Source organism: Balearica regulorum, chromosome 16 (assembly GCF_011004875.1).
Source record: "Balearica regulorum gibbericeps isolate bBalReg1 chromosome 16, bBalReg1.pri, whole genome shotgun sequence".
Classification (NCBI taxonomy): domain Eukaryota; kingdom Metazoa; phylum Chordata; class Aves; order Gruiformes; family Gruidae; genus Balearica; species Balearica regulorum.
Genome location: NC_046199.1, coordinates 823193 through 876263, shown reverse-complemented (window position 1 = coordinate 876263; position 53071 = coordinate 823193). Strand labels below are relative to the sequence as shown.

Genomic DNA, 53071 nt, shown 5'->3' with positions numbered 1-53071 from the left:
AGCTCCCCGTCCCTTTACCTCCCTACGCTTGCGGCCAAGCTACTTTGAGAGAACGGGGATTAATTTTACTCATGCGGAGTTTGTGCCAGGCCTGGCCTTTCCCAGCGGTGAGCGGAAGCATAAGGAAAAGCCAGCAGAAGCAGCGTGCTGCAGCGTGCCAAGTGGATGTACGAGGCACCGAGCTGCTAACGAAGGAAGGGCTTGTTTGCAGACTCCACGTGCGATGAGGCACAGGGAGGTTTACGCGCATGGGGGCTCCCAAAGCCAGTCAGAAAGGCACAGCGCTCGGATGGCTGGGGCAGATCGTAGTGAGGTACCTCAGCGTCGTGCTTCCAGAGAATCCGGGTTTTCAAAAATCGTGTTCTGCTTGTTCTTGTTTGCTGTGGTGTACGAGGTGTGCCAAGCGGAGATAATACGTACAAAACCAAGCGTACAAAAAACCTGAAGGACAATCTTGCAAGACAAGCACAGCCGCATTGGTGGGAAACACGGGGAGGTTTCGGAAGCGGCACTCCGATCGAACTGCTCCGGAGCGGGAAGCGCGTGAGCCGTTTGGGGAAGATGAGGCTGGAGGAGGAGGAAGTGAAATGCAGCTTAAGAAGCGTCTCCTGAAATAAAGGAAAGCACGAAGACAAGCGGGGAAGAAAGGTAATTCTGGGGTACGGGAGAAGTCTTCTCTCGGGGTCCTCGTGTCTCCAGCCCGTCTCAGCGGACAGGAGCAGAGGAAGGCAAAGCGTGGGCACCATCCCCGCCAAACAGAAACTCCCTGAGACACGGCCAGACGTAAGGAACGCTCCTCGCCGCCATCCTGCGACTGACGCCCCGTCTCCGCGGCTGACACCTCTGAGGGTCTCCCGGGGCTCGAGAAGGGCTTCTCCCTTGTCCGAGCACTCCGGAGGGGTGCTGGGCGTGGGGTCCCTGCCCCAGAAACGGGGGAGGACGGGAACAGAGATGGGCACCAGCAGAACAACCCCTTAGTCAAGAACCGCTCCGGGCTTGCCTGCCGGCAGGGAGCTTTGGAGCTGCAAACGCGAAGGAAACAAGCAACCTGCTTGCAGCTTTCCACACACCAACCATATTTAATTATTGAGATATTAATATACTAACCATGATGCTCATTATTTTGTTGAATTTTTTTTTATGGAATGCATTTGTATGTATGCATTTTAAGTGTATGCACTTAAAAAAAGATTTTTTTTCTGTGTTGCGAGCTCTAGTGACAAACGAGATGTGGGATTGTTGTAATTAAAAAGTTCTCCTAAATAATTGAAAAAAAGGTTTTCCTCTTTTCATGCCATTTATCCTGCAGTAATCTGCAGAAAGCCAGTGCCGGGGGAGCTCCACTGCACCTCCTGAAGCCAGCAGAACCCACTCCAGTTACTGACGTTAATTATACGTATTTTTGCAGGCCCGAAGTCTTGATTTTTCCCACAAAGGACTACAGATTATTTTACCGGCCTGTAACGGTTAATCACATTTCTTTTCTTTACCGCCGCCAGGTAAGAGCTTTCTGCTTAAAGCGATGGCTGGCGGGAAGATCAGACGTGTCTGCAGGGCCGCTGTCTTTTTATGTCAGTTTATCATTTCTCCTGTCAATACAGGTTTGTAGGCAGAGACAAAGCGGCGGGCTCCGTGCCCCGCAAGCCGCTCGGCGGGGACCCGCCGTGACCCCCCGTGTGCGGAGGGGGCTCTGTGGGGAGCGAGCGGCGCCCACGGGGGACGGCGGGGCTGCCAGCGGGGCCGGTCACTAACCCCATCCACACGGGTTTAGTCTAAATTCAGCGCTGCGGCCTTTGCTGAACCCGCGGCGGGTCACTCGCCGGCTTCTTTCCCGTCTCCCCCGCGGGAGAACTCAACAGAATTCCCGGGGCTCGGGACCCCCCCGCCAAGCTGCTCCCCACGCACCCCCGCAGCGCCACGGCCCGCGCCGCGCGCAGCTTCCTGTGACGCCTGAAGGCCTGCGCGGCCTGAACCCCCCCCAGGAAATCCTGGTTGCTGCTCCCGGCAGCGGATGCAGCCCCACGGCCGGCCCCGCCCGGCGCCCCTCCCACGCGTGGAGGCTCCCACGAGGCCGGCGCGTGCCTCTCCCGTGGGGTCGTGTGTGTCCGTCCGTCCGTCCCCCCCCCCCCCCCCCCCCCCCCCCCCCCCCCCCGGTGCAGGGACACCCGCCCGTCCGTCCCCGCAGCCGCCGGTGCCGCCGCTCCCCGCGGGAAGGGCTCCTCCTCCCGTGGGCCGGGCAGGGCGGAGGAGACAAGATGTCCCCACGGGAACGACTCCTCCTTTGAGGCGGGGGGCGCGGCCGTTCCCGCTCCACGCGGGGAAGGGGCCCCGCCCTCCCCACGGGGACCGGCACCCCTCCCCGCGTGGGAGGCCGCCGCGCGCGGGTGAGGGCTCAGAGCCCCTCGGAGCGGGGGCGGGACGACGACACGGACACACGACTCCCGGGTGCCAGCCCGGGCCCCGGCCGAGGACGCGACCCGCTCCGCTCCGCTCCGACCCACCCGCGTCCCGGCCCCCCGCGCGGGGGCGCCGCGTCCCCCCCCCCCCCCCCCCGCTCAAGCTCCGCGCGCTCGGACGCAGGCGCGCGCGGGGCGGGCCGGGTCACGTGCCGGGGAGGCGGAGCGGCGCCGGCCTTGCGCGGGGTGTCCCGGGCGTCCCCGGGCCGAGCGCGACCCCCCCCCCACCCCACCCCCCCGCCCCCCCCTCCCCGCCCCGGCGGGCCTCGCGCGCGCCCCCGCTCGCCGAGGCGGTCCCCACCCTCCTGCGCGCGCTCGCGGCGCGGGCGCGGCGGCGGTGGTGGCGGAGGCGGCGGCGGCGGCAGCGGCGGCGCCACCGCGGCCGCCACCAGCGGCGGCAGCGCCAGGTGAGGGCGGGGCGGGTCCTCGGCCGGGCCTCTCCGCCACCCGCGGGGACCCGGCGGCGGCGGCGGGCGTGACAGAGGCGGTGGGGGCGGAAGCGGCGTCCCGCCGGCGGCGGCGCGGGCAGGGAGCAGGCCGGGCCCGCGGTGCGGCGGGGCGCGGGGCGCGGGCCGCAGGCCGGGCGGGAAGGGGCAGCGGGGCCTGGCGGGGCGCGAAGCGCTGCGTGGACCCGGCCCGCCGCCGGCGAAGCGCCCCGCGGGGCCGGGCCGGGATCCGCGGGGCTCCTCGGCGGGAGCCTGTCAGCGAGCTGCGGCGGGGGTAGGGGCGGGGGGGGGGGGCCGCGGCCTGGCCGCCCCGGCGCCGGGTGAGCCCGCTCGGCCGCGGCCTGCAGCCTGCCCCCGCCCCGCCGGGGTGGCCGCTGAACCGGCCCCGTTTCCCCCGGCGCTCGAATCCAAACCCGTTAAACCCTGAAACGGGCCCCGCGCCCTCGGTCGCGGTGGTGGCTCGGCCCCGCGCCCTTCCTCGCTCCTTCCCGGGGCAGGAAAGCGTTCCCGAGCCAGCGGCGGGCGGTCGCGGTGCTGTCAGCCCCGGGAACTTCTTTTTGACTTGGGACGTTGTTTCTGATTTTAGTTCCTCAGCCCTGACCTCACGCGGGCATTGACGTCTTTGTAAGATGTCAGCGAGGATGCGTTGACGTTTCTTCGAACCCAAGCTTTTGTTTGAATTCCTCCGTAACTCCTAAAAGCCGTCAGGGAAAGGTTTCTTAACTTAGTCCCTCAGTTTCATTTCTGCGTTTCCCTACATTTCATCTACTTTTAGAACGTCTCGGAGAACTCGGGGTTCCGATTCCTTCAGCCTTCTTCGGGGAACGGGAAGCAGAGAGCTTTCGTGGCGCTCGCCTCGGCGTGGTTCTGAAAGCTGGCTGCAAATTGGAGCTTTACGAGCTTTGGCTCTTCGTAACCCCTCCGCTTCCGCACAACGCACGTTTGTGCCTCGTTCCCCTAACTGAAAACTCGAGGGAAACTTTTCTCATTTGAATTTTATTAGAGGAAAGACGGTGCCTCTCGTTGGTATTTATAATTATCGTGCGTTGTAGTCTTTCTGGCTGGTTCTTTAGCTAAAGCATGTTTCACTATTTCCCACCTGAGAAAACAACCACAGAGAACAAATTTGTCGTTTTCAGAACAGGTCACCAAGCGTAACGACCACAACTTTTGGATTTAGCAGCTCTTTTCCACTTAGAGCAAGCGTTCCCGGCTTTTCTATGCATCTTGCGGAGAGAGAAACAAAGGTCTGCGGGCACGTATCCAAAATGGCCAGGTCTAGGAGCCACCGGACTAAACGCACGACCTGCAGCGAGACAGCAAGGTGTTTGCTAGAAATTCCTGCGCTCTTCAAATACTCGCTGAGCCACGTGGCTTTCTTTGAAAGTTAACTGGCTTTACCGGGAAATTTTTCACAGGAGTGCGGTATCCTGACTCCCCTATGAGAAAAAATAAAATGAATGCGGGGGAGGCTGTACACAGACCTGATCTTCTGCTGAGAAATGATATTTATTAATATTTTCAACCTACCGAAGGGTTTTCCATCAGGCTTTGGATTTTGGCTGGAAAAACTCCTAGCCGTTCTCTCCCCAAGGGCTGTTCTTCTGTAGGAGTTGGAGGGAGGAGTTGTATACAACAGGCTTCCAACTGATGCAGTAATTTTACACTATTCTAGTAAAAAAAAAAAAAAGGTGCTTCCTTAAAATAAAAAGCAATTGTGTGCGGGGATACCGGAGAAATCCAGCTCCGCCGTGCATCTCTGAACTCCGTGTTAGTGTTGCAGTTTTTCAGTGGCTTAAACACTTGAAAATATGAGTAGAGGTAAATTCTGCTGAACAATTGTAATGCCGCTCTTTGTTTAAGTATGATACTCTCAAAGATAGCATGCCTTTGTAGTAGACGTTAAATATTTCAAACCGATAACTGTTAAACAGATTTACAGTATATTTTTATTTTCTAATACCGTATTGATTGCTTTTGGATGGAAGCTGGAGTTACACCTGAGCTACGCAGACGTGCTAGGTTTGATAGGTTTGCGATGGCAAAGGGTTTGGCGCTGAAGATAGCGAAGAGTTAACGTGGCTGTAATAGTTTGATTGGGAATAGGGAAATTTTACAGGTCACTAGTGTACCTCTGAAGGGCAGCAGGCGTGATGGTGGTGTCTGTTTCAAAATCATGTGGTCTCTATTGAGAAATACAAATGCCGCGGCGTAGAGGGACTACGAGCGAGCAGAACGCCTGCTGGTGCGGAGAGCGTTGAACAGCAAGCCTTAACCCCGTGTATTGCAGAAACTGTGCTCGAGCATAAACTTGTTCCTTAACTCTGGAGTAGAGCAGAAGTGATGGGAGGGAAGGCGTAGGGTTGGGAAAAGTTAAGGGGCAGAAGGAGAAGTAAGCCTAGATGGCGCAGACCTGAGGCAGGGAGGATGCATCGCCAAACTCCACGTGAGATCTTTTCCATCCGTTAGCCGGATGAGCAGCTCACCTTTGCTTAGGGAAGCCACGGATATTTTGTGTTTTGTCATGCCGCTATTAGGAGCTTTGCTGTCCCCTCCAGAGCAGATCACTGATGTTGGAGCGAGTCCAGAGGAGGCCACGAAGCTGATCGGAGGGCTGGAGCACCTCTGCCATGGAGACAGGCTGAGAGAGTTGGGGTTGTTCAGCCTGGAGAAAAGGCGGCTCCGGGGAGATCTAACTGTGGCCTTCCAGTACCTGAAGGGGCCTACAGGAAAGATGGTGAGGGGCTGTTTATCAGGGAGTGTAGTGACAGGACAAGGGGTAAGGGGTTTAAGCTGAAGGAAGGTCCATTTAGATGAGATGTGAGGCAGAAATTCTTCCCCGTGAGGGTGCTGAGGCCCTGGCAGAGGTTGCCCAGAGAAGCTGTGGCTGCCCCTGGCTCCCTGGCAGTGTTCAAGGCCAGGTTGGATGGGGCTTTGGGCAACCTGGGCTAGTGGAGGGTGTCCCTGCCCATGGCAGGGGGTGGGACTGGATGGGCTGGGAGGTCCCTGCCCACCCAAACCAGTCTGGGATTCTATGTTCATCAGCAGGAACCACCCGCTGCAGATGACGGATGTAGTCAGTGTGTTCCTTGTTTATACACATTGATGGCCGGAGGCTTGGCTCAAGTTGGCATGTGAAACTCAGATTGTCTAGTGTCCTGGCTAATCAGAAGGAAGGAAAAAAGTATTTTCAGTGATGCTGCTGGAGTTGAAAGTTCATCTGAGCTTTGGATGACACAGAAGGATAGTAGTGGGAGTTTTCCAGAGGTCCAGGAGCCTGCAGTTTTTCTCAGTCCATTGGCCATTGGGAGTCATTTTCCATCCAGTGTGTCCTCTGTCGTCAGTCGATGCTGTTAAGGGCATCCCACCTGAGCTCTGAGTAGCACCTCAAAAATTGCTATTGTCATTAAAAATAGAAACAAGAAATTAGTTCTGTCACATATGTATTGTGGCCTTGAGGTTGCATCACAGTAAATAACCCATCTTAACGTGTGTGGGGAAAAAGAAAGGCGAGCAGTGCGTGTCAGAGTGTGGCTGGTTTGGGAGCTGGGGTGAAGGAGGGTTCACAGCTCGTGAGAGCCATCGTCGTTTAGGAGCTGAGAGAACAGTTGCCTGCTTCTCCAGCTTGAGTCTTGAAGCATAGCCAGGGGTTTGGATCATCCTTGTGTGAAAATTGAAAAGTACAGGAGATGAATGATGCCTCGTCTGTGTTCATTTGTCGTCACGTAAACCAGCACTTTGGGACAGGAGGTTGCTGATACTGAGTTGCCTGAGCCATACGTTAGGTTTGATATAGGGAACGATCTAGTTATCCCCCCCAAAAGAATCATGCTATTAAATTCTCCAAGTCCTATGCATATATTTTGAATTTTAGAATTTTTATTCTTTCAAGAATCAAATGACCTACCAAGACTGCACAGCTGGTATGAGACTGCGTTTCTCCTCATGGTTTCTGGGTAGTGCTTACAGAGACTGAAGCAGGTGTAAGCCTCCATGTTCCGTATACATGTGCGCAGGCACGCTCTCACGAGCCTCCCTCCTTGCCGGGTGACACAAGGAAAACGTGAGGAGTTATTTCTGCCTGCCTTCCTGATAAATTGGAAGTTTTGGCGTCTGTAATAACATCGTTTTTCCCGGCAGTGAGTGGAGAGCACGTGAGAGATGAGATACGAGGCTCGTAGTGGCAATTCTGATGGGTCTCTCTCCCAGAGAAGTCGAGGAGTTAGCGGTGAGTGTTGGGACTGTGGCTGTAGGAGCTGAACCTGCCGAGGCAAAAACATTGCCAGGTCGTTGGTTTTTTTTTTAGTGAGGCTCAGTTAAGAATAATACTGGACAAGAAATAGTGCCTCATCTTTTGGTTGCAGCATGGGAAGGTGTTCCTTCTAAGGGTTTTTTGGAGTGCTCTTCCCGTCCCTGCAGGAATGCATTGCTCTCTGCTCCTGGTGCATCCTAGTTTTATCCGAAGGTGCAAAGTTGACCCGTGATTACGTGGCTCTTAATAGCAGCAGTGACAATAAATAACACTTTTGAAATTTGATTGTTCCAAAAAGCCAGAGCAGCACAAAGTAAGCTGCAAGTTTTTATACAATCAGGAAACTCCCAGAACAGTCCTGATTTTAACAAAAGCTATACCTACTTCTGTTATGTGCAGATTCTGGGGTTTTGGTCCAGGAAATATCTCCTCCTTAGTGAGTGCCTCGTATGAAAGGAATTAGTTTAAAGCTGTTTGGTTTAGCTTAAAGCTTTTCTTCACACTTTATAACATTTCAGAATTTTAAAAACTTTAGTGAAATTTCCTAGGCTTTTATTACATAAGGAAGAATATTGCAATAAGCAAGAGGTGCAGTTTTCAGTCCAATCTTAGTTCAGGGCTGGTAATCATTAGAATACCTGGGCTGGTTATATCGGCATTTATGAAGCTCTGAGAATTTGGCGAGGCACATCAGCCCAGAAAGGTTTGGCAGCAGTTAAATTCAACTTTAAAGAGCAAGCTTGTCACAACACAAACTATGAATAGATTGCTACTTGAAAAGGAGTTTTCTCATGGCCAAGGCAAGATAAAATGTAGGTTTTTCTCAAGATGCATCTGATTTTAACTAGCATCTCAGTTTACTTGTTGCTGATTGCATTGATGGGTCTGTGTGAAAAGTTCCGTACTGCAAAGCTGTGTCATAGTGTTCCTCTGTTACGAGCGATGGTGTATTTCTTCCAAATGGAAATATCCGTAGCATGTGAAAGTAATAATTCAGGTAATGGGAACGGATTGATCAGATATTACACTGCGTAGACTACAGCTTCCAAGGAAATTGCTGATTCCGAGTTAACTTGGGACTTGGGAAGACTGGCGGCCGCCTTGTGTTGGTGTCTTGGCTGCCAAAAGTGGGAATTTCTACGTGGCTAACTTAGCTGCAGTTGAAACTCGTTCTGGAGTTATCATCTTGCTTTTTAAAGCAACCCTGATGATCTCGGCAGTCAAATTCTGCTGAAATAAAAATTAGTGGCTCAGCTGAGACGTGTCCATTGCAGCTTGGCGTGAGTTGTGGGGTTTCAGCAAACTTTATGAAACTTTAACAAACCAGTGTTCCGCTAAACCCGCTGTCAAAATACATCAAGATATCACTGCAAAAGGTCGTCTGTGTTCTAACAAGCTGTAATTTTCTCCTGGTTGGAAACACTTGGGTTTAGGTTTTGTATGCTGTGGGAGTGCGGCAGAGCAGCTCTGTATCAGCCTGAGCAAATGAAGCCTGCCCTCCCGTACGCTTACTTGGTTTGTTTTCTTGACGTTCGGGAAAGCGTAAGCTCTGGACAAAACTTTCTATAGCTGGAACGCTTCACAGGGCTGTTTTAATGGATTCCTCGGTGTCCGCTGAGGTATGCGTTCGGTCTCTAGGTCTCTATCGGATAACTTACTGTAATGAAAGTTGGAGTTAATGAACCGACGTTGATTAGTTATTTTCTTGAGCCAAATTTGGTATCGTCTCATGCGTACAGCAGCAGTTAATTCTTGTTCTCCCTGTAGCCCGGGCTGACCATCCTCAGTGTCGTACTGGAGCTTGCTAGGGCAGCCCGTCTTTGCCAGTCCTCTCTTGTGTGCACAGACCCTCTCGTACCCTGCACCCGTGGCGAGGGGGGTCACCTTCCCCTCAGAAGGGAGAACTGGAGGAACAGAAAGCCCCTCGGTCCCTTGCACTAAGGAGTTCATGTGATTTTTTCCCTCCAGTTCGCCACCCTTTGGCCAAATATCGACTCTTACCCCTGCCTTGCCAGGTTTGAGTGACTTCTGTCGGCTTTGAGGCCTTTTGAAAACAGCTTTTACTGGGCAAGGAAGGACTGTCCTTTCACGTGAACTCTTAGCATGGCTTTGGGGATAACCAGCCAGTTTGTTACATGACTGAGTTTTAGGCCGTCTAAAATATCCGTGGAACATCCTTTTATAAAAAGGGTAAAAAAAATAGATTTAAAGCAGTATCAGCTATAGAACATGGAAAACTTTTTTAGTTTTGGCTTACACTTAGTAAACAATATTAAAATTGCATATTTCAGATTTTGGTTTTGTTTGTCAGCTTGGTGTCCGGTCATGGTATTTAGGCGGGTTTGCATGTAGCTGGAAACAGCAAAGTTACTGCTTATGATTTAGCTGCTCAGGTCTTCTACTCGGTACTATACTGCTTCTTGAACTACAATGCTTATTTAGAAATACAAGAAGATACCAGAGGTTGAAAAGTGGTAGATGGCTGTGAAAAGTGCTACAAAGCACGTATGATCGGATTTAACGTGAATGCTCTTTGCTTCCCGTCGGGTTGCTGGGCTGGCAGAAGCACAAAGGCCGTGGCACAGTGCTGAGGCTTTTAAAGTGATTTACTTTGTCATCTAGACAGAAGATAGCAAATGTCTGCTTTGTCTTTCTGAGTCCTTTTCCGCTTTCCCGGTTTGGTTTTGGGTAGTCCCCTTCCCCGCTGATGGGCAGGCTGGCATGTAAGCAGAAAATTTGCTTGAAAACCAGCACTGGGATGTTAATATAAATCATCTTGATTTGAGGAGCAGTGGTTTGTTTTCGCTGAAGCCGTTAGCTTTGCTGCTGCGTTTTCACTACCCTGAGAGGTTTAAGCGCAGCTTGATGAGACTCTGAACAGGAGCAGGTTCTGGGGGTGGATTCACCCCACTTTGTTGGCTACTTGCAATGAAAATGTCCATCTGAGGTGGTCGTGTGGGCTTGCGACGTGGTTCTGGAACGAGCTTAGCCTGAGCCAGTTTAGGCACCTGCTTAGGATGAGCTGAAGTACATGCGAGTTGTGCCAGTTTCTCTTTTCTGAAGATGAATTTAATCTAGAAGAGTTAATCTGAAGACTTAAATACGTTATTCTAGATAAAACTTGCCCCGTTTAGAAAAATAAAACGTTATTTCCAGCCAAAGGGAGTATTCAGTGTTTTGTCTATAATGAAAGGTTGATTTTTCCAGATCCTCGGGTTTTGCTGTTAGCATTTGAATATAGCGACATGTGCCTTTTACATTACTAAGGAGAGAGTTGGATTTGGTGCAAGACTGTGTATTAAAAATCAAGGTATACGCTATTGTATTCAGTATTTTTGTTATTTTGCATCACTGTCTGACGAAATGTGATGGTTTCCTTTCAGGATTACGTTTGTGGCAGTTGCTGTTTAACCATGTTTGCCAGTCTGGAATTACCTGAAGACCTGATGCACGCCACAAAATACTGAAGTTGTGGAATTTGTTTTGGTAGGTGAAATAAGCGTATGATGCATTGAATATCTCTTGGTTCTATGTATTCCCCTCCTTGCTGTCCAACTAATAGGCCCTTGCCTCTCACGTGTGTGTGTTTGAAGGGCTGGGCTGTCTCCGGAGCCGACCGTCCTGTCTGCTGTGGGGGGTTACGGGCGTTCGCTGGCAGGTTTGTAGCTGTTCTCACACCTCCCTCCCAAAGAGGACGGCTGAGACACTTTTGTGGTGTTACCCCTCTTTAATGCCAAAGTTTGAAGTTCCAAATTACTGGAACTGCCCTAGCTAAGTTGTTTCATAGGAAATTTTACTGCATGTTTAAGTTTATTTTTAGGTATTCTTCCATATTACAACAGTGATTCTTAACCCTATTTAATCTCCTTGTGTAACAGTATGACGCTTGTCTAGAATTTGTTTAAAAAGTGTTCTTTTTGTGTATTTTTGCCAAAAACAATTACGTCATTTTAATCTTTGTGTCATAGAATGGTTGTGTGTATGTAGGTTTATTCATCGGTCAGATGTAACAAGCTCCAAGATCGCTATGCTAGGCAACAAACTGGTCAAAACAGTTGTAGGAGAATAACACACTGTTAACAAATTTGCAATAAAAACAGTGTTATGATCGGAGTGTTTCTGGGGTTTATAGGTGGTACACTTTAAAAGTATGCCTGCGTGGGTGCGTGTGTGTATATGTTATGTATTAAAAGAAAGACATCTTCTCAGCAGTATTCTGGCAATGCTGAACCTTCTCCATCCCTGTCCTGAAAAACTCAATAAATACCTTTATGTATTTTCTCACTGGCACCTAAAACAAAGGAAATAAGAAAACTTTCAAGTGTATTATTCAATACATGCTTTTTTTTTTTCCTTTTTTTTTTTTTCCCCCCCTATTAAGTTGCTTGAGAACCCTTTTTCAATAAAGGCAGAAGCAAGGAGGGTTCTGTATCCTTTGGAAATTATGTTGCTACTGCTATCAAGGATGACTTATCCTCATTCTCAGTTCTCGATTCCCCAAGGAATTTGATTGTAGTCTTACTTCTGGACTGATTTTTCTTCCTGTTCCCTGTTGCAGCTTTAAATAACTGTTAGTGTGAGGATGAGGACCTTGCCCAGTGCTAACTTCTGCCACCTGCTAGTGAAGGGCATCAGTCCATCCCTCCTTCGGCTCTCACCCTTTCCAATCTTTTGTGTAATTTGGAAGAGTACTTTTTCAGGCGTAGAGCAGGATTTTTAGTGCTTTTTATTTAATTAGGCTTGCTGCATATTTGTTTTGAGAGAGTGCATGTTCTGGTGTGACATCAGTTGTGAAAGTGTTTATTCTGAGTTGCCCGAAATGTATAAACAGCTTGTAAATCAATAGACTGTGTGGCGGAAAACCTGGGACGAGTTATCAGACAAAGCCTTGTGTTAGTTTACTGGCTTTGTGTAGCGCAGTGGCTAGAAGAAAGCAATGCAAGATGTTTCAGGTTCTGTTTAAGAAACAAATTGACAGAACCTTAAGTTTGGATCAGTTGAGCAGATCTTGGGATAAGGATACAAAGCCACTTTTTTTTCCCTTCCTTTGTTTTAACCCCACAGAGCAGCACTTCCATCTGGTGGAGCCTGCTGGCTGGCTTTCCAGTGTTCAGCTGCTCCCCACTTAGTGACAACTGGCTGTTTCAGATTTTGCTCTAATCCCATCTCTCCCAGGGACTGGACAGGGTTTCTGCCCCGTCCCACGGCGCTGGGTTTGTCTTGCAGGCCTCCTTTGACCATCAGATCCCTTGGTGGGGACGGCACGTGGCATGACAAACTGCCGCCTGGGTTCCCCATGGCGTGTGTGGGACGCAGCTGTCCATCTGCCCAGCTCTAGGCTGTGGCAGAGCTGTATCCTGCACAAATTCTTCCTCTGGAGAGGCTCCGACTTGCACGCTTCCGCTGGTGAATTGTTGTATCCGTATGCCAAGTGTACTGGGAGCTCCAGCCCCAGCAGCATGGGGTGTGCCGTGTCCTTCTGTTTGGACTCTCCGGTCTTCGTGGGCTGTCCCCTGCCACCCCCTGCCCCTGTACCATACTGCAGATGCATTTTGGTTATCAGTCCGTTATCTGGCTATTTATCCCCGCCTCTCTTACTTCAGTTACAAATTTTTAATCATCAGACTATACTGAATAAGACTAACTTTATAGTAAACAGACATAACATTTTTAATGCTGCTATAGCCTGTCCCAGGCCAGGTTCGTGGGCATGTGTTTGCCACGTGGTAGCTCTGGACTTGCTCTGAGTTTCCAGAAACAATTGTGTAAGGGGAAATAGTAAATTGGAAATTCTAAAATGACAGGGTGCAAGGGCAGGAGGGAGGCCGTGCATGTTCTTTGAATGGAGGATGATATTCAGAGACCCTTTTGTGCTGCTGTGTGAGCACGGATGCTCGAGTTCAGGAGATGTGCTGTGATTGTGCAGATCAGTTCAGGTGTGGCTCTTCCTCATCAGAGATACTCTGTGCCCCGCTGGGACTTCAGCCACTTTACAGGAATTGTTGAATTGACCTGAGTTTTACCTGTGCGTGCTTACGCTAAAGGCTTTTCGTGTTCACGTGGAAGAGCGTTGAGCGAGGGTACACGCTAATTACGGTCACATGCTGGCTCATGATTTATGGACGTCAACCCTATAACCAGGAGATTACAGAATTTGTTAGGACGAGGGATGCAGCTGGAATTCATTTGTTTCGAGACGCACAGCATGCTGTGCTCTGCCTGGAGAGGAAGATTTCGCAAATCATTACTTCCTCCTGTCATACTTGAGATAAATTATACCTGAGTCTAGAAATGAATTGAACTCCATCTGTTTGAGAGGGAGAGGGGGAAGATGGATGTAGCAGAGATCCTTGAGGAGTGTAATGTGGAAAAAAAAATATGCAAAGGGAGCTGTAGCTACATGTTCTTATCCAGAAAGTAAAATTTAAAGCTCAAGCTTGTTTGGTTTTGTTGTTTTGTTTTTTTTTTCTTTTTTCCTTAACTCGAGCTTTCCCTGCAGTCCTGTGATTTTTCTGAGTCAAATGAAACAGGGCCTGTGGTCCTCTAGGATTTAGCAAACTGCATTTTAATAGTGTTCGTGAAGGGCCATAATTTCAACAAACCCTGTCAGATTTTGGCACAGTGAGGTTGTTGAAATCTGATCTAAGCTGCAGCATTTTCATGAAGTCTTTAAACCACTGTTTGAGCAGTCTGGGAGTCATCTTCTCTTTCACAAAGAAGATGGATGCTTCAGACACTTCCATTCAAAAAAAGATTTGAAATGTTGGTGTTCTTGTAGAGCAATTTTTATTTCTTTGGTGTCAGGGATTGTCAGAAGTACTCGTGTTTCTTGCTGCAGGTGGAACACCCCATCCCCTCCAAGTAATTGTGCTTTTTCAACACTTAAGAACCAGTATATTGAGCTGAGATTTCCTCTCCTTCAAAAACTTAAGATTTTCAGATAAATAATTTTCTATGTATTTTTCTTCAAAATATAGTGCTTATATTTCACTGGATGCTTGCCTCATTCAGTGCACAGGGTGACTGTGCTTGGTTGTTAAAAAGATCATTTGTGTAGGACTCCTGGCTCCCTTCTCCCTGAAGTCTGCAGTGTGTGTGTAATGAATGATGTAGGAATGCAGGGGGAGAAGGAATTCTCTCCTGGCTGGTGTAAAGCCAGCTCAGGTAAGAAAGAGGAAGAAATTCCAAGAATGTCCAAGAAATTATGTGTAAAAATAAATTCAAACAGCTTTTCACAGATGCTTGTTAATTGTCATTCTCATTTTCTGGGCACCTGACATGAAGGTGTAGTTTAACTTAGTGGAGGTGCCAAACACTCAGACCTGTAATTTAGATACAGAGCTGAGCAGTGAGGAGTTTGGGGGGCGGGGGGGGGAAAGATTTAATTGTCTCCGTGTTCACCTGGTAATGAATTTTTTAAATTTTTGTCTCTATTCCCCATCTTCCTAATTTCCATGGTAATAATGAGTAACTTCTGAAAGCACTGTGGGAATAGATCAGTGACTGTGAGACATTTTTACTTACTTTCTGTTGCAGGACTGCGGAAGAGCTTGTGAGACAAAATTAACTTTTTAATTGGAGATTTGAGGCGTATTTGAGAATGAAGGCTTGGTGCTGGCGTATGAACAGAGTAACTGTGTAAAATAGGTGATTATTCATTAATGCTATGTAGCCTGCCTAGTGTGGTGTAGGGTTGTAAGAGAGAAAACCCCCATATTTTGTAAAATCCCAGTAAGTGTGTGTGTAGACCTGACCAAAAGCTGAGGGTGTTTTGTGAGTTCCGACTCCTTGTTTTTTCATTTGTAATATTGTCCCTTCAGCAACATTAGGCGAGCGTGCAAACAACGTAGAGCTCAATCTAAGCTTGTCTAACATAGTTATGGGTTTTTTATTTAAAAAGGCTGTTTTCTGGCAGCTCACCTTTAATCTCAGAGCTGTGCTTTTAATTTGCGTTGGGAACTTGAACCTCAGCCAAAACCCCAATCTGTATCCCGTTCCAGGGTACGTCATCCTGAACTAAACGTTTTGGGTGGGTTGTGCCGAATACCGACGGCTTTGGAGTTACGAGGTCTTGACAATCCTGGCTGTTGAATTGATTTGTTTTTGACAGTGGTGGTCAGGAACAGGTCCCTTTTTTTTTTGGTTTTGATGTCAGCTTTGGCTGTTGGTGTAGATGGTTTTAATCTTTTAGCAATGCTTGCAAAGCATTGAGTGTGAGAATAGAGGTCTCGCCTGGAGGAGTTAGTGCCGTAGCCCTTGTAACGGCTTGCGTTGGAGTGGAAAAAAATGCGTATTTTAACTAAATATTGATATTGTTCACCTAAGATGTAGGGGTAACTTTTATCTTAGGTTGTACTTCTGCACACGTAACAGCTTAGATTACTGTCATAATGTCAAGTAAAATTAATTGCAAAGTCTAGACATTTTATAAAGTAAAAACCATCAGGTGTGTGACTTGCTTTACTGAATTCATTCTTACCCGAGCTCAACAGGGGCACGGGGGGAGTTGTGGGCTAGCACAGGGGGAGCAAATTTCAGGTTGTAATGTGTGTAAGCAGCTGGAAACACCTAAATCTTTACAAACTTTTAGAAAGAAGGCATAGTACGCCTGAGATTTCCCTGGATGTGAGTAAAATATTTGAAAAATGCTAGATTTCTTCTGGTAAATATGTGCTATGGCTTTCCTACTGCTTTGCTGGACAAAGGAGTGCCTATTGCATCTGCAGTCCCTAAAACTAAACTTGGTGGGTGTTCCTCTCTTTCTCTAATTAAACTATTGCTGTGAGTCTTACAATTTCCTGGCAGTCAGGCCCTGCAGAATTGGTACCGGGTGCTTGCTTGGCCTCTGTATGACACGGAGATGAAGGTAATTGATTTTCTTCTTATTTTTTTCCCCTCCCCTACCTTCCTTTCTACCTGACTATCATTTAGGTCAACTGGAATACTCCTTAAGTCACGTGCAGCAGGACTCTGTCAGGAAACCACTTCTCTCTGTTCTAGCGGATGAGCAGCTTGGATACTGCAATGGCCACCGTTTTCAAAGTCGCACAGTTTGTCTCGCAGAACCTAGCATTGGGTCACCAGGTAGGTTTTTCTGTCAGTGATCTTATGTGCCGTTGAAAGCAGTGGTTAATGTCTTTACACACTTACTATTATACTTATTATAACCCTTCTTTTCCCTTCCAAGCATCATCTTAACGTCTGACAGGCTCCCATCATTGGAAACAATGGTTTTGGATGATCTACCTAACTTAAAAGATACGTATGCCTCCTTGTACTCCTCAGCTATGGAAGACTTAGAGGTGGATTTTGATTCAGGACTGGAGGAAGATGAACTGCAACAGGAGGCCGCTCCTGAGGATTCCACGATCTTTCTAGCTTTTAAAGGAAATATAGGTGACAGAGACTTTGAGCAGAAACTAGATATCATATTGAAGAATGTGCCTGGCCTTTTACACATGGGTAATGTACTTTCTTGTCGTTTTTTCAGCTGTCCTTAAAATATTTATTTATGGAGTCAGAGTGCTTGTACAAAGAAATAGATTATATTGGTTTTGAGTGAGTTAGTTTGTAGTGAGATTGATTGGGGTTATTCTTAGTGAATTTGGGAGCTGTTCTTCTCAGAGACACAGAGTACAAGTTTCTGCAGTGGTTTTATTGTTCAAAACTGATGTCATTAGTGAGTTTATTTATTCCTATTCAGTTCTCATGTTTTACTTGGGTTTTTTTCTCTTTCATTTCTCTCCATTACACACCGTTGTGTTATATGAAAGTGAAACCAGGCTTGTCCACTCAGGAGATGTTTTTTACTGGCAAAACCATCCAATTAAAACGACTGCAGTTCATCTGAGAATAGGTTCACTCTCACGTAACTGTGTCAGTTCAAGACGTTACTGCCCCTTTGCTGCTACATTGACCTACACTACCCGATTTATTTTGTTCTGATGAGGGATGTGGAGCGCTCTCACATACCCAGGTCTGGGGACAGCTGTGTAGCTAGCAAGTGAGTGGGAAGAGGCTTTTGGGACAATAACATCTTTTACCAGCACATCTACATCTGGAAAAGACATCTGTCCACTGTCTGAGCATCTTTGCAAAGAGTCTTACAATACGAGATTACTTACAGCTGCTCAGTTACGTAGTCTTGCTCATACAAGTACAACCTTTCTTAATAGACAGCCCTCCCTCAGTGAAGGTGCCGTGTTGTGATGGTTGGGTCAGCGTGCTTGGATCAGTGATGTGTTCCCTCCCCTCTCCCCAGCGATGCCCCTCATCTGGTATTACTTACCAGTCCGGTTAACGGCTTCATTTCTTGCCATTAACATCATTTGCTATAGAAATAGATAAAGCCAGGCAGGTGGCCCTCAGCGCAGCGGCAGGAGCACGTAACCAGGAGAGCTTTGGAGACTGGGACCGCAGCAGTGCTGACCTGACTCAGCATGATGTCATATAGTCTAAAAGCCACGTAATTGCCTGTACACTCCTCTCCTCCCTCTTTCTGCTGGTTGTGACCCAAACTTTTCCTGATAACTATAGGTTGCCACCACAGCACACTGCTCTTCTGTTGCCTGGTCTTTTGAAATCACACTGTACAATGAAGAATCTGCCTTACTTCTTCAGGCAGGCAGTCTTTGTGTTTAAACAAAACTAATTTTCTAGTTTAGGTTTTAAAATGTTCATTGCATTGCTTTTTTTTTTTTTGCCTTTTTTTTTCTTCAATAACGTAAAATGTTTTTTCAGAAAAATAACCTGTGACTTCTGAATAACCCAACTGAATTTCTGTGTCACTTTGTTCTTTTCTGTCCATTTTGTAGTCAGCTGGGTCAGGCATCTGTTGTTGGGGTCCTTGCTGTTATCTCTCGGGGAGATAAAAAAGCTGGGATAAGACAAAAATACTGTGAAGAAATACCACTGTTTTGAGCTGATTTTTATAAACAGTTGGAACTAGATCTAAAACTAACAGAGAATTACTGGTGTAAAAGGATGTGTGTTAATTCCGTAGATGAACTGAGTAGTTTTTGAATGGAAGCAAATTCAATCTGTAGCTGTACGGAGTCGCCTTTGTTATACGGAGGCATCTGCATGCTGGGTTTGTGATAAATATTAATGGCAGGATTAATAAACATGATTCAGACATCAGCTGAGAAAGCAGAAAGCAAATTTTTAAAGTCAGTGTCAAATTAATTTGAAAATTATCCACACGACAACTTATTTAAATTGATTCAGAGCAGAACAGGCTATTCAGAACATTGAGTTGGTAGATAACATTGGGTTAGACTTAGCAGATCTAATGGCTGAAAAATGATAAAACTCAAATAGTGATATCTAGAAATACTGAAACTGACAATGCAATTTTTATATGTGAAATAGTGGAACATTAATAACAGTAAATATAGGACTGTTCAAACCTCCACAAAAGGAGGTTTTAAAACTGTCATGTCATGTCTCCAGCCAAAAACGTGTTTATAGGTAGAAAGAGGATGAAATTAATAATACCGTTACTGTAGCAGCAGAAGGGACTTGGTGAATCAGTTAAGGACAAGAAATTCCTAAATAGGAATGTGTTATTGGCATTCTTAAATGACATGTTTTTCAGAATCACAAAGTCAGCAAACTTGTAGTAAATCTGATGTTACGGTGGAAGAACTGACTGATCAGAATTTGGGCCAATGTTTACTGTTTTCAAAGGGACTTCCATTTCAGAAAGCTAGAAACTGGAAGCTTATACACCTGTATTAGGAATATATTTTTAATGACCCTTAAATACATTGTGGAGCAGTAATTTAGTTAGGTACCACTTAAGATAAAGACATCCAACATGACTGCCCTACCTTTTTTTGCTAATTCCCACCTATTACTTTTAAAACGACCGATCTGCGTAGAAACACTCGTACGTAGAGTAGGTTGTCAGAAAACCTGCAGCTAAATATTTTGCATGACTTTAATATGCTGCTTTTGCAGTGGATGGAACATACCTCTTCAGAAAAACTAAATAATATGGTAGAAATTAATGAAATACCACTAGGGCTCTGTTGGCTCTGGCCTTCAAAAACAACAAAAAAAAGGACGGTTTCACAAGCATTTGTGGGGCAAATATTTCAGGAATGAGGGTTTCGTTCTTGTATTCAGTTTTTTCACACATCCATCTGGTTCCTTAACAGATTTACTAAATCTGGTTTATTAGCTATTTTCTTATCTTTCCAAAGTAGTCTATCCACAGAATAGGCAATTTTTGAGAATATTCTCAAGCGATTGTGTTGGCTGTTGCGTTGGTTATCAATTGGGTAGTTTTTATAAAATACCTGAAGTGGTCTGGCAGTATCAGTCACTGTACATCTGTGCTGGGGAAATCTCCCCTACCTGAGACTAAGCACTGATAATTTCCAAAGCCATTTTTTTGTCAGCTCTGCTTTTTTACCATTCTATCATACGTGTTTGAAAACTGCCTTTGCACTGACTCTGACTGTTTTTTTTCTTCTAAGAATCCAACAAGTTAAAACTGCAGAAGATAGAGCCTTGGAACAGTGTCCGCGTTACCTTCAATATACCCCGTGAAGCTGCTGAGCGGCTGCGAATTCTGGCTCAGAATAATAACCAACAGCTTCGTGACCTGGGAATTCTCTCAGTTCAAATTGAAGGTATTTCACACCTAGTTTGCTTCCAAAGGCATTAAGCTTGAATTTAAGTACTCTCAACAAGCGCCTTTGTGTGCTTGGTCAATGTTGCAAAACTTCTAATTTAGTAATTTGGAGAATGACTTGAGTGGAAAGGTAGCTCAGGACTTTTATTCTTTCAAGAATAAGTTTAATAATAAAAATGATAGCTGAAAGTCCTCTGAGCATCAGGAAACCTCCTGAAAAATGTTTTTTTGAGTGTTAGCTAGCAAAACAAGCCCTAATTTTTTTTTTCCCAAATTGTTTCATATGAGGCTTCCTTAAAAACAAGTTTTCAGTGGATTTCACAATTAAGATATCCATTCTGGACAATTGTCAGGATGGAACCAAGGACATTTAATGCTTGTCATGGTGTTTGTTTTTCTTAAAATTGAAATCCAGAAGATAAGGGTAGTATGATGCGTTACAGTCTTCCTAAAGTGCGCATTATAGGTAAAGTTGGTTCTTCCTTCCTTGACAACTTTTAAATGTCCTTTTGAAAGTGTCTGTATTCTGTTTTTCTGTACGTCATTCAGTTCACCCAAACTGTGCGTTACTTCCAGGGGAAGGTGCTATCAATTTAGCTTTAGCTCAAAACAGAAGCCAAGATGTCCGAATCAACGGGCCCCTGGGAGCAAGCAACTCCGTGCGCATGGAAACAGGGTTTCCCATGCAGGGGGGACAAGGTAAATTCCTTTAGTTTTGTTTGTTCAGCTTTATACACTTTGAAATTTGCTACTAAACTCATGGTAACACCTCACTGATTGTAGCAACTGTTGTTTGCAGAATTATAATTGCCGTTTTAATTAATGTGTGTTCTTGTTTCCGTACTGTCAAACCGCATCCGACATGATGTAAACGGAATAGTTGGCTGCGTTTTGTCCCACAAACACTGGAGTGATTTGGGTGGGGCAGATTGGTTTGTTTTGGGGTTTTTTGAGGTTTTGGTGGTTTGGGTTTTTGTTTTGGTATTTTGGGTTTGGGTTTAGGTTTGGTTTTTTTTTTTTTTTTACATAAAGACAAGTCTGGTATAGTGAATTCACCTTGGCGTGCACAGATAATCACGGTTTTTTGTTTTGCTACCTTTATGAAAATGAGCATAAGCCTTTATTCAGTGTACAATAAGAAGCTATTTTAGATTAAATCCATTATAATTATGGGAAGGACAGGACACTGATATTGTTAGTCTCTCTTTATTTTCTGATAAACTTTTGAGATCCGATCCTAGAGAATTAATTTTCATAGAGAGGTGTAGTTCTATTAAACTACATTTTAGAGCATTGTATATACATAAGTAATTTTTAACTACAAAAGTCAGATTTTATAAAGAATTAAAAGAAAGCTACTATGTAATTTATTTTAATAGTTGAATCATAAGGCAAAATAAATTATTATCTTAGTAAATAGGATTTAAAGCAGTTAAAAATCTGGGAGCATTTAGAGTAAAATGCTTGTGTGTCTGAGGAGAAGGAATAGAAATAACATTTCACCTCTGTGGAAGCCTGATGAAACAGTAGTTAAAACATTGTGCTTAGAAGGAACATAAAATGTCTAAAGATGGGTTTACTTTGAAAGTGGCTACTCTGATCTTCACTGTGAGGCTCATGAGCTTCCCTTCCTGTCTGCAGGTCAAGAATATAAATGTAAACAGTATAAATATAACAATATAACCAACAGGTCTACAACATAAACCATGGTACAAAATAGCAGCCTGTGGAAGTGAAACACTGTTTTTCGCTCTTACTATAAAGTAACTGAGGTGGTGTATCAGATTTTGCAAAACCCTTGGTACATGTGTAACTGATAAAATCTTATTACTTGGTGACTTTAGTGGCAAGTCGGGCTCAAATAATTCAGGAGTCGGGAGTGTTTCCTTCTGTAGCCTCCTTAAAGGTTTGGTGCTAAAGGAAAAGCTTCCGCGTGACCTTGTTTGCTTTATCCCAGAGAATCCAAGTGTTCAGACAGATGTGTGTGTCCTCAGGTTATTTCGGACAAACAATTCTTAAAGTCTAAAGAGATGTTTTATTAACAAATACAATTTTTTTCTTGTAAAAAAAAAAATAATCTAAAATTCTTCTCTATGTAAAAACTGCAGGACTTGATAATTCTTATTTTTATTTTTAAGGTTTAATAAGAATGAGCAATGCTGCGGCTGTCATGATGTCCCAGAGTGGCAATGTGCCCTCCTCTATGGTGGCAAGTGGTGCTAGTGCTGAGCTGCAGCCAAGAACGCCTCGGCCTTCCTCACAGCCAGGTGGTAAAATTTAATTGCAGTACTGACCTGAAAATGTTCTTGAATTTTTATTCTTCAGCACGCAGGCTTGAACGTGTGCTCATAAGAGTACTCCAGAATGGTATTTCCCCTGCCCTTTCCGGGAGTTACTCTTTCTGTGGAACCCTCTCTGCCCCCATTAATCTGGTAAAACTTTTCAAACAATTTGGGCACCTAATAAGTCCCCAGCTCGCTTGGTATTTTGTTCAAGCGCAGCGGTAGTGCTGTTTTTGCAGTAGAACTGTTGTGACTGAGCTTTATGCTTAGATAAAGGTAAGAGAAGGATTGGTGGAATGAGACGGATGTCGCTGGGAGGAAGCCAATGCACCAGTGCTTTTCGGGAGGAGTAGGTAGACTGGAAGTTTAAGGATTGGGTGTGAATAAACATTTATTATTGTTCTTCACAATTCTGCCAGTACAAGATACTTGCATTTTGGGACTACAGAAAAAGAGAAGGGGTTATTACTTGTCCCTCCATAAAATGATGGCAGTACTCGCCAACTTCTGTAGATCTCTGCAGCATTTAGTCTTACAGACAGCATTTTTCATAAATGTTTTAAATATTCTGGGAATATTAATTTAGGATACTACCTTCATTCCTCATTATGCCACTTTTTAACTGGTAGGGATAATAGCTTCAACAAGTGGGTATACGTACAAACTGGAGGTCGAGAGGCTGGAGGGCTGGAGAGGAGCCCCGCGGAAAGAGCTCTGGGGCTCGGGGTGATGGCAAGTGGAACAGGAGCCAGCAGTGGCCCTGGCAGCCCAAGGGCCAGCCGTGCCCTGGGGTGCAGCCAGCACAGCACGGCGAGCCCGTCAAGGGAGGTGCTCGTCCCACTCTCCACCGCCCTGGTGCGGCCCCACCTCGAGTCCTGGGTGCAGGTTCGGGCGCCTCAGTACCCGAAGGACGTCAGACTATTGGAGTGCGTCCAGAGGAGAGCGGCCAAGGTGGGGAAGGGTCTCGAGGGCAAGACTTGCGGGGAGCGGCTGAGGTCACTTGGCTCGTTCAGCTGGGAGAAGAGAAGGCTGAGGGGTGCCCTCATCTTCCTCAAGGGGGGCAGCAGAGGGGAGGTGCTGATCTCCTCTCTGGTGACCAGCGATAGCACACGAGGAGATGGAATGAAGCTGTGTCAGGGGAAGTTCAGGTTGGACATTAGGAAAAGGTTCTTCACTGAGAAGGGTGGTCGGTCCCTGGAACAGGCTCCCCAGGGAAGTGGTCGCAGCGAGGAGCAGGGGGTTAGACTTGATGATCTTTGGGTCCCTTCCAACTTGGGATAGTCTGTGATTCCACAGTTCTGAGTGTGTAGAAGGCTTACGTTAGTCTGTAGCAACAAGCACTGTCGAGCTAGCATGCTTTATTGTAGAGGTTATAAATTGATAAGACCTGGCTCCTCAGGATTCCCAAACATTTTGAAAACTTTTAGACCATTACCTGGTCTCTCTGTTGGAGAAATTGGAACACTGGAGCGTGAATTTTTATGCAGAGTTAAGCAAATGCAAGCAAGCAATTTGCCGTTTCTTGTTTTGGGGTGGGTTTTGTCTACAGTAGGTTATTTTTTTTTTTTTTTTTTTTTACTTTTCTTTGCTATTTTAATAGATACAATGGACCCACTCTTATCTGGGCTAAATATCCAGCAGCAAAATCATCCATCTGGATCTTTAGCTCCCCAGCTCCATTCAATGCAGTCAGTTCCTGTAAACAGGCAGATGAACTCAGCCAACTTTCAGCAGCTACAGCAGCAGACGCAGTTGCAGACGCGTCCTCCCCAGCCACATCAGCAGCCCCAGCAGGGTATTCGACCTTCATTTACTTCACCAGCACAGGTTCCAGTTCCCCCTGGCTGGAACCAGCTTCCTTCTGGAGCACTTCAGCCTCCTCCAACCCAGGGAGCACTGGGTACATTGACAGTAAACCAGGGTTGGAAAAAGGCCCCGTTGCCTGGACAAATGCAGCAGCAACTTCAAGCAAGACCATCTCTAGCAACAGTACAAACTCCTACTCATCCTCCACCTCCATATCCTTTTGGAAGCCAGCAAGCTTCCCAGACTCACTCAAACTTTCCCCAAATGAGCAATCCTGGCCAGTTTACCGCTCCTCAAATGAAAAGCCTTCAGGGAGGGCCCTCTCGGGTTCCTACGCCACTACAACAACCCCACCTGACCAACAAGTCTCCTGCTTCCTCTCCCTCCTCCTTCCAGCAGGGATCTCCTGCATCATCTCCAACAGTTAACCAGCCGCAGCAGCAGATGGGACCAAGGCCTCCCCAGAGTAGCACGCTTCCCCAGGGATTTCAGCAGCCTGTCAGTTCTCCTAGTCGTAACCCTCTGGTGCAGCAGGGGAACGTACCCCCCAACTTCATGGTGATGCAGCAGCAAAACCAAGGTCCACAAGGTTTACACCCTGGTTTAGGAGGTAAGAAGTACTGAGACCTTTTATTTTAAAAAGAAAAGAAACATAAAATGGCTGGAACTAATGTTGCTGTTAGTTTTGAAAAGATCCTTTAACAAACAGAATAAAGGCTTAGATTGAGTGTAAAGTGGGTATGGGCAAATTAGCATCAGCATCGCTTCATTTCTACTACCTACGTCTGTCCTGCAGTGTCACCCTGATGACCTAAGGGTAGACTCTGGGCCACTGCAGGAAGAAGTTGCTGTGTGCAGTTGCTGGTTATGACTGCCAGTCGTCCACTTGACAGTTCTTCCATTGCCTTTTAGCAAGTTCAGGATATTCAGAGATGATGTGGGTGGTTTGGGTTTGTTCTTTTTTTTTTTTTCTTTTGGGGGGGGAATTTTTTTTTTTTTGAGAAAGAGTGAAAGTGTAATAGAACAAATGAACATTTCCTTCCTCTCTTCAGCTTCCTCTGTCACTATTTACATTTTCTACTACAGAAGTGAGGCATTATTTTGCATCTTCCTTTCTAAATTGTGGATGTCTCTTCTTGACCGTGTCTTTACTTGTCATCAGTTTCTTCCCATATTAAAGAGGAAAGAGCTATTACTGCCATTGCCTCTAAAATTAAGAGGTCAAGGGATGTTTTAACTTCACCTTTGGCTGTCTTGTCTTTAGTTTTCTGCCTGGACCTCCGCACTCACATCTTAGTGCTCATAGAATCCTTCTCTAACAGTGGAGGAATTTCATTTGTGAATCCCAAGATCTCTTTTGTGTCCTTGGTGGTTTTTTTTCCCCTTGAACCATTTGTAGTTCTGTGCCAGACTTGTAGCACTTCTCTCTGCTCACTCATTTGTTCATCTTTCTCTTGAATGGCTGCTCTCAGATACCCTTACACAAGCTCTTGCTATTTTCTTTCTGTATTTACAAAATATGAGCCATATTCTTTGTCCACCCGCACACACATATATATTCTAGTTTCTTGCATTCTCATGTTGTATGTCTGAAATCTGTCCAAAAATCTGTAAGGAATACCTGTTTCTTGGTCTGCTGATCTGGACAAGCTTCTTGGTTTCACTGTTGGTACCACAGGTCTTACTGGATTCAGATGAATTTGATTCAGATGAATTGTCTCCGTTTCAAGGTTCTCCTCTTGCAGGCTGTTCTTAGGATCTGCCAGTGCCCTGTACTTGGTATTTCTTGTCTTGTCTCCATCTGGAAGCAGTTGTATATTATTTGTTATAGTCACGTTTCCCTACAGTTTTGCCTCACCAGCTCTATGTCCCATCAGGAGTCATTTCCTCTCTGTATTCTCCTCCCTTTCGAAGTAAACCTACTACAAACAAAACCCTACTTTTTTTGAGTTAAAAGTGACACCCCAAATGAACTATCAAAATACGTTATTTGGACTTGCTGTAGACCGTATTGCTAAAATCAGTAATCCTGCTGTGAGCTATATCCTCAGCTGATTTAAGACAGGATTCTGTTGGTTTCAGCAAAGCTGTGCTGCTTCCACTTGCTGACATTTTTGCCTGGCTTCTGTGCATGTTCATTCCTTGCTGCAATTTATATGTTAATTAAGTTGTAATTATGGATCTTTCAGTTTTTAAGCCATCTTGCTTTTAAAGGTTTGGTGGAAATGAGTACATTCAAACGCTTTCCATTTCACCTAGTTAATTTAGCAAATCAGAATATATAGTGGATTTGGAGTAGACCAAGTTAACGCTTACTTTTTTCCTCTGTTCAAGCATTCCTACGTGCAAAACCTTCCTAAAAGTTTAACAGAACTAAAACTAGAGTCCGGTGATGTGATGTTCAAGAAGTATATGTTCCATATTTGCAGATGTGTCTTATTGTTTGACCTGTAAACTTGATTATCTTGAAATATTAATTACAACCCTAAGACCAGATTAATTAACACAAGCAATACAATTAAGTGTGCAATAAAGCTGTAACTGCAGAAGGAACCAAAGTCAAATTCTGACTGTGCATCGTGGGTCAGAAAAATAAGAGAGGACAGGGTTGCTTCCAGGGCTGTGGTATCGTTATTTGACAGTGGGTTAAAAAGAAGTGGGTTCTGTTAAATCCATTGATGCTGCTGCTCACGTTGGTAGGTAGAGGGAAGGTTTTGCTCTCTGTCCCAGGGCAGTGGTGATGTTTTAATATGTCGAAGGGTGGACATTGCGCCAGATAGGGGCCCGAGAGAATTCCTTGCTCTTGCGGTAGGCGTAGCAGGGTTACCTGGACGAGCAGCCGTGGTGGGCTCTGGACATGCTGTCTCGTGAGGTTACTCAGCCCACTCTGGGTTGAGAAGCTATTTCGAGTGTGCGTACCCACAGCAGCAGTGCAAAGGAGTGCTAAGGAGCATGTACGTGGTGTGTTACGGTGCGGGTCGTTGAGAGGAGCACATCACTGTTAACGAAAGTGCAAGTTGCTTGTGTTTGCATACATGGAGTAAGTTAAGGGCCTGATTAGAGTTGCGATGCAGTAGAGAAGAAAACAGCAAACTGTGTTACTTTAATTTCTGGTTTGTAAAAAGTCAAACATGGACTTTTTGCCTTCTCTGTGGGTAAGTTTTGTACTTAAATTACAGTTTGAACCAAGCCATAGTAGCTTGTTAGGCAGAATTATTGCACAGATAAAAACTATAAATGTCTTCAGTGGGTTTCATATCTTGGCAAAAGACCGCTTTCTGCCTAAACCTGTAACGTGACAATACAAACTCAAAGGTAATCTTCCTGTCACACTCGAATTACAGATTTTCTCTCTCTTTTTTTTTTTTTTCCTTCTTGTTTTCCATACTTACTAATAAGAAAATCCTTGTGTTCAGGAATGCCCAAGCGCCTCCCGCCGGGGTTCCCTGCAGGCCAGGCTAACCAGAACTTCATGCAAGGTCAGGTGCCTTCCACAGCTCCAGGAACACCGGTGAACAGCGGAGCACCGCAGCTGCAAACTAGCCAAAACGTGCAGCACACAGGTCTGTTTGGAATGTGGTGTCCCCCGGTTTGGGTTTTTGGATTTTTTTCTGTAGAAAATTACACCTTTACTTGTGTAACACAGATAGTTAAGAACTTGAATAGAAGTAGCACTGAAATGTGGAGGTTAAGAGTAATAAAGATGTAACACAAAAGGAACTTCTTGTCTGGGAGGGCGGGGGAAAAAGTGTTATTATGTTAGAAGCAGAACAACAAAATAATCTTTTTCTGCTTTGAAAAGATTATTCATTAGTTCCTTTGAAAGCTTTGGAAGTTCACTTACAGACGATCTTGTAAAAATTAAATCTTTAGTTCACAAATGTCTCCATTTAACAATTCGATTATTAGTCTTTTGTTTGGATTACAGATACCCTGATAATGTCATTTCATCAGTACGCCGTGTGTATTTATTTTTTAACCCATTATAAAATAACCTCAAGGTTTGAAGCTTATTTTGGTTAGGAATTATTCTATTGAGTTAGGTGATATTATAGAAAATTTTCAAACTTACATACAGATAACAACTGAAATTAAATTTCTGTTATGTCTTCTGCAGTGGGGTACACAGGACATACCAGTCTCAGTGTTTATTTTGAGAAGTATGATGTTCTGTTTTGACAAATAACATGTATCTGTAGCATCAAACATTGCATCACAGGACTGCAAATGTGTCAGATATTCCAGTTCATTGGAAAAGGGAGGAAAACAGTCTGGAGTACTTACTCAACATCAAAAGTTGTGAAAACTCTTATGCCGCTCCAATCAGTTTCTTACTGGCTTTTTTTTTTTTTTTTAAGGTGGCCAAGGTTCTGGACCTCCTCAAAATCAGATGCAAGCACCGCATGGCCCACCAAATATGATGCAGACCAATCTAATGGGACTTCATGGAAATATGAACAACCAGCAGGCTGGTGCTAGTGGGGTGCCACAAGTTAACATGGGCAACATACAGGGACAGCCTCAGCAAGGACCACAGTCTCAGCTTATGGGAATGCATCAGCAAATTGTGTCCTCTCAAGGACAGATGGTAAACATTCAGGCTCAGGGATCGCTGAACCCTCAAAACCAGATGATACTTTCTCGAACTCAGCTCATGCCACAAGGCCAAATGATGGTGACACCACAAAACCAAAGTCTCGGTCCTTCTCCCCAAAGGATGACCCCACCCAAACAGATGATTCCCCAGCAGGGACAACAGATGATGTCTACACACAATCAGATGATGGGACCTCAGGGCCAGGTCTTGTTACAGCAAAACTCGATGATGGAACAGATGATGACCACTCAGATGCAAGGAAATAAACAGCCTTTTAGTACTCAAAACCAGTCCAATGTTATGACGGGGCCAGCTCAACTGATGAGAGGACCAACACCAAACATGCAAGGAAACATGGTGCAGTTCACTGGGCAGATGATGGCGCAGCAAGGCCCTGTGAATGGTAATCCTTCTCAGGTTATGGGAATTCAAGGGCAAGTTTTAAGACCCACTGGACCCGGTCCTCACATATCTCAGCAACTTGGGGATACCGCTACTACAACAAATAATGATGTGAATTTGACACAGATGTTACCTGAAGTTCCTGTGCAGCAGCCAAACATGGTGCCTTCTCATATGCAAGCAATGCAAGGAAACAACAATGCTTCAGGGAGTCATTTCTCCAGCCATGGGCTGCCTTTCAATACGGGGTTTAGTGGAACGCCAAATGGGAATCAGATTTCCTGTGGGCAGAATCCTGTTTTTCCTGTCAATAAAGATGTTACGCTCACAAGTCCGCTCTTGGTTAACCTTCTACAGAGCGATATATCAGCAGGACACTTTGGTGTGAACAACAAACAAAATAATCAGAATGCCAACAAGCCGAAGAAGAAGAAGCCTCCAAGGAAGAAGAAAAATAATCAACAACTAGAACAAACAACGTAGGTTTAATATTACATTGTTTTTATAAGGGGCATGGGGAAGCTCCGCAGGCAACTTGTCAATATTTTTTCAGCAAGTATGGGGTGAGAAGGGACCTGTATCATTTCATACCCTAGCAATTTCTCTCAAGAGTTAAATGGTAACCCACTGGCAAATCTGCCATTGGAAAGTTCATTCAAGATTAAAAAAAACAACACACAAACATCCCAGCTCAGTTATAAACCCACTTATAACAGCCCCATTCCTTACATGTGCTGGGTAAAGGCAGTGTAGAATGTGGCAGATGGGGCCACAGCCCTTGGAAGAGGAGGTTGCGTTTTTTTAAGCAGTCTGACAGCCACGATCAAAGGTTGGGAAGTACTTTCAGAAGAATTAGAAGCCTCCATATAACATGTGCCGTAGAGATTTTTGGGGGGGGAGGGGTTGTTTCCTGAATTACATGTACATGCTGACAGGTTTCTGCTTGGAATTGAGTTGGACTTCTCTCTTAGTTGAAGCTGCAGCTAGAATTTAGAGGGAGGAGTCTGAAACTTTCTGGGTGTGAGAATAACAAGCCCAAGCAGTGCTGGTCTTCCAGGCCTGGGAGAGATTAGGAAGGAAAAAAACCCTACAACCCTTGAGAGGGAAGAGGCAAATGGACAATATTGAGAGAGAATGCACGAGTGTACCTGTGCAGTGGAAATAAGAGATAGCCAAATCCCTTCGTTCCTCTTTGGCCAGCATATTCTTCATTGGCCAGCTCTCCTCTAAGCTTTTGCTTGTTGACAGCCTACTGATACCAGCACAGGGTGGTAGACTACTGCAGCCATGCCATAATTCGGCTAAAATGGTAAAGGCAGATATGCTGTATCTAATTATTCTAATGCTGCGGGTGAGCCCCAGGGGCACTGACAGGAATCCGCCTGATGGAAATTCTGGGGATTGTTTCTAGTTTGCTTTAGAAAAAATGGGAAAAACTTTGCACAGAAAATTCTAACACAGGACTATCCAGATTTCAAAGTTAAATTCTTAAATAAACAAAAAGGTAGCAGCGGCACATTAAGCTACTGGCCTGGCTCTGGTTCCAGCAGTCCCACTCCTTTGAATAATCATTATAAGTCTTTAACCTGAAGTTTATGCTACCTTTTCCAGAGACACATGTCCAGTTCAGTGCAAAGAGTGAATGGCATTCATGTGCTAAGCGACTGTTCAATACTTTGTTTTTTCCCTTGGTTATTCAGTGTGTAGCCCCAACCTGCATTTTCTGCACAATGTCAAGATTCTTTTGTGAAGATGGAATTAATTTTCTCATGGACATTTTAGTTCTGGACTGAAACGACTCGCATCATCTATAGCAAGTGACCTTTTGTGACAACCGTTAATTGGCTTAACTAGTGCTAAAATAAAATGTAGGAGCTGTTATGTGCATTTTACAGGTGCAGAAATGCTGCATAGCGAAGGTAAAGCACAGCATGCTAATTTAATAGGCCTTGGAAAAAGTCTTTCAAATACCTGCTATATAATTATATATGGTCACCATATGGCCTATCAGTTCAACACTGCTGCAAAACAGGCCGTGTGATTCCAGATTAAATCCAACGGAGTACGCAGCCTATGGCCAGCTGCGAAAACCTGGTTAAAGTAACTCGGCTAGAACCAAGTGGGCAACGCAGGGGTAGACTGCAACTTCGGGGTGACTTGGAGACCCTAACTGAGGTGCCAGCTCGCCTCTTGCAGTGCCTGACTCGTTACGCCTCGTCAGCTGCCGCGGTGCGTAGAACAGGGCTCCTTCGTGCCCGGGAGGGCGGTCGCCACGACCCGTCCTGCTGCCGTGAGGAGCAGGGCAGCCCGGTAGGGATGGCCACGGTGACAGCGTGCCGAGCTTTCTAGCTCTGCTGGTCTCTGGCTGCGTGGAAGGGAGGTATGAGGGCGTGTAGGTGTCTTTGTTTTGCCATTCCAGAAATTTTAAGTGCAAGTAATTTGGCGAGAGTGGGGTTGTAACAGTATTATCGCACAAGGTAGTGTCGTGAGGCCCAGTTGTGAAGAATAATAGTAGCATAACAGTAGAATGTGCATCTTCCTGCTTTTGTTACGTTACATCCTGCAGAGTCTCAAATAAATAGCGAGCAGATATTTTCCTGTTTGTTGTTCACTTGACATTCAAAACTATCCATATGTCTTTCAAACAATAACAATGTCTTGTTTTCCTTTGTATCAAAAACATTCATGTTGCCTAGCTGGTACCCAACAACAATTTGTATAGTACCGGTAGGCACTGCTGATAATTCACAGCGAAGTAAAATATGCAAACCTTGTGTCACTATTAGTCATCTGCATCTTTCATGGAAGTTGTTTTTTTCTTTCCTCAAGACAAAGACAAAAAAGACCTTGTATTTCTAGGTAGGAAAGATCTGGTGCTATGTGTAAAAAAAAAAAAAAAAAAAAAAAAAAAAAACCAAAAAAAACCCACCAAAAAACCTTCAATTCTAAATGGATTCAAATAAAATAATAGAAGCCACTAGTGTAGCGAGCTGTCTTGCCATGGAGATGACAAAGGATTCAGAGGGAGCAGACAAGTTGGCACTCTCTTCTGAAAAGAAAATCCGTTAATCGTTAAAGAAAAGCCATGTTAGGATTTTGTTTTCATTGGTCTTACTGATGATCACCCAGCTTCAGTGTGGCCTGGGAATATCAATTAATGGATATATAAATCTCTCCTGTGAGCCTACAAAGCCCCACAAGACTATTTGTTTGTTAAAAAGTTTTCACAATAAAAGAAGCCTAAAATACAGCTTTTGTATTGAGCTATGACAACTCAAAATAATTCCTAGCTCTTAAATAAGCCTTTTAACCAGTACTTAACAAAGGAAATACCAATTTGCACTTATTCTATCACTTAAATTTTCAGTGCGCGTTCTCTTGCCATTGCTACCTGCAGAATGCTGGTTTGGCACCAGATAGGGATTAGCATTTTGTTTCTTAATGGGCTATGTATTAATGACTTTATTCTTGCAGGAGCATTAAGGAGGGAGCAATCCTTATAAATGTTTTTGAGATGATTCTCCAGCAAAAGGAGGGCGACTGCAATGAAAGCTGTGTGTAATACCTTCCTGCCTCATTTGCTCGCGACTTCCCCGGCATCGTTAGGCAAGCTCAGCGTTTTCCTGTCGTGGAACTGCTGATACTTTTAAATCTGATTTGGATCACTTTCTTTTGCGTCAGAAGCAAATAGGATGCTTTTCATCTCGGCTTCTTCTCTGTCACTCTTCCTCAGCAATTTTAGAATTCAGAGCAGCAAACCTTGTGTGGAAATGCAGTTAATTTGATAAACACACTAAAATGATTCTGGGTTGTTTTTTTTTTTCTTTCTTAGAAATAATTTCTGAGATGTAATAATATAGTAACAAAAGTACCATTAGTAATATGGTTTGTAGACTGAGCCATATTGGAATGTAAATAGGATAAGTGAGCTATTGAAAGAGTTTATTCAGCTGAGTCTAAAACAATTATAAGGGTTTGCTTAATTGAGCAACTCGGCATTGGAATGAAAACCAAGACATTTTGGAGAAGTAGGTTGTTTAAAAGTGATTGCATCTGTTTTCTGAACCTGAAGACTGTAGGTAATGGGATGTAAACCAAGGAAAAAGATACTAGATGAAATGTGATTGTAGATAAAACATGTTAGTTAATTCTCTTAAATACAGGCACAAACAAACAGTTGTTTAACGTTCCCCTGTGCCCAGACCATAAACATCGTGCGTGCTGGTGGAACAGCAATAATCCACTCCGTAAAATCACTGCTGGCATTCGGGTTTGCAGAATCCACCTTGACATGCAGATGGTGAACAGGGCTGCGGGATGGAGAAGTTTTTCTCAGCCAGATTCAGAGAGCTTTTAACCGTAGGTCTGGAGGTGATGGTCCCCCTGGACCCATGGGAGATGAAACTCATTTAGCATCAGAGGACAAGCACCTTTCTATAAAAGCAACGGTTGTTGTGGAGCGTTGTACCATGTCAGCAGGGCTGGTTCTGCTTGCACCCGTACTGTAATTTTATTTTTGCACACCTTCTTTCAGCATCTGCAGCCCTTTTTGGTTTTGTTCTTGTCTTCTGGAGTTCTCTCTCCACTCTGACGAAGGATTTTGTATCTGAAGGTCGTCCTTGAAAATGCAGCTGGTGGAGCCAAGGGTTCGCTTACAACAATCTGTACTGTACCTCATGTGCAGTGGTGGGTTTTTTACATCCAGAGCAATAGAAAAGAAGAGCAAATATGGAATATCTGTCCCTCTCACACAAGCTTCTCATCTTGCTTGTTATTTGTATTCAGAATTTGGGGGAGGGGGGGGAGTGATGAGTGTGGTTGCTAAATATGCCCAGTGAATTTCAGCTACGTTGAAAATTCAAGTTATATTTGAATTTTCCAGCACTTACAACAGCGGTCTTTCCTACAATAACCGCTCTTCTTTGCGAGCAAAACCCCCTCCTGTCTGTTTTGCAAGGTTTGTACAGTTTGCCTGATTAGACCCATCTGGCAGGAGATGTTTTCTAAGAATCAATTTTGTACCATGATTGCTTTCTAGGTTAAACCTGTTTGTGCAGTGATGCTCTCCATCAGCTTTTGAGCTCATCTTTAACTGTACCATTTTTAATCTCCCACCATTATAAAGAAATCAGAAATGGCAAAACTACAAGTTTAAGAGTGTATTCACAATTATATACCTACATCAAAGGGTGCAGCTCCTCTGGGTGATTTTGCTGCCAGAATTTTCGATTGTGGCTGCTAATATAATGCCTCTGGGGCACATGTATGCATTTTGATGTTTTTCGTAAAATTTCTTGCTGGAGGCATGTAAGCCTACAACTGCTTCCCAAAAACTGCTGGTGTGCTGGATTAGACAAAAGGTTTAACTCCAGATACTTCCCTTGGCAATACTTGCCTGCTCAGAGCAGTGCTTGGAACGGTTCGGTGTTTGCCCCATTTCTTACCTTTCTTCTCTCTTGCTTTATGTTCTCCCCAGTTTGGACCTGCATATGTTAAGGGACCTTCAAGTCACACGCTGCTTTTTGAACGTTGGGTAGTTAATGGGACATTAGGACAACCTGGGTCTCTCCATGTCAGCTGTACAGGTGCTCTGTTACTCTCAAGTAAAATGAAATAAGATAGATCTCTCCGCCTTTGTATACTTCAGATTCTTATTATGCTGAGAATTTCTTTTGTCCATGGCATTTCTGCATGATTCTGCCTCCCTTTGTTGGCAGTGAGCTTCTTTTGATGCCTTTAATTTTAACTCGGAGCTTTTATTACATAGATCTCTCTACAGCCTTTATATATTCATGAAGCTGATAAGCAGTTAAGGTCTTTTCATCTCTCTTTATCTTATATCCTCTGTTCATATACATCAATACCTATAGAAACTTGGGTTTTTTCTAAGTCTGCAAAAGCTGTTTTGATTGCATTGCAAAATTGTTCAGGCATTGAACCTGAACAATTTTGAATTGTCCTGGAGAGTCTCCTGGAGCATCAGGTACCTCTGGAGCAGGACTTGGGGGTACTGATGGATGAAAAGCTGGACATGACCCAGCAGTGTGCGCTGGCAGCCCAGAAAGCCACCCGTGTCCTGGGCTGTGTGTCCAGCAGCGTGACCAGCAGGTCGAGGGAGGGGATTCTGCCCCTCTGCTCCGCTCTGGTGAGACCCCCCCTGCAGTGCTGCGTCCAGTTCGGGGGTCCCCAGGACGAGAAGGACATGGAGCTGTTGGAGCGAGTCCAGAGGAGGCCACGGAGATGGTCAGAGGGCTGGAGCACCTCTGCCATGGAGACAGGCTGAGAGAGTTGGGGTTGTTCAGCCTGGAGAAGAGAAGGCTGCGGGGAGACCTTAGAGCCCCTTCCAGTCCCTGAAGGGGCTCCAGGAAAGCTGGAGAGGGGCTGGTGACAAGGGCAGGGAGTGACAGGCCAAGGGGAATGGCCTGAAGCTGCAGGAGGGGAGATGGAGATGAGATGTGAGGCAGAAATCCTTCCCTGTGAGGGTTCTGAGGCCCTGGCAGAGGTTGCCCAGAGAAGCTGTGGCTGCCCCTGGCTCCCTGGCAGTGTTCAAGGCCAGGTTGGATGGGGCTTTGGGCAACCTGGGCTAGTGGAGGGTGTCCCTGCCCATGGCAGGGGGTGGGACTGGATGGGCTGGGAGGTTCATTCCCACCCAAACCAGTCTGGGATTCTGCGGTCACTTACAGAACCTCTGTATCCCACAAAGTTCTGTGCTCTGGCGAGTGATTTACAGTGTCTGATATGTCGGTGCATTTTTGCTGTGACCTGAGGTCCCTGATAACCCTGAGCTAATCACTTCTGGGTACAATGCTGGAAGAAATGGTGCTACCATTACAAGAAATTCTGTGCCTCTACCCATGAAACATACTTATCTCTACAGATGTCACAGCACTATTAGAGAGAAGCCTACTTAGTTAAAATCTATGTATATAATTTGGAATATCCATTGCATTTTCTTAGTTATAAAACTCAGATTCAGGAAAGGAATGTTTAAAATCAATAGAGCACCAGGCAACTTGTTTCCTTTTCAGTGGTATTTAAGGCACAGGAAAGACTCAGCAGACCTGGGCTCTGTGTTCAGTTTTGTGGTGTTACACCAGAGGTAACGGTGTGTCAGTGAGGTACTGGCAGGTCTGTGAAAAGCGCTAGGAATTAACTACTCCAGTACTTCTTATGGAAGCAGAAGTCAAACACTGATGTGAGGGCTGGATCTTAATTGCAATTATTTTTCTTTCAGTTCTTCAGAACCACGTCCAGCTGGCCTGGAGGAGAGTGATCAGTCATCGATGTCTGGAGAACAAGGAATGAATTTAGATAATTCAGGCCCTAAACTTCCTGATTTTGCAAGTAGGCCACCAGGTAGTAGGATTTTTCTGTGGATTATTGGAGTGTAATAACTGTAGGAGATCTTAACTGATCTTTGTGACCATTCTGTTTTATTTGTGTATCAACGCATTTGAGCTCAAAGCTTTTTTGAGAAAAACTTAATTACTATTAACTAATTGGTAACATTGTTTAAGTGTTTTCTTTGAATTAGCTCAAAATGAAGAAGTGGCCGCATTCTCCTGTATCATCCTGCAGGTATCATATTCAATATTGTAGAGTTATTCAGCAATAACATAATGGATGAAAAATTCTTTATTTCTAGTTGTAGCACAGACTTAAAAATTTAGCATTAACCAGCAGCTGATTTTTCAGAATTAAAAAATAGAGGTTGCAGTTGGAATTATCCTTTGCATGTAGGGAGGATTAAATCCAAAGTCTGTAAAGGAATTTCTATTATAAGCCACTCGGGTGGTTTTTAGCACCGCTTTTGGCAAGTAACACATGGCAGATTCTACCTTGTACACTAGAAAATGTCAGACGTGCGGCAGGAATGCTAGTGCATGCCCCACAGGGCCTGTCAAACTCTTGAGGTTGTTTTAAGGAGTATTAATTGTTGAAAGTCCAACTCTACGTTTGTAAGTGAAAGCAAGCCCATGGCAGTTGTAGAGACTTTTCAGGTGGCATGAATCCGGAGTGATAGCTAGTAGCTGATACGATACACTAAGAGATCTCCAATTAAATGTTATGCAAGCCATTCGTACATTAAGTAAAAATATTTTTAAGAATTAAGTAAAACGTTTGTCCTTATTTGTAAAGCCTCTTTCATTAACGTGGCTCTCACGTAAGACAAACAGGCTCCTGGCTATGCTGTCTGTCCGATCGTGTTCGTTAGAGAAATTCTGCTTTCTCTGCTCTTTGTTGGTTTTAATGAATGTATCATCTTGTCCTCTTAGGTTATCCATCTCAGCCAGTGGAACAAAGACCACTTCAGCAGATGCCACCTCAACTCATGCCACACACACAGCAGCCGCAGCAGCAGCAGCCACAGCCGCCACCACAGCAAGCCCAGGCGCCACCACAAACGCCGCAGCAGCAGCAGCAGATGATGATGATGCTGATGATGCAGCAGGATCCCAAATCGGTCAGGCTTCCTGTACCACAAGGAGTTCACCCACCTAGAGGGCCTCTGAACCCAGATGCTCAACGAATGCCAATGCAGCAGAGTGGTAACATGCCAGTGATGGTTAACCTCCAAGGTCCTGGATCGGTGCCTCCATCTCCTGATAAACAAAGAATTTCCTTGCCAGGCAATCCTCCTCTGGGAAATAATGCAAGAAAAATGGTTTATCAAGATAATGCACAGAATCCTTCCAGTTCACCCCTCGGAGAGGTTTCATCAGTATCCTCCCTTCCAGAAGGAGGTGGAGCTGAAGGCCCCCCAGCATCAGGAGCTCAGAATAATTTGACGTCTCATTTAGTAGTTTCACAGAACCAATTAATGATGACAGGACCCAAACCTGGACCATCCCCACTTTCAACTGCCCAAGGTGCAAGTCCCCAGCAGCAGTCTAATTCTCTGCCTAGCACGCTCACACACCATTTTCCAAATGTTGCCACCCCATCGCAAACTTCACGGCCTAAAACCCCGAACAGAGCAAGCCCAAGGCCGTACTATCCTCAGACTCCTAATAACCGTCCGCCTAGCACAGAACCCTCAGAAATTAGCTTGTCTCCAGAGAGACTCAATGCTTCTATAGCTGGTCTGTTCCCTCCCCAGATTAATATTCCTTTACCTCCCAGACCTAATCTCAACAGAGGCTTTGATCAGCAGGGTCTTAATCCCACTACTTTGAAGGCCATTGGCCAAGCCCCGTCAAATCTCACAATTAACAATCAGTCTAGTTTTGCTGCTCCACAGTCACACAAATTGGAAGGGGTGGTCAATTCAGGAAAACAAACCAACACTGGAGGAACAAAGAGAGCAAGTCCAAGCAATAGTCGAAGGTCCAGCCCTGGATCCAGTAGGAAAACTACACCAAGCCCTGGCAGACAGAATTCAAAAGCAGCTAAATTATCATTGACGCCTCAGCAGAATCCACCTCTCTTGCAGAACATGGAATTACAAAGAAATATGATGGCTGGTCCCTCTCCTTTGCCAACGCCCGTGACTACAAGTTTTCAAAATACCAACGTGCTAAGTAATCAGAGTCCTGCAGTTTCTGTAGCTGCTGTGACTGGCATTCCTGACGACAATAAAGAGAGTGTTAGTGTGCCTCAAGATAACGAGTGTCAAAGTGCACAAGGTGTCCAAGGTAACAAAGCCCAGCCCAGTATTGAACTAAAAGGTATCCCTACGCCAGAAATGAAAATGTTGGTTCCAGAAGAACAGTCAAAAAAAGACGGGCAAGCCTTAGACACCAGTAAGCTTCCAGTCTTGGAGGAAAGTAAACCCATGGTATCTCCAGCTATGAGGGAGGCACCAACTTCTTTAAGTCAACTTCTTGACAATTCGGGAGCCCCCAATGTAACCATTAAGCCCCCTGGGCTGACTGGTCTGGAAATGGCACCGATAGTTACCACTGGTGAGGAGCTGAAGAAGATAGCTGTCATTCCTCCACTGCAAGATTCATCCTCGAGCAAAGAGCCATCTAATTCGCTTGGCTTGCCTCAAAACAATGAGCCCTGTTCAAATCCAGGGCACCAGGAACTGGGAGAAGTAAACTCAAATGTTGCACAGAGTGTTCCTCCAGTAATGCAGAGGCCTGTCAGCTCTTCTTCTATTTCAGGTCCTTTACCCCCCAACCAGATAACAGTTTTTGTAACTTCAAACCCTATTACATCTTCTGCTAATACCTCAACACCGTTGCCATCTCACTTGCAACCTGCGTTAGTGTCGACTGTTGTCACAATGCCCAACGTAGGGAACAAAGTTATGGTTTCTGAGGGACAGTCAGCAGTTCAGTCTAGCACCCGGCCGCAGTTTATTACACCCGTTTTTATAAATTCATCGTCAATAATTCAGGTTATGAAGGGCTCTCAATCAAGTACGATTCCAGCAGCCCCAATGACTTCTAACTCAAGTCTAATGCCTCAGTCGGTTGCGGTCGTTGGTCCTTTGCATATACCGCAGAATATAAAGTTCTCCTCGGGGCCCGCTCCTCCCAGCACATCCTCCAGCAGTCCTGTTTCTAGTATTCCCACCAGCAGACCACTGGTTCTTAATCCCTTGGCACCTCCTATCCAGCTGCCTTCTCCCGCTACGACTTCTTCCAGTGTTTCTTCACATCTTCCTGCTCAGCAAGTCAAAGACTTCAGCACAGAGGAGACTTCTTCTCAAAGTGGTGGGTCGAGTGACCAGTGCTCCGTTACAGCAGCGCAGCCTGGACCTGTTGTTTCGCCACTTCTTACGAGTAGTCCAGGATCTGGCAACAGACGCAGTCCTGTTTCATCGAGTAAGGGGAAGGGAAAAGTAGACAAGATTGGCCAACTCTTGCTGACTAAAGCGTGCAAGAAAGTCACTGGCTCCCTTGAGAAAGGGGAAGAGCAATATGCTTTGGATGGAGAAGCAGAAGGTCAGGGACTAGAAACGTCGGTCCCAAATAGTTTGGGAACAGAGCAATCACCAGCAGAACTAGAAAATAAAACTGTGACACCTCCAGCACCCAGTCTTATTAAACAGAGCACTTCTGGGCCTGGCAGCTCGAGCGTCAGCACTGCTGCTCCCACCTCTGCGTCTCCGAGCGTATCAACAAGCACTCCTCCTACGAGCGTACTATCGGTTGTAACCACTCCCGCCGTCCCAGACCTCGCGCCTGCAGCACCGAGCACTAACGGTAGTAACCCCGGCGGTTTACCAGCTGAGCAAACCGGGGTTGGTGTGGCAGAGGAAAAAGGAGCAGCGCATCAGGAACTGCTGCAAAGCGCAGGTGAGTCCAGTGCTACCCTGCGTAAATGGAAGAAATGAGATTGCTTTTGTCAACTTCCGAGGTGCCTTTTTCCATGACTGTAATAAGATTTAGACACCGTAGCCAAGGCTGACAACTGCTTTTTTGTTTCTAGTATCAGTGATACGCAGGCTTGTATTTCACTAAGATTCACGTTTCAGATGTTTTATTTCAGTCTCCATTTACTGCTTAAATGGCGTATTTGTCATGAACATACGACGCAGTGACAGAGGAGTGACTTCCTGTAACCGTTAGAAGTGGGGAGAAAAGGTGGATGTGTCAGTAGTGGCAAAAGTAATATTTAAAGTGCTCTTACACTGGTAGATACACTGGTACTCTGCTTCAGTCTTGCCAGAGACTTTTTATTTTTGTAACTTAATTCATTGACTTAATTATGATATTCTGAGTTAATCCTAATAATACTAGTTCCCTCTTTTAATAACCTTAGCCCTCTAGGGAAATAGCTGAATAACCTTCAGAAGGCAAAAAAAAACCCCAAACTCCAAAACCCCTTATGTCTAGGGAAAAATTAAAATGCTAATTTCAGAGAAATACCTGAAACAGTGATAATAAGCACTCAATTCAAATACATAAAATACCTTCACATCTGAATTGGTTTCTCCTTTACTATTTTAATTTGAGGATCTGACAGCCTTTATTTATGATATTTTTAATCTATTGAAAATGGTGTGGAAATAAACCATCACTCTTGAAGTAAGCTGTCTGAATATCCGTTGCACTTTACATCATCAGTTTAGACACAGAAGATAAAATCATGGAAGATAAAATCCACAGAAGTCAGTGGAACTCAGAACGTCAGCTCAAATGTGACTTTCCCTGGGGCTACTAGATGTATGGCATAGCTGCACGCCACTAGAAAATGGAGATATTCACTTGGAGCTTCACAGAAGGAATCCTGGTTTGTTAGGAGAAAAATGGAAGTGGATATTTTTTTTTTAAACTGGAATGTTTAACTTTCTGTCTTCATGTTCTTCCTAAGTTCGTTATCACATGTAACAAAAGACTAGAAAGCATTAGCCCAACGAGAATTGGTTTTCTGTCTTACTTTTTAACTTGGCAACCTAAGAAACGTTAAGTCACATCATCTTATTGCCAAAGGACTTCAAGGGAGCCTCTGGAGCATATTTTGCACTGTTGCAATTTAATTGAAAGAGCGAGGGCATTGATTCGTTAACAAAGATGCTCTTTTCCCCCAGAACTTCTGGTGAAACAAGCACCACACTGAGAGAGACTAAACTTTAATTTCTAGGACTTTCTTTAATTTTTCAGTCTGGTGAAAAACTGTTACCTTTAGAAATGCGTTTTATGATACTTAATTTCATCACTTACTCTAGTTTGAGAAAACTTGCTTGGGATAATTTTGCCCAAGTTGTTGTTTAAAAGTGGGGAGGTGTGTGTGGTGGTGGGGAAAGTAGAGGGTAGGTTACAAACATCTGTAATGGCATCTGTAAATGACAAAATGCAGTAAGCTGGAAGATGCGGCGTTTTGTAAAAGCGGCCCGATCGCACAACAGAAAATTCTTGTGACTCCCTTTGAAAATAATGCTTTTTCCCTCCACTTTTATTCTAGCATCCTCTCAACATTTAACACAGAAAAAAAGTTCAGTTGCAACATCAGACAGTACTGTTCAAAGAACAGGTAAATCTTCCTTTGGAAAAGCAGTATATAGGTGAACTAAACTCTTTATGTTTGTAACTAAAAATGCATTTATTTTAGTGCGTATTTAATGATCGCTACTATGCTTGGTAGTTTGGGGGTTGGGTTTTGGGGTTTTTTTTATTATTCGTGCTTTTGGGATTGTTTTTCTTTCTTAGCTACATTGTGCTTTAGAAGTCTCCAAAACCTTGTTGGAGCTTCAGGATGGGATCAAGTAAAACAAATGAAAAAAATCACCAAGGCAGTTTTTAGATACTCAGTCATAAGCTGGAGGGACTGGATCAGTGATGATGTTTGAGCTTTGAAGTTTTGTTATGAGCAAATAGGAGTTTTTCTTTTACATGGGACACTTCTGAAAATATTTTCAAAAGCCGTACTGAGAATCTAAGGTTTAGAGTTGTAATTCTTTTTTTTTTTTTTTTCCTGTTCAGCTTTTAATGAACCCTTGGCAGTGTTTCAAGGATGGAGCCCTGGCAGATGACTTTTTGTTGTTGCCATCTATATCATGGTGTTTCACCATCAATTAGGTGGTGTTTTAAATAAGTAATATCCAAGATGAGTAGGGAAAATGGACAGATGTGGGCTTGTGCACGGGAAGTGCCACTCTCTAATCATATCAGAGATGGCAAATTGATGGAAGTAGAGCTTTCAGAAAGTAAAAATGGTACTAAATTGCTTTAATTGAACTTCACTTATAGACCTTCATGCACCCCGTCAGTCTACGTCCGACTCGTTGCCCCACTGCTGATGTGGCGGTGTTAGGGAGTTCCTGCTGGGGGAAGCACCAACGTTATCGATTTTTACTATTGGATATTCTCCCTGTTCAGATTTTGGCTAGGAAGAGAAGTAACTCTGTCCTTCTGTTGCTTAGTCTATTTTTCTTTTGTTACCAAGGCACCTCTTTTTCCCAGACGGTGCTATATACGTTTACACTGAAGGGTCTGACGTTCCAACAATACAAACTGTAAGGCGTATGTACTGTAAGGGGACAGATATTACCCATTTTCTGACTTTTTTTTTTTTTTTTTTTTACACCTTTATTCCTTGTGCACGCTCCAGCAAAACTTGGGTGCTAAATTGATCTTAAAGGCAAAGCCGCAGGTTTGTGCACCGCCGTCCCAGAGGTTGTAGGGTGTGTAAGGGTGAGCTGGAGAACACGATAGGCAACGTGACGAACAAACAGTGAGTTAATACGTTGCATCGTAATGGTAATCCCTAAACCACAGCGGTTTCTCACAAGAGATGCTGTGTTTAGGTATAGGTACTCCCTCTCAACAAAGGATCTGGTGGATATGGGGAGAATTAAAATATGGACAGTAAAAAGATTAGAAATCTTGTATGATGAAAAAGAGAGTTGTTCATTGTGGTGAAGGCTCAAAAGGAAACCTGATCTCTAGGTATAAAATCACTATGAGAGAGGGAGAGAGAAAAAGAAGGCAGGTCAGACTTCTCTTTCTGTCATCTCCTGAGAGATTTTTTTTTTTTCTTCCCAATTCAGAAGTATAATTGGGCTTCAGAAAATTGTCCCAGATATTGCTGGGAGAGGTGGTTGGCTTAAGGCTAAATTTTATGTGCTTAATAGATGCAGATTAGCATTTTTAAGGTTTAAAACTAATAAACCCTAGAAGTTTTAGAAGTAATAAACTGTCTAAAATGGAAGTTTAAAAAAGGAAGAGGACTGTAGCCCTTGTCAGGAAGTTTCTCTGCAGTTTTCTTTGCAGGGTTCCTTTTAACTTCTGTGCCTTGGCTGGTGCAGACCATAATCAGAAGGAGCACCTGGCTGATGCAGTATCTTGTGTGATACATTAGCTTGCTTTGCTTTGCGAGAAACGATAGACGGGAGAAGTTTATTCTTCAGACCTAATACATAATGAGAAAAATGTGAGCTAGTCCTGCCTTGTCGCTGGGTATGTACTTCTACAGCAGACTTTAAAATTATCTTTTTCTTTTGTAGAACTTGAAACAAATGCTGCAGTAGTTGCTGGTCAAAGGTAAGGAGATAGTTTGTGTAGATGCAGAATAGATAATAGCTTTCGTGGGAGGAAGTCCCTTTCTCTTTGCACAACTTCTGCTACTGCTTTTCATCTTCTTGTCCATACCCTTTCTGTCCTGCTAAGACATGGGGCTAGTTGAATGTTTCAAAACATTGCTGAAATGTGGAACGTAAGGTAACTTTCCCAAGTCTGTCTTCGTGCTTTGGGCAGTGTTTCCTCTTATCCCTTCAGACCGGAGCGTTTCATGTCCTGGAAGGGTCTTGGTGGTTCCACTGTTCGGTATTTCCTGACAACAAATCAAAACTAAGGCCCCGGAAGCCTGCAGCTTAGCTGTCACGTGAATGTTTGTTTTCTGAAAGTAAATCTTTCTAAAGTTTGTTCGTCTGCCTTCGTGACTGCTTTCTCCAGATTCCCTCTGTGTTTGCTTGTTGACACTTTGCCGAAACCTAATAGGAGAGCCAGGTAGAAACTTCATCTTGTCCCGATTAAGACATTCCATAATTAAAAGATCAAATTTCAAATGGTTATGTTCTGTCAGAAGAAAATAGGGTTTCCAAGATCTATTTCTGTTAGATTCTAAACCCACCAGGCTCTTAAACTCAGTCTAGGCAGCTGTAATGACAGACAGGGCTTTGGATAACTGTGCTGGCACGACCGGCCGGGTTTTGACGCTGCCCTCGTCAGTGGCGTGATCCCCGAAGCCGGGGCAAGAGGTGCAGTCCGCTCACCTGGTTCATCAGGAGTAAGGCCTTTTGTAAGGGAGGTGATGCAATACGCTTTCTCAGATCAGGAATGACTCCGAACTGAATATTTAACTGTATTTACCTTCATGTGAATTGGGATCTTTCTGGGTGATCAGAGATGAACTGAAATTTCACGACGAGTTTTTTTTTAGGGTAGAATTTTTCTAAAAAGCCGAAGGTGCGACACTTGGCAGACAGCAGATTCTCCAAACGAAGTGTCCTTGCGTGACTGTTCTCCAAACTCATTCAGCACATCACGTTACTGCAAGTGCATTTCTGTTTGGATTTTTCCAGACTGATGCTTTTCTGAGCAAGACCGGAAAAGAAGGAAAGTTTTCAGGCAAATTGTGAATCTAGTGATGGCCGATAGTCACAGCGGTCAGGTTTGAGCTCCTGGAGTTAAACTCCATCAGTAAACGCCTTAGAGGAACCTTGCACCCTACAAAGCACTAGAATTATTTTTACTTGCGCCAACTTGATTTCCCCCTATAAAAGGAGAGAAGTGATGTGTTGGTTCCTGTGAGACAATCCAAACTGTGGATGAGCTGCTAGAATCTGTAAAACTTATCTGTAATAGCTGAACTTCAGCTGACGATGCCTGTTTGCTCACCTCCGGGTTTCAGCTGCCCAGGTTACTTAGCAGAGACCAGTTTGTGACCTGTTTGGGGATTTGGTTTATAGATTGCCCGTAACAGTACGGGGAAAGAGATTTCAGTATTAATTTTGTATCTGAGACAATCCACGTGCTTCCATATTCTCCTCTGTTGTGTGTTTCTTCGCTTGAGAATGTTTGTCTCTCCTTCCATAGACAACCTGTGTTTTATTTCAGACCTCTGTTACTTAAAACTTGCGAGTATTTGTAGTAGTTTTTCCTCTCAAAGCAGGACTTCCTCGGAAACAGGGACACTAGTGGAACCTCTGTAACGCACAGTCTGCTCTGTGTGTTTTCAGGCAGATCTCTGATTAAGGCAGCCTTTCTTGCTGTATCACCCAAAGGGCATGAAATGAGTTTTCTTTCTCCTTTTCCGTTATCAGCAGAGTAACGTATTTGTTTAATTACTGACCTTTGAATTCACAGGAGCTAAGTTTAGCTTAATCTTCAGAAACCACTTAGTGATCGGAAATTGTCTGCCATTAATGGATTAAGGAGAAAACACCCAAAGCTCAGGATGAGTTTACAGGTTTAAGAGTGATAAAATAAAAGAGGAGTTTAACTACAAAATGTAGCACTCCATTTATTGTCCCAGTGACAAGAAACACAGATTTCCACACTACCAAAAATTAATTTTTTATAGCAGAAAACGCTTTCTGTTATAAAAAAAAAAAAGATTTTTCACTTCAAGCTTTAAAGCTTGAAGAAAGTTTTTAATAAACCTTAAGCTTTTTAATATGGGAAGAAATCATTTGGATCAATGGAGTGAGTCTTTTCAGTAAAAACTAAAGCTGGCATACTCACTGAAGAGTTCGTAATTCCTCCTTATGTTCATCTGCAGTTTCAACTCTGTGTTCCCATATCGTAGCAGTCTCTAATGTAACTTGTTTGCTTTTCCTAGACTTCAGTAATGGTGGCACCTGTGGAAAACAGAGCAGACAATTTATAATGCATCTAATTTCTTGGTCTTCTAATGTTGAAAATATTCTCTTTGAGGACTTCTCAATTCTGTATCCTCTGATAATTTTTAATAGAAACGGACTATACTCTGGCTTACTCAGGTCATTCTTCATCTGATAAAACTTCTGGTATCTCTAGCATTTCATATCTTCAGTGCTAATAGTCCGGAACTGGTACCTGTGTCGGTCCATCCTCCAGCTTGTCTGAGTTGCATAGAAAAACATAATTCTTCTTACACTTCATCAGAAATATTTTGTCCCACTTTATTAGTAATGAGACAAAAGAGAATTGTGAAAAGTCTAAAACTCCAAATAGAAGAAATTCAAGAACAGAGGATTCTGCCGCTTCACAGGACACTGTAGAGAACGGACAGCGCAAGAGGTCCTCCAGACCAGCATCCGCATCCAGCACTGCAAAAGGTAAAATGCACAGCCGTCATTTCTCTGGAGAGGGCAGGAAGTAACGCGCTTCCCCAAATAATAACCCTTCCAATAACTGCCTCGTAACGATGGTTTACAGCTTGTGAGTGTTGCGTGCTTTTAACTCTAGTTTCAATGACTTAGAGACAGGTTGGTGTTGAAGTATTCACCGACATCTGTGCTGGCAGTAAATCTCGTATGAATTTCCCGTTGTTAAATTTGTGGAACTTGTTTTCTGCATTACTCGTCAACGTAGTGCTCGGCAAGCTTGCCTAGTTGAAGTCAAATTCCCTTGGCAGAAGTGCGCTGCCGTTAAAAGGACTGTACTCAAGTCAAAAAGGGACCTTTTTTTTTTTGTGGGGGGGTTCCCCCTCGAAGCCTGAAAGACACAAGACAAATGCTTGAGTCTTCCCAAGCGCACGGTCAGCTCTTGCGAAGCCAAACGCTGTGCTTCAGGCGTGCTCACAATGCTGCCGGGATGGCAGCCTGGAGCATCGAGGAGTGCTGCGTGCTACCGCACGGCGCCTCGGCTCTTCTTTCCAAGAACATGTGAAATCCTAAAGTTACAGATATTAACCCACGGCGTTAGCAGTTGCTGACGTGCCTTATTTCTACACGGGTTACAATCTTTAACGAGGTATGCGGCGTTTTGTGTGATACGCACGGTCGTTACTGGAATGCACGGTCCACGGTGCCATTCGGCATTTCTGAAGCTAACTCTGTCAGCTCCTTATGTTTAAGGGTCAGAAAAATTCTGATGGACCAAAGTTGTGCGAGAGGGTAGAGAGAGACCGTCAAGAGGCAACATTCGACCAATATTTTAAAGATAATGTACAGAACAAAGAGGTATTAATATAAAATTATTATAAAAGGAAGTCAAGTTGAATTCAGCAACTGTTTTCCATACTGAAGATACTAAAGTTTGATGGTAAGAATATTTGCATTTTAAGAGTTTCAGAGAAGACTTCCAGCTGTCCGTAATTGTGCAGTGACTCTCAAAGGTTACACGGAGGGACCTATTACGTTCTGCACTTTTGTGGCTGCTGAATTTAATTAAATTTACTTCTTGTGGCAGGTTTGTGCAGAAGAATCTAAGTCTGTATTGTAAAAATAAATTATCTTTCGTCATTGTGAAGAAAAGTTTGCAAAATGTGAAGCAAATGTAAAATTGATTTGGTGATACCTTCCTGAGTTTGAGGGGATCCGAAACGTATGACCTGTCCCACATACTGTAATGAATAAACCTAAACATGACAACCAGTGGCACGTCAAATTCTGAAAATGTGGGAACGTGAAAATACATCAAATCCAAATAATCCCAGAACTCGCCTAAGGGTTTTGTACTGACTGTGTTATTCGTTTACCTCTGTAAGTAAAATCGTCGTTTTTAAAACATGCATCTGAAACTGCCGCAGGATCTAAGGGTTTTGCTTGACAACATAGGTCCAGCCTTCCGTGTAGTACCCTGGGCTCTGAGTACCTTATCTCCGTGGAAGCGACCGCCTACTTCCAAACTGTAGAGAAAAGGAGCACAACAAGACTCTGTTGTGGAGGAGGACAGGCTGGAGGGTCAGGCAGGTAGCTGAAGAAGCGTAACGAGGTTTGCCGCTTGTGCCTACTCTGTTCTACGTTTTTATTAGTGAACCATAGCTTAAGGCAGCCCGTTCGTTCTGGATGCTCCTGGCCTCCTCCTGGACACCCACGCTTACGTTAGCTGTGTCCCCACAAACTCGCTAATCCGTGCTAAAGAGACCACGGGGCTGGGAGACGTTACCTTTTGAGGCAGAGGCTGACCGAGGTCGTTTTAAAAATGGCAATTAGGAGAAACTTAAACAGAGCAGGGAGAGAGAAGCGGACTTGGGCCGGTTCGTGTAGGAATTCCCTCGCTAAGCGTAGGGGAGGAGGCGGCAGAAGGATAACCAAGAGAAGAGGACGCACTGAAATCAGCCCTCGTCCATGCGTGCGCGGCACGCTCCGGCGTGCGGGTTTTGGGTAGAAGCAGGCGAGGGAGGTGCTGGGGATGCTCACGGGGTGCTGGGGACGACTGGGCCGGGTGCTGGGGGCTTCAGCAGCAGCAGGGATGGCTACAGCTGCCCGAGCTGCTTTAAAGATCCCACCGCTGCTTGGAGGGAGCTGCGGTGACTGGAGGTCCTGCCTCTTGAGATGTTTCACTTCTGAAAACTGGTGCTGTATTGGTATTTTCGCTTTGCGGAGTACCTTTCCAGCAAGGGCTGTTTCAGCATTTACGGTAGCTTCGAGTTTGTTAAATATTGAAATGTTGGGGGGGGGTTGGGTTGTTTTGTTTTGTTTTTAATACACCATTTAACAGCCGTGGAGTTGTACCGTTGCTTTTCTAGTTTTAGATGTCTTGGAAATTTTTTCCCTTTTGACTCTTAAAATACACACAGCTCTAATAGCTTTTTGGAAAATATCGTAAAGAGCCAAAGATACATCGCCAACATTTAAAATCACATTTTTAAAAAAAGTAATCTAAAGATGCAAATACCCTCGATCCTTCCTTTCTTTTTTTTGTTTTGAAATGGAAACTTAGTGCCTTGGTAAGTGCGCTGACAACATCATCTGCTTTCACTGTAGCTTCTGCGAGTGCTTCTGGTTGTTCTGCTGCAGCGCTGTCTAACATTTTTCTGTCTTTCTGCGTACGCTGTTTTTCTCTGAATCATAAGGTAACACCGAATAGTCTTGTTTTCTAACGACTTGACTTTCCAAGGACTCAAACAACTAGATTCTTCACTCGCGTGGCAGGCTCCAAAATGCCTTCCTAAGTGGGTTTTTATGACGCCGTCCCCGTGCTGCTTGGGGCTGACGGCCGCAGTTTGTGCCCAGCGCCGCAGTTCCCGGGGACGTCTCCCTCTGGTACGGCCCAGCAAGTTGTGGCGTGTGGGGAGCTGCAGTTAAAGAACGGTTCAAAATAGATGACTTTTTTTTTTTTTTTTTTTTTTGGGGCCATTATATCAGGACTTTGTAAATGTTAAACTCGCTACGCTCGGAAATAGCGTCCCAGGAGGAGGTAGGGGGAAGTTTGTGTTGTGTCGCTGCTGACGGCGGCCGTCGGGGGAAAGGGTCCGTTCGGGTCACGTCTCGTGGAGTCCATCCCGGTTCTGTGGAAATCCTGGTCTTCAGAGGTTTCCACTCTGGTGTGATGTTGGAAAAAATAAAAGGGCAATCTGTGCACCTCTGGTGAATGGCTTACCGACTTCGTATCCATGCTGTTTTTCTTCTCTTAATTTCAGAAACGAGTGCCAGTGCAATGCAGTCAAAAAGAAGAAAATCCAAGTAAATTACTGCATGGAAACATGAAACTTGTAAATGAGTGTGAATTTACCAATAGCAATTTTGAGCTGTGATTTTTCTTTTTTAAATAAAATCCTGTACAGTAAGTCATTTTAATATTATGCTGTTCCCGATAAATGATTTTTTTTTTTTTCTAAAAAACAGATAAATAGATATAAAAACTGGGTTCTTCTAAAACCCCCTGGATTTACAAAGTGAAGTCCAGGGTTAGCACATTAGGTTAATGTGTTTGTATGAAAAGGAAGGGGAGGGGAAGACAATTGTAAATTTATTTGTTTCCACGTTTCATAAACAAATTAGAATACAGGGTTGTCATTTTTAGGTATTAAAATAATGTATTGTGCTGTTGTTTAAGTACTGTATGTGAATAGCAGTTAAGAGGGTTTATAAACAAACCCAATCTTGTTTGGAAATGTAAATAATTTTATTATATAGTAGATCCGATGTATTTGTTGTAGAAATGGACCAGTGAGACAAAAAAATTAAATTTAAGGGTTTGTATAATGTGGAATCCCTCATGCTCTAAATAAATGTTATTGTCCTATAATTTGGGTTGTATTATTATTAGCAGCAACAACAGCATCATTCCGAACAGGAAGACCGAAGGGATTATTTAGAGCTCTAGGCCTGCAAGCTCCTTATACGGAGCTTTAGGAAGGAATTTGTTTAACCGCAAACGAATTTGCCGAGGCAGCTGTCCCTGCGAGCAGGAGGAAGGGCCGCCCTCGGGATGCGAGGAGCCCCAGCCGCCAGCACGCCCTGCCCGCAAATAAAGCTGCTCAGCGGTAACACGCGGCAGAGAAAAATGCGGCATTAAACGGTTTGAGGACTTTGTGAAATGCGGTGTGCGTGCGTCTGGGTGGCTCTGCTGCCGTCGGCCGTGGCCGGTTTGCGTGTTCTGCCGCGCAAAGTAGGTCAGGCTCCGGGCGAGAGCCTGAGGAGCCAGTCTCTGCAGATGGCTTCCTGCTTTGTGCACAAAGAGATACTCGTACCCTTTTTCTTTTCTTACGGAATTTAAAAACTGGGTATCAAAAGGCTGATTATATATAAATTGTCATTAAATATAAACCGTCACCTTTTATAATGACGGAAATTACCCATTTGTGCACAAGGTCACAGACACCGAGCCAGGTTGATGTCTCGGGTCCTCGCTGTCAGAGTTTGGATGCTCTGTGGCTTTTGCATGGGAGAAGTCAGCCGTCGGTAGAGGAACGGTACCTCCTCCTGCACCCGAGAGCCCCGGTTCTCCGAGACCCCTCCTCCCCCCGGGTGCTCACACCTCTCTCACTTTACCGGAGCGGGTAGTATGAAGTTGGTTTCCACAAAAAGCATCTACTCCTTTAGGATTATAGATCCATACGTACACATTTGCATGCACGTGTATGTATTTCTGTGTGCCCTCAGGCACGCGAGTACAGTCGCTAGGAAGCAGTCTCTGAAACGGCCCATTTCCACGTCACGTCTCTTAACCCTCATCTTTAGCTGGCCAGTTCACAACATTGGTTTTATTCCACGTGTCAGCGCTAAGGACCAGGCAGGGTCCTCCCACCCGTCAGAAGTCTTTGGTGGGGTGGGAGAGGCGTCGCTGTTTGATGTCCTGCCCACCGAGCCTGGGCGAGGGTGCGGGTAGCCTGGCGTTCGCCCTGCCCCGTGCTTGGCCTCGCTGCTAGTGCTGGTCAGGTCCCTTGGGAAGTTCTGGAGAATGAGCAGCTGGACAAAGTCCACTAAACTGGAAAGTCATCTTCCCAGGCAAGGTCCACGTCCCACAAAGTAGGGACAGAGAGGGGATGCCCTCAAGTTTGCAGAAAACACCCCATTGGGGGAAGCAGATGAGCTTGAGGACAGGGTCACCGTTTGCAGGGACATGGACCTTGGGAAAGGACAAATGCAAGATCCTACACTGCGAAGGAGCCGAGGATCCTTGTACTGGCAGTCAGAGCCCTCAAGGAGAGCAAGCTAAGCCTGGCTTAGTGCAGTGAGGAGAGCTGCCGCACCAGGCTGTGCTAGCACAAGTGTAGCTGGTGGGTAAGGGACGTGATCGTTCCTCTCTTCCTGGCACTTGGGAGGCCACATCTGGAATATTATCACCCGGGTTCCACCACCCGCGCACGAAAGATGTTGATAACATAGAGGGGACACGGGGCCACCAAGGTGGCTGGGGCTGGGAACACCCGGCCAAAGGGGAGAACTGGGACGGGTGGGCTTCGTCACCCTTCCGGCTGCTGGAGAAGATGGAGCTCTTACGGAGGTGGGTGCTGGGCGGAGGGTCACCACTAGAATAAATGGGAAGAGAGGAAGTTCTGGCTGGATAGAACAAAAAATTCTCCCTGGGGACAGCTGGGGCTCAGAGAGGTGGTGGGCGCCGTCTTTGTCTCTTTGGAGATTTTCAAGAATCGGCTGGACAAAGCCCTGTACAACGTGGTCCGAGTTTGTATTTACCCTGCTGTGAGCAGGAGGTTGGACCGAGACCTTCTGAGGTCCATCCCAGCCTGAATGACCTCAAGCTTTGCCTCCCACTGCCGAATTTGGATTTCCCGTGAGAAGGTTTATCAAAGCTCGTGCTTACCTATTTTTTCATTCCCAATACCGAACCCACCAATTCCTTGAAGTGCTTCTCCCAGCAGCTGGGAACACCCGGAGCACCTCTCGGCTTTGCTGGAGGAGCTGGCGCGGCCACAGGCTGCTGGGCTCGGAAAGCCCCGTCCCACCCTACCCCAAGCAGGTTGTCCATAACTCTGTCCGCTCTCCTTTTGGGTAGCTCCAAGGATGGAGACCCCTCAACCTCACTGGGCAACCTGCTCCTGTGGTCAACTCCCCTTGCAGTAAAAAAGCATTTTCTGATATTTAAGTGGAATTTCTCTTTTTTATTTCGATTTGTGCCTCTCATCCTGCCCCTGACCTGAGAGGAGTCCGGCTCCGTCTTCTGTACTCCCCCCCATCAGGTACCTGCACGTGGATGGGGTCCCCTGAGCCTTCTCCTCCCAGCTGAGCAGTCCCAGCTCCCAGCCTCTCCTCATCGGTCGGGTGCTCCGAGCCCTTCGTCGCCGTGGAGGCATCTCTGCCGCTCAGTTCTAAGGTGGGTGGTAAGAACGGATCGGGCTGTTGTGTGCGTGCTTGGAGGAACCGCTGATGCTGCAGAGATCGGCTGATGTGGGGCTCGTCTTT

General features: G+C 45.1%; 1 protein-coding gene across 2 annotated transcripts; it reads left to right on the top strand.

Moving 5' to 3' along the window:
• Positions 1-2718: 2718 nt before the first annotated feature.
• NCOA6 (nuclear receptor coactivator 6) lies at positions 2719-50453 on the top strand. Of its 2 annotated transcripts, none has more exons than XR_012838040.1 (16): positions 2719-2863; positions 10538-10640; positions 16086-16238; positions 16342-16616; positions 19637-19792; positions 20371-20493; positions 21933-22061; positions 23677-24492; positions 27299-27445; positions 28241-29360; positions 36116-36237; positions 37158-40130; positions 41740-41808; positions 43781-43817; positions 46117-46594; positions 49846-50453. XR_012838040.1 is itself a non-coding variant. In XM_075768746.1 (16 exons), exons 4-16 carry the CDS (start codon positions 16382-16384, stop codon positions 49890-49892), a joined length of 6123 nt encoding a protein of 2040 aa, XP_075624861.1. In that variant the 5' UTR covers positions 2719-2863; positions 10538-10640; positions 16086-16238; positions 16342-16381; the 3' UTR covers positions 49893-50453. The 2 variants fall into 2 exon arrangements, 1 of the variants encoding a protein (XP_075624861.1); XM_075768746.1 differs by having other exon boundaries at positions 46446-46594.
• Positions 50454-53071: the final 2618 nt, after the last annotated feature.

What these genes read in the sequence shown, in the direction of transcription:
- NCOA6 (XM_075768746.1), top strand. Translation starts at nt 16,382, where the DNA reads ATGGTTTTGGATGATCTACCTAACTTAAAAGATACGTATGCCTCCTTG. An exon ending in TCTCTCAGTTCAAATTGAAG is followed by an intron (nt 19,793 to 20,370) that starts GTATTTCACACC and finishes CGTTACTTCCAG; the next exon opens with GGGAAGGTGCTATCAATTTA. An exon ending in TCCCATGCAGGGGGGACAAG is followed by an intron (nt 20,494 to 21,932) that starts GTAAATTCCTTT and finishes TTTATTTTTAAG; the next exon opens with GTTTAATAAGAATGAGCAAT.